The sequence below is a fragment of the Pyrgilauda ruficollis genome, unplaced genomic scaffold (assembly GCF_017590135.1).
Source record: "Pyrgilauda ruficollis isolate IOZ18807 unplaced genomic scaffold, ASM1759013v1 scaffold418, whole genome shotgun sequence".
Taxonomy (NCBI): Eukaryota; Metazoa; Chordata; class Aves; order Passeriformes; family Passeridae; genus Pyrgilauda; species Pyrgilauda ruficollis.
Genome location: NW_024525690.1, coordinates 1 through 60,476, shown reverse-complemented (window position 1 = coordinate 60,476; position 60,476 = coordinate 1). Strand labels below are relative to the sequence as shown.

The following is a 60,476-nucleotide window of genomic DNA, read 5'->3' as shown; positions in this document are numbered from 1 at the left end:
GCAACAAAAAGCTGATAAATGGCTCACCGACGCTAGGCTTTTGAAATATGAAGCCATATTAATCTGCTCTCACTATTTTGAACTGTGAACAACAACTGCACAAAATGCGGCACAATTTTTGTTCAGGGAAGCCTCAGGGGAGCCAGCACATGACTGTGTTGAGGTGGTAGAACTACAGACTAAGATAAGACCTGACCTAGAAGAAGAAGAATTAGAGGAAGGAGAAAAATGGTTTGTAGACGGTTCAGCCAGAGTCATAGAGGGGAAAAGGAAATCAGGATACGCTGTAGTGGATGGTAAGATAGGAGAAGTAATAGAGTCGGGGCCCTCGAGTGCTAGTTGGTCAGCTCAAGCATGTGAATTATATGCAGTATTAAGAGCTCTACGAAAACTAAAAGGAATAAAAGGAACGATTTTTACAGATTCAAAGTATGTGTTTGGGGTAGTCCATACCTTTGGGAAAATTTGGGAAGAAAGAGGATTAATTAATACCAGGGGACGAGGATTGGTGCATGGAGAAATAATAAGGCAAATCTTAGAGGCTAACAGGGAGCCAGAGGTGATTTCAATCGTCCATGTAAAAGGGCACCAAGCAGGAATGCAATTCCAGACCCAAGGGAATAATCTAGCAGACAAAGAAGCAAAAAACGCAGCTCTATTGAAGGTAAGTACCCCAGAGATCGAGGAAAGCGGATCCCAGGAGTATCCCCCATATCCTTCTCCAAAAGAAATTGAAGGATACGAGAAAATAGGGGGAATATTAGAAGAAGGTAAGTGGAAACTGCCGGATGGGAGAGAATTGCTTTCTAAAGACTGTACCAGAAGAATTTTGAAAAGACTGCACTAGCAGAGGCATTGGGGTGCTCAAGCTCTGGCAGAGCAGTTCTTGAAATTTTTCGGGTGTAAGGGAATTTATGAATTAGCCAAACAAGAAGTACAGGGATGTATGATCTGCCAGAAAGTCAATTGGGCCAGGGCACGACAGGTAGCATTGGGAAGTCGTCCCATAGCATACCGTCCTTTCAAAACGATTCAGGTAGATTTTACCAAACTGCCTAAGGTAGGAAGATACAAATTTTTACTAGTAATTGTGGATAAAATGATCCATTGGGTGGAGGCCTTTCCAAGCCCAAGGGCTACCTCTCAGGCAGTATCAAAATTTTACTAGAAGAAATTATACCCCGATATGGAATAGTAAAATACATAGATTCAGATCAAGGGACTCATTTTACTTCTAAAACCATTAAGCAACTAGCAGAAGCCTTAGGGATCAGGTGGGAATACCACACTCCATAGCATCCACAGAGCTCAGGACAGGTTGAGAGGATGAACCAGACACTGAAAGCTCAATTATCAAAGCTAATGCTAGAAACCAAGATGTCCTGGCAAAAATGCCTTAGCTCTATTAAACATCAGGACCATGCCCCACTCAGAGATTGGGCTGTCACCTTTTGAGATGCTATATGGGATGCCCTATGAACATGGAATGCCAGTAGGACACCCAAGAATAGAGGACGGACAAATACAACCCTACCTTATAGCGATAAGTAAGAATCTGCAGGAATTGCAGAAGCAGGGGATAATAACGCAAGGCACCCCCTTGGGGCTCGCCATGCATAAGATACAGCCAGGGGATCGAGTGCTCATAAAAACATGGAGGGACGTCCCGCTCTCCCCTCGCTGGGAAGGTCCTTTTCTCGTCCTTTTGACCACAGACACCGCTGTCCGGACAGCAGAGAAAGGCTGGACGCACACTTCTCGAGGGAAAAAGATCGAGCATCGGGAGGAGATGCCTGAGTGGGAAAGTTACCTCTCCCCCTGGAGACCTAAAGATAACTTTGTGTTGGCCAAGTAAATGACCAAACGGGATCTGTTGTGATGAACTCTCTGTGTGTGGAGACACAAGGCTTGACTCCATTTCAGAAGGCTGATTTATTATGTTATATATTATATTAAAATACTACATGAAAACTATACTAAAAGAACAGAGAGAAAAGATGATCAGAAGGCTACAAAGAACAAGAATAGAATAGAATGCATAATAAAAATCCAGTGACTGCTCACAGCCTTGGCACAGGTGGCTGTGATTGGTCATCAGTTGAAAACAATCCACATGGACCAATGGAAGATGCACCTGTTGCATTCCACAGCAGCAGATAGTTATTGTTTACATTTCTTTCCTGAGGGTCCCAGCTCCTCAGGAGGGAAAAAATCCTAGGAAAGTATGTTTAATAAAATATCATAGCTACAGTGATCAGATAAGTTGTACAAAGCCTGGTTGTGAATGTCATCCATTTGTGCATTTTAAGTGTGAATATTGCAACAAGGTGTGGGTCACACATTGTAGAAGGGGATATTGGCTGAAAGGCTTGTGTTAAAAGTGCCTAGAGGACGAACTGCATCTGACTAACCGTGTCTTAGAGCTCGCTACTATTTTTGGTATAATAGAATTAGATTCCCTGGAGTGGTTTCGCCTGTTTCAAAATGGGGTGGGAGGAAAATTAAACTCAAAAGCTCAAATCACAGCAGTCGAGTGCAGGAGATTAAATAAAGTACCCTGCAGCGCAGATGCAGTCAAACTATCGAGGTGGGGCACCTTTAAGAGGAGGTATGCAGCTTGGTCCAGAACCCCGGAAGAATATTCTTGCTGCCAAGAAGATGGCTTACCTCGCCACTGGTGGCAACCCAGTGGGCGCAGGCAAAGGCAGAGGAATACAAATATGGGGAATCCTGATGAGCCTGAGTCTAGTCACGTGCCAATCGACTAACATGCATCTAGAGAATTCGCCCAGCACGAAGGGGCAAAATCTCAGTAACAGATGCGAGCAGTATGTGCAGACTGTCCTGGGAGGACAAGGAGAAGCAGAGACTCTGGCATACCCAGCCCCAGGAGACTGCAGCAAAGGTAAGCAAAACAAGTACTGTTTCTTAAATGGCACTCAGTATGGGATATGTGAATTGAATGGGAAGACGATATGTTATTTACAAAAGGCAATCTCTAAGGACAGGCAGTCAGAACATAAAATACATAAAAGGAATGTTGAACAAATGTCTATTCCTATCTGTAATGAATGCAGTCACATGGTATGTGTAGGAGGAAACATGGAGTCAGGATTTGTAGCTTACTTCCAGGTTAACAAACTATGTTATGATAATAAACAACTAAAGATGTGTGCAATGGGAGGAAAAACATACTGGGTAGGAAAGAACTTGAAATATGAAACTAAGCTATCCCTTAAGAATGAGCCGATCATTCTTGACCTCCTCGAGGAACATGATGACAGGGCTTGTCTACAGTTTGATAGAACATTCTGCTTTTCAAAGAATAAGGAAGGAGTAGAACTGGAAAGCAAACTGAAACAAGTAGCCCAAGAGCTAAAAAGACAGGAGTCAGAAATGAGAAAAAGGAGAATAGAACAAGAAAGGCTGAGAACTCTAAGCGAGCAATACAATCAATTAGAAAAGCAGTACACTAACTGGGGGTTGCCTGCTTCAGATTGAAATTTATTTATAGATCTGATGCAGGAGATTGTTACAGAACTGGGTTTATCAAATTGTTGGATTTGCGGGGGGCTCAAGTAGGCCAAAAAATGGCCTTGGAAAGGTGAGAGTTTAACTCCAGAGCAGCTGCTAAAATGGGATAACACTCAAATTTCGAGAACAATACAGAGGGCCAAGGGATGGGTCTTGGACCAGCGGGTGATTGGAACAATTTGCACCAGCAGAGAAGGGAGGGAATATAACAAGGTAGTAGGATATACCCAGTGTATCTCCACCCTAACCATAAACTCAAACAATAGAAGCAGGACCTGGCAACCAGAACCTCCTGCTGGATATTGGAGTCGTGATAAGTGGACTGCTTGTGAGTGGAATGATAGAATTGAGCTCTGCTGGAACAAAGGCTCTGGAGCTAATCCTTACCAATCCTTGGGAGAGCTAAAAGGTTACTGGAACGAACCAGAAAATACCAAGGTTAATTGGAAGGCCCCAAATGGCATATATTGGATTTGTGGGAAAAAAGCACACAGTGAGCTTCCTCGGAAATGCAAAGGGTCATGCACCCTAGGACTAATCAGACCAGTTTTCTTCACACTTCCTAGATCAGAAAGTAGCTCATTGGGAGCACCCCTATATGAAACCTTAAGTAGGGAGAAGAGATATAAAAAAGAAGTTCCCTATTGTAGGCGGTAGCCAGACATGGGGCGAGGAAGAGTGGCCTGCAGAAAGGATAATAGAATATTATGGCCCTGCCATGTGGGCCCAAGATGGGAGTTGGGGGTATAGAACCCCAATTTATCTATTAAACAGACTGATACGGCTTCAGGCCGAGGCAGAGATTGTTTCAAATCATACCTCGGACGCCCTTCAATTGCTGTCTAGACAGCACTCTCAAATACGGGCTTTTGTATACCAAAATTGAATAGCCCTGGATTATTTGTTAGCTGAAAAAGGGGGTGTTTGTGGAAAATTTAATGAATCCAAGTGCTGTATAGAAATTGACGATTATGGAGAGACCATCTGAGGTCTGGCAGCAGAAATTAAAAGGGTAGCACATGTACCAGTTCAGAAATGGAATTCCATCCTCCAAGCATCCTGGTGGGATCATTTATTCGAGGGAGCTTGGTGGAAGAAAATAGTATTCTTTATACTATGTTCAGTAGCTGGGGTTATATTCCTGCCCTGCTTAATACCACGTTTTATCAGATTAATACATTCAGTCGTGCAAGGCATGCAGATCACAGCCATGCCCGTGGACCCAGAATGTGCTACCGGAAAAGTAAGCCAGGTATCTAAAATAATGAAATTAGAAGAACAAGACAATAAAACAGCAGAGGCCCTGGCCAAGTTTGAAAAACAAGTAAAGGGAGACAGGGCTTGTTGTGGTTCGTTTTGGTGGGGGGGGGGACCCCTTAGAGGGGTGAGACAGAGCATACCATTTAAATAAAATGCAATATTGCACCTCACCCCTTTTTTGTTAGAAAGAAAAGATAAAGAGAAATATGACAATTAACCATTTAAAAATGAAACAGTAGTTATACAGTTTTGTAACATTAAAATAAATACAATTGCATTGAGGATTAAGTTTTAAACAGTTCATTTGATTTGATGTTTGCTTTTGGTGGCAGGCAGCAAAGATAGAATGAGCATTTAATTGTAATAAACAGGTTATGTGGGTCCATATTGCAGATCTTAAGCGAATTTAAAGCATGAGCGAGTGCCTCCTTTGGCACTAAGCTCATAGGAGAATTTTGGGATTGGCCTTTTCAGCGTGACTGGCCCAATGGTGTCTAACCTTTTTCCAACTGGTTTTTCAGACCACCACAGCCCCCAGTTTAGGCTGAGGCGCCGACTTTGCTCCCTCTATCAGGGCTTTCACTTTCCAACCGGATTAACCCAGAAGACCCCAGGTTTTAGGTCATTAAAAGAAAAACAAAAAGAAAAAAAAAGAAATTTGGCTTCAGCTACAACCTATACTCAGGGAGCATTCACCACAAAAACCGTCAAAATACTTTCCTAGACACCATTTTAGGTTATCAGTCACCCTCAGAACCTACTGAGGACAGCGTAAACCCAACAGCGATCATGATTCAGCAGTCTAATACTGTCTGAATCCTCGCTATTAAAGAAACAATCAAAAACTGCTTCTCGTTGGATTTACCCTTGTGACCTGACAGGCCCCTGCTTTCTAAAACTGAAAACAGGACAATCTGCAATATGAGCACACACAAACTAGAAAAGCAAAATTGTAAAAACTACTTCATGGGGACGGGAAGGAGGTGGAGGAGGACAGGTAGTGGATAAGAATGATAAAAAGGTTAGAGGGTTTTAGGATAAAAGTTCTAGCTGATGAGCTCTTTTCAGCTAGAACGAGTGGATAGCGATTGGGAACTGGGGAGGTTACGGGGAGCCAGGGACTCTGTGAAAGAAAACCTTTTCGGGGTACCCTGTGCCTTCAAGCGGTTTGCTCCCGGTGATCTACCCAAAATAAGGAAAATAAGGGGTATGGATTGCAGAGAAGGATATTATCCTGCTCTTGGAATAACAGGGAAAGGAGATCATAAAGTAGAATTTGCAATTCAGTGAAATGTTGAGGCTTAGCCATGTGGCTGCAGTGCCGGGTTTAGAAGGACATAGTGGATTCCCGGAGGTTTGTTAAGGGGAGGGAAGGTTAGGGATGGAGTTAGGGAGAAGGAGCAGCGAGGGGAGAGAAAGTCCGAGGAAGGAGGTCAAAGAACTGAGGAAAAGTTTTGGAGAGGTGCGGGGCACGGGCAAAGCTGATAACTGCATCTTGGTGGTCTGGTAGCTCCCCCGCAGAAATTGGTGGGCTTCATTCGCCACTGCTGTGGTCCAGGGCATCGGCTGCTGGGGCTCGGCGATCTGCACGGCCCACCCGCTCTGCAGCCCCCCCTCCCCCTGCCACATCCGGGCAGGGAGCGGCGGGCTTGGCCCTGCCGCGGCGGCAGCGGCTCCGGGCGAGCGGTGGCTCCGAGCAGCCATGTGGCGACCATGTGGCGCGGCGGGCTGGCGGCACGGGCCAGGTGCGCTCCACACGGTGGCGGGCTGGTGGCGGTGGGCTGATGGCGGCGGGCCGGGACCTCTGCGCAGTGGTGGAGGGGTCGCCTGGGTCCGCGGCTGCGGCCCTGCGTGGCTGCCCCACAGTGCCAAAGGCGGCAGGGAAGCGGTGTTCTGTGGGGTTCTGCACTGTGCTGGCCCGGTCCATTTTCGTCTCAGGGCTGTTGGTGCTCTTGCCCCACATTGGGTGCCAAGGGCTGTCTATAAAGTATACCAAGAAATATGCCAGGAAGAAAGAAAAAGAGACGGGGAATTTGAAGAAGAGGAAAAGAAAGGTCACCATATTTCTTAAGAACACAGAATAGTTAACACATGTAGGTATTAAAGTAGTTACATGGGCTAAGGGAAAATTCACAAATAAATTAAAGGTTCTAACAATTCTAGCACGAATTAATGTGTTTATATAGAAGGGGAGGGATTGTAATATGTGATTTAGGTAATTTGTGCTTATGTAGAATATAATGGGAATATATGTTATAATGTTTGAAAGAAATATTCAAAAGTGTTTAAAATCCACATGCGGGATCCAAGGGATTGCCTCAGACTGCCGCATGCCATTACGAAACTGCAGATGGCAGTGAGGAGAGGCCTAATTTACAATTGAAAGAGCCTGGCTCTGGAGGAGATGAGTCTTTACTCAAGAGCCACCTGGGCAATCAATACGTGACAAGTGCCGAGATCAAGACAGCAGGAGCCATTGGAGAACTTGCATCCCAATGCCGGGTTCTGTAACTCAACATCAGCATTCATCGCTTGCTGGAACTACGTTGTCCAGTCCAATGCAGAGAAAGGAGACAACATGAATATGTTTACCTATGAAAAGAAGAAGGGAGACTCTGCCTTGGGCAAACTAAAGTGTATAAAAACCACCCGGACACACACACTGGCACGAACAGAGGGGGTACCAATGCGATAGAGGTCAGACCAGTGTTCACCCAGAGCCGAACCTGGGGTCGACGCTGTCCCTTTGATTGTGGCTATCGAGTGTTGTATTCCATTTTGTTTAAATGGTGTGCCCTGTCTCACCCCTCCGAAATGTATGGTATATTCTAAGCCTGTGGTCCTGCCCTGAACTATCCTGTACCTGTAATCCCATTGGCCCAATGTGATTCCGCGCCCACTTCAATTCCCCTCTTAAGCTGTGCTAGGAGATCAGTCGCGCTCTTAGCCCTTCCTCTCTCTCAGCCTCTTCCCCTCCTCTTGTCCCTTCCCTCCCCTCGGCTCCCCCTCCTTTCCCCTTCCCCCCTTTTCCCTCAGTAACCATGCGGTTCCCGGGGTTGGGATCCCAAATAAACCTTCATCTGATCAGCACCCTCAGAAGCCGTGTGGAGTCTCCTTGCCTGCCCGCTGCTGCCAGCCAACTCACAGCCTAGGGGGCCCTCCGGGGAAACCCCGGGGTGCCCCCACCTTAAAACGAACCGCAACAATCGAGACTGTATATCGGTCATGAAATAAATTATATTTATATTAATTATTAAATTGGCTTTATTGATTTTTACCTATAACAATCCCAAACCACTGAAACAAAGGAGTTCCTCCTATCCGTCTGGCCAGATTGGATTCTCAGACTCAAACTACCCCTATTATAATTACAAACACAACCACTGTACCTAAAACCACAAGTAAACCCTTATCAAAGGCTCCCAACAAACCAGTTTTACTACTTCACACTCAACGTGTGCTACACTTTGACACAGGATAGCAGTGTTGCCTCAAAAAAAAAAACCACCACAGCTCCAAACACGATTACAACATCACAATCTTATTATTCCCACAGGAAACACTACATACAATTTAACAATATACAAACACACTATACTAAAGCACTCTACTTCTATATTTCAAATTCCACAAACATAAACTCCTAAACAGCGAAGTGCCGCTCCTATAAGTTCTCAGAGTCTGAACCCTTTTAACGTGAACACCGGGTGTTAGAGTAAATTCTGTCCCCCGTAACCAAAACACACACACACACACGCACACGAGTCACATGGGGAGGGGATTTTATTAAGGATCATTTTCCCCTGGCCGTTTCAGTCTCCTGAGAACGGAACCGCAGGTCCAAACTCCCACTTGCGTTGTGCTAACAGAACGTCTCAACAAACACTCTCACAATCATTCTCACAGTCAGGACATATTCACAATAGCATAACAACTTTAGACCAGGATTTCCCTTATGACTGGTAGCCCCAGTTGCTACCAAACTGAGCCCTCTAAGGCAAAACAAATGGCAAAATCCCCTTCTGTCAGCAACAAAAGCCCGAGCTCGGTACAACAGTTCAACAACTCCTTCGGCTGACAACCAAATTTCAACTGCAATTTCCACTTGCAAGAACACTACAGAGGCACAAGTTGCACATGGAATGTCTCCCACGACCTTACAGGTCACTACTTAAAACTGTTTTAATTTTTAAACATACCGTTTTGTCTGGAGTTTTAGTACTCAGGAGTCCTTGTCTGCTGCTGGATGAACAGTCCGGGCAGCGGAGCCCACTCTTCCAGGAATATCCCGGGGTGCCCCGAGGGGTCCATGTCCTGATCTGGTCTCACAGCCGAGCAGAGTCTCTTCCTGGCTGGCTCACCAATTGAATCGTTAAAACCGAAAATAATGGACAAAGACTCTCTAACTAGTCAAAGTTAGAACGTGGTATGTTTATTACGCTGGTGGGTGGCATGGGGGGGGGTCGTCCTTGAAATGTGTGATGGCACCACACAGGGTTCTTTGCCTTCTATTTATTTCCCAAAATAATACATATGCATAACCTCAGCACCTCCTATCCCCACTTTGTATTAAAATTAGGTTATTAGTCCTTCATGCGTGTGCAATTCTTCTCTTGAATTGGGTTGGTGGTCTCGAATTGGGTCAGTGGTCCAAGGGATGAAGTCAGGAAAGTCTTCGTCATGTCTCTGTGACCCTCTGGCATGATCCAAGGCCCCCTGCTTCATGATGGATTGACATACAGTCCAGGTGCTGGGCATTGTTCTACTGGTTTCAATATGTTCCTATAATGGTTCACTTATTCCACTTCTTTCTACAAGTGAGCTCATAATATAACAATTAGCTTTAGCTTAAGCATCTAATAATCATTAACTATGGCTTTTTGCCCCTGTCATTGGGCCCCACAGGGGGGTCCCCTGATGGGGCAAACCCTCCTGTAACAGTTCTGTGCCAGGATAGAGAGATGCACAGGACTTTTTTGGTCTTCAGGTTGTTGCTTATTGTTATCTTATCAAAAGTTCTGGCACGCCGTCTACACCAGACTTAGCGCGCAGGAAAGCACCGCAAAATGGCTACAAGATGTACAGTTTCAAGGTGTTTTAAAGTTGTTTCATCCAATTAACTCTTAAAACATGTTTTATTTCCACTTTTCTACCAATAACTCATCCCTTGTCTGTCCACATAACCTCTGCACTGCAGCTTTCCTCACCCAATCATTCTGTGCCACCAACACTAGAAAATGGAGTAGATGAAGAAGACGCCCGAGACAACACCCAAAATCCTTCATCTTGCTTCCTATCTACTTCCATACTAAAAAATCCTAAAACCTAAATTTCTCACCCTGTGACAAACTATACTATTCTCTATTATCTATTTCACACTCTGGTAGACTCTAGTCTACCCCGATGTCTTGGAAGCCCTCTCCATGGGCAAAGGTCAAAGGCAGTGCTTCTCTGGGGGTCAGGACCCCTCAGAGCAGGCAGAGAAATATTCTCTGTGCCCTGGGTTCCAACAATTAACATATCGTTGGTGTATCTAACTTCAGTATTAATTGGTTCTAACCCTCAGCTAAAATCTTAGTCCTTTCAAATCATGATTCATAATGTATAACCCTCCTTTTAAATTTTTAATTCTTATGGAATTTAGGGTTTTTCCCCATTGCTTCTTTCATCTTTCAATATCCAATTTCATTTATCATCCAACCTACAGTTTGTTTCTAAAGGCAAATATCTTTTTCCATTAATCAATCAGTGGAATCCTTCCCATTGTTTATTTTACCTCTCAGTGCTAGTTTTATCTACCAGCAGATCCACAGCTCGTTTTTAAAGACAAACCCGTCATTCCTCTCAGAGATGTCTTGTTGGTTCCTGGGGCAGGCATCAGCTTGTTAGGGGGAAACTTGCAGATGCAACTGGAAATGGGGGTTGTACCAGAAGAAAAAAGGGCTGTGGAGGTACTTTTAGAGATTAACTAGTTGTGTGTACAACTGGTACAGTCCAAAGTGTGTTAAGTCAGAGAAAAAAAAAGAGGGGAAAAATTAAAAAAGAAGAAAAAGAGAGGTTGAAAAAGAAAAAAAAAAAAGGTGGTTGACAGACTCTAAGATGCTGGAATGTGGAATAATGATAATTTGGTACTGGAGGAGGACAGGAGTTTGAATACAATTTCTGTATGAAGGGCAGGGAGGTGCCTTAACACATGGTTGTTTGGAGGTTGTTCAGTGCCAAACTGGGGTTTGGGAAGATCTAGCAGAACAAGCCCTCCTAGAAGGGGAAAGAAAATATGTTGATGGTTTGTCCAGATGCCTACAAAAGAAAAATGAATGATAAGAGCACCTGTGGACACCAGGTAAAAGGTTGCCAAGTTTAGGAGGTGTTTGGCCACTCTTGAGCAAGCGTCAAGGTCTCGGGGACTGTGGCAGGGGCTGATTTATAGGGGTGACCCAGCATGGCAAAAAGGCATTAAAAAAGGAGAAAGATCTCCTGCCCTATTTATTTCACTACTGTGGTGCGTTGTAGGTTTCCAGGAAAGAATGAGAAACTGACCCTATTTTTGCAATATGGGTCCACGGGTACAGGTGCGGTGTGACTGTAGGTGTGATACGGGATGATGGAAGGAGGGAGAAAGGAGACAGGCAGGAGGAGTGGTACGTACAGCGTTACTCTAAGAACAGCTCTTCCTCGCGCCCGGGCCTCAGCGAGGGGAACTACAACTCCCAAGAGCCTTTGCAACATCAAGCGCAGGAGGATTCACGCCTTAAGTGTGGTGGCAGCCTACGCGACATTGAGGGTGCTCTTCTGCGGGCGGGGGCGTAGCCATTGGCTGAACTACAACTTCTAGCAGCCCTTCACACATCTTGCGCGTGCGCACGGCCTTGGTCCGGCCGCACTTTGCCGTTGTCGCCGTAGGTGTGTGTGGAGGGGGGAAGGGAGCGAGCGAACGCGGCGGTGAGGAGGGGGGTGAGAGTTCAGAGTTCAACCGCCGTTGTCCCTGCTAGCTTGCACTCATGATTCCTATATGCCCGGTAGTTTCTTTCACCTATGGTAAGTAATGGCGCTCGATGTTTCTATGTCCGTGAGCGTGGGGGGAGGGGGGCGGCGGCGAGGGGAAGGAAATGCGGCCCGCGCGCGGGGCGGAGGAACGGTGGTCCTGAGGCGCCGTGTCTGACCTGGCGCTCGTGCGCACTTCTGTCTCTTGTCTGTCTGTCCCTTTCTCTCCCCGCCTCCTCCTGCCGGGCCTCCTGTCATGGCCCCGACCGCTGCCGCCTCTTGGTTATCTTCGCCACAGTGCCCAGCCGCCTGGGAGAAGATGCCAAAATGGCCACCGGCAACTACTTTGGATTCACCCATAGCGGGGCTGCTGCCCAGTATAGGTAACCACCGCGACCCCTCCCTCCCTCCCTCTGTCCTTTTCCGGAGTCACTTCCCTCTTCGCCTCCGGTTTCGTGTCCCTGATCGGGATTTCCCCGCCCCCTCGGGGTGAGTGCTCGGGACTGCTCCCATCCTCCGCCCCGTGTGGGGCCTGCTTCTGCAACCCGCTACTTCGCGATAGTTGTGCTTGGGACCCATCTGTTTATCTGCCTCTCCCGCAGGTGTTTTCTTATCCTGGTAAGGACCTCCCTGTATCCCCAGTGGTGTGAGGGTGGGGAGATGGAGCCGGACACCACGGAGGAGGCAGCATCAGATCCCAAGGCCCTTAAATTAAAATGGCCACTTAGAGTCAACAATGCCAACAAGTTACTGTCTGCTGCCCCCCGGACACTTCTCCTTCAGTGAAGATGGGGCTTGCTCCCCAAGTCTTTGCTTCCCCCTATGTCAGTGTGGGAGGATGGAATCCTTTTTAACACGTGTTAAAATTACACCAACCTAAACTATGGGATAGATAAGGGAAGAATAGAAACACCAGAAAATACAGGGGACTGTCCCATTCCACTGAAGCAATGTTATAAATAATGTATCAGAAAGTAGAGAAAGTGCTTTTGGAGACATGCTCCTTTTAAAAAGATTTCCTACTTGGGTATCTAAGATCAGGAGCAGGTCTTATAATGGAGCTTGGGGACCTGTAACCATATATTTTGTATAGGTATGTTGCCTTAAATTTTTGCATCTTTGTGCATCCAAATTGTGTCAGACTGTTGAAAAGTAATTGGTAGCATCTATTATCTCACTTTTTCAGAAATCAAATTACTTAATTTGGCAAAACTCAAATACAATCATGAACATCATCACATTTTTGGCTTGTGTTGGAGTACCACCTTGAAGTTCATATTTGAATTGTTGTTATTAGTTTCATGAATTTATAATAAAGGCCTTCCTTGACTCCTAAGTCTTAGTTAATGGGAAAATAGTAGGATAAAGCAAATATATGAAATATGAGGGATGAAATATGAGGGATTATTGGCAAATGAATGCAGATGTGTGCTACTGTTATCTAATCAAAATTGCATACCTGACATAGTCTCAGGAATATACAGTTTTATGTGGGTCTTGGAATGACTCCCAAGTGATTATTTTCTGGAAATGGATATAAAATAAATTCATTTTCATTTACTCCAATGTATAATAGTTAAAGGAGAGGATTAAACTTAGCTAATCTTTTTGTTCTTTTTTTTTTGATTAGGTCCTCACAGTATGTTTATGTTTTACTTGACAGTTGTGAAATTTGAAACTGGGTTGTCACGGGGTATGAAGGAGTTTTTAAATAACATAGAGGATTTTTTTGGTAAATAAATAAATATTTGAGTGAATAATAAACTGAGATCCATATATAAATGCAATTTTAAAGTGGAGATTAATTTTTAAAAATTGTTATTCCTTTTATTGTGCAGCTGAGGTGGTCTGTAGACTTAAGAACCTGAACAACTAATTTGAAATTTCCTTAAAACCATATAATTGGAATACAGTTCAGATTCAAAACTGTTTTCATAGTTAATCCTAAATGTATTCTTGAGAAAATGGAAAGACTGATTGATTGAAAGCTTTTTCTTTTGCTATCAAAAGTACAAGATACTATTCCATTTATGTATCAGTAAAAGACTCTATCCTATAAATGGTTTGTATATTTGCCATGTCTGAAAGTGAAGAGACAAAGCAATCAGTGTTAAAGCAGTCCTTTCATAAGAATGAATTTAATATTTTTTAACAGAAAACACAGGAGTCAATGTCTAAAAGGGGGTTTATCTTAATGTAATGACATCATGATTTAATGAGAGAAGCATTAGATTATGCAAATACCAATACAGAAAATTTTTCTGAATATTGCAATATCTTTGTGCTAGTAGTGGTATTGGGTCTAGGGTTATAAACCTGCATGCAATGCAAAACTCTGTTACTTACTTAAGTAACTATTAATCCATTTATTTACAAGCTTGAAATAAATGTGAAATTTGGTGATACTAGTCCTCTTTATTTTGTATGTGCGTGTGTGCATTCTGTAGGCCACCTTAACCACTGTGTGTCTATTCAGTTTGACATGAACAACCTAATATTGGTTTGTTTTTCATGTGTAAAAATAGTAGCATTCTTGATTCACTGCTGGAGAAGAGGCATAATTATGCTTTTATTTTGAAGTTGACTGACTGAAATGTGGGGATGCTGATGGAGAGATAGGGACATTGAGACTTGTTTGGACAGAAAAGTGTGCAAATGTGATGGTCTCTATCTTGTTTCAAGATTTTGGTTCCTGTTAAGAAGATAAAGAACCTTTGAGCATCTGAGTCTCATCTTACTTATGTTCATACCATGTACCTACTCTAATGAGATGGGTCACAGATGCGATATTCTTGGGTAGTTAGGAGTGAATTGTTAACTTTGAATTGCTAAGTGTGGTGAGTCTTGGCAGGTAAAGGCAATTAATTGTAGTAAATAGGGTCCAGAGCCAATCACAATGCCTGTGAGTTTAGATTAAGATGCAGTTTTCTAGGTAGCCATATGGAAGTGAACTCTTGCAATTATAGCTAGTTTTCTATTTGAGTGCAATGTATGATGTTATTGGATATTCGAGACTTGTACAGAAGTATTATGACTTGCCCTAGAAGGCAAGGGTAACCTAGCTTCTTGTTAATCCCTTGGGGTGGATTAGAGTGAAATGACACTGATTGATGTTTGTAAATATATACATATAGGGTTTATTTTAGAACAATTTGGTTGCAATGGAAAGTAGGTATGTAGCCATTTGGGTTATTATTATCTATAGTAATATAGCAATATAAAAGCATGAAAATATCATTTAAGAAAATGTATAAGGGAAAAGAAAGAAAGGATAAGAGTAAGGGAACATATCACTACCCATGGATCCGCAATGAGATGATGCAATTTCGATGTCCGTTGGTCACAGTAGTGATCACTGTCTTTATCCATTGGGGGTGGGGAAAAAAACCTCGAAACACAAAGTCCAGTGGGTTAAAATATGCTCAGGCTGTGTGGGAATGCCCAGGTACCTCCCCTGGGGGGGAGCTTTCAGTCTTCTGGTGGAAGGCCTCAGAAATTAGTCTGGGGGCACTTTGGGGGTCTTTGATGGTTTATGACACCTTCTAAGACATGACATCTGCCTCTCACATCAGCACAGTTGAGCCAGTTACGCCCCATCAGACCTGGAGTCTTGTATCCAGTTCTGGGCTCCCCAGTGCAAGAGAGACATAGACATATTGGAAAGAGTCCAATGAAAGGCCACAAAGATGATGAAGGGGCTGGAGCCTCTCACCTATGGAGAAAGGCTGAGAGAGAGAGCTCGGACTGTTTAGCCAAGAGATAAGAAGGCTCAAGGGGGATCTCGTTAATGTATATAAATACCTAAAGGAAGAGTGCAAAGAGGACAGAGCCAGGCTCTTGTCAGTGGTGCCCAGTGAGAGAACCAGAGGCAATGGGCACAAACCAAAACACAGGAGGTTCCCTCTGAACATCAGAAAATGTTTTTTCAACTGTGAGGGTAACAGCACTGACACAGGTTGCCCAGTAACCTTCTGGAGTTCCTCCTTGAAGATGTTCAAATAGTAGTCTGGACATGGTCCTGGGCAACTGGCTCTTGGTGGCCCTGTTTGAACAGGATTGGACCCTCCAGATGTCTCTTTCAACATCAGCCATTCTTTGATTCTGTGATTTTGACAAGGAAAATGTTAGTGGTTGATAGTTTTCAAGCAGACATAACATCTAAAGCTCAGTTCTTTTTGTTATGCATTATCATTGTGAACATGGCTGTTATCTAGACTTGAATAACATCAGTGTTTTGATAATGAGCTGTCAATGGTGTGCAACCAAGTAAAGAGAAGTAGATGGATGAAGTCTGCAAGATTATGAGCCAGTGTGGCCCTTAATTCCACAGAAAATCAGATTGACACGGAATTGAAGATTAGTGTGGAGAAAAATACATGGTCACAGTTTGCTGCAATCAGCCTTATGTAGCAGGTTTATTATAGTGGTATTTCATATTATATGGAAATTTTTCTGATACTAATGTATCACAAACATCAGTATTTTCCATCACTAATGTCAGTAGAATTTAGTGTAGTTGTGTCCTACCAGTTGGGGGAGGGGCCACTTGAATCTGCTTTCTAGAGGGACCCTGGCACGGGCAGTTGCTTGGTGATGTCCTCTGGCTAGCCCTTACCTCCTGGCCCGTGCCAAGAGTGGCTGCCCCCTATCCGCCCCTCAGGTTGGTCTGGGTAGCAGTAGAGCAGGGCTGCCTAACTCCCAGAGGCAGCAAAGCTGCTCTGTGCGGCTGCTGATGGGAATCCCGAGTCGAGGAAGCCAGAACAAAGGAGACAAGAGGGGCCACTTGTATAAGTTCTCAAGAGGGTTTAATCTCCGAGAGGGTCCAGGGACAAGTGACAAGCTCCAACAGGGTAACAGCAACTTAGGAACAGGGGAGGGTACTAGGGGAGGATACATACCACAGGACCCCTTTGGAAGTTTCCTCCCAAATTTGCCCTAAACCAGGGCAAGTTGTTATTCAAAGATTTGAGTCAAAGGTGTTTTTAAAAAGCCCAAACTTGTCTCATGCACTGTAGTAAAATAATTCTATGTAAAGAATGAAGTCTCTTGATCCTTGAGGTTTTTTAGGTAAGATGTGAAAGATGAGAGGAAGCTAGGTATACATTGGGGTCTAAAACTTCTGAATAGAAGTGAGCTTATTTGGAAGGAGGAAGCAAAGAGCATGTCTCCCTGAAAATGTTGGGATAAATTAAACTAACACAATTATTTTAGTATTAAGGAGTAGGCATTACTTTATTCCAGGCCAGGTGCATAAGGAGATAGCTACACCTAGGTGCACACAACTTTGAAAACTTTTTACTTATGTATACATTATTAGTAAACAAATTAATGTTCATTGGTTCTAAATTACATAATTCTCATCATTAATTAGTATTCTGTCTTCTATTGGTTATTGATTTCCTACTTCTCATGCTCATTAGTCCACATTTTTAAGTATTTTTATTATATTTTTCCCAGACAGGGGGTCTGCAGCATGTGTTAGATCATCTTTGTTAGTCTCTTCTTTATCTTCTGGTTACTTCAACATGTCCTTGGAAGGCTCTAAATTCTGGATTCCAGGTGTCCAGCTTTTAACTTCTTCAGGCTTTGTTCATTGAAGCTTATCAGGCTTAGTTTAGCAAAACTTAAAGTTTCAGTGATCTAATAAACTCTTAACAATAACAGTCTGTTAAAAAACCAAAAGAGCTACATGCCCTGCATCGATAGCTACATGCTGGCTAAAGTGGAAAATTACACTGCTTAAGAGTAATATACTGCTTATGATTATTTACAACAATTATTTAAAAAGTTAATTAAAATGATTAGTTAGGAAAGTTATATAGTTTCCAATACATGGGGAAATAGGGATATGCAAGTAGTAATTTTAGGGCAGGTAGGGAGTGATGTAAAACATTAGGTAAGGTGCTGGAAATGACATGTGTCTTGGTTTGAAAAGACAGGTGTCAGCTAAGGAAGGCAGGAGCCTTCCTTGAAATGGAAAATGTAAACCCCCTCTCTCCAAATTATTACAGTTTTTAAATTAAGGGGCTCTCAGACAAAGATATGGGAATAGGAATAACAGTTCTTTACTAGGAAAATTAAAAATCCAAATGCAATAGTACAAAAAAAAGAAAACAAAACAGCACTGACAGAGTCAGAATACGACCTGACACCCTGTGGGTCAGGGTGTTGTTAGCAGTCCTATTAAATGGTGGCTGCAGTCCTCCTGGAGTGACAGATGTGGTTCTGTTGAAACAGTGATCCTGTAGAAGGGTGTAGTTTTCCTCTGAAGGTCCAGTGGTAGTATAGATGGATCTGGTCTTCCTCTGGGAATCCAGTGGAGAAGACAGCTGCTCCTCTGGGAATCCAGTGGGAAAGGGCTGCTCTGGTGTTCCAAAATCTCAGATTATATCCAGGTAGGAATGCTTGGCTCCTCCCCCTGGGTGGAGCATCTCCCCATGGGATGATATAATTTTATCAGTCATGCAGTGAGACTCAATGGCCCATTAACAGAAGATATTTCCTAGAGGGAGGATTGGTTTGTGGAAGAGATAAAGAAAACTGTCTAATTAACAGAGGAAAACTGCCCCACCTCTAACAGATGGCAAATGGAATACACACCCCAGCTAAATCTTTCAACCTAAGACAACCTGCCATTGACTAATACATCTGCAGAACATGGAGAAGAACAATTGAGTGCAACATGTAGCCTGTACACTGGCTGTGACTGCGATAGTGAAAACACAGTGATATAGAAATCCAAGATGGAAGATGAGTGTTGCAGAATGTGTGTTGTTCCTAGAAAATTGAAATTAAAGCGAGCTTGGTGTGATGCTGTTGAGTCAGGGACGGAAAGAAAGACTCCAGTCTTCAGGTGGATCAGAAGGCGAACTAGAATAATTCCTTTATTAGCAAGAAGTTGCGAGCTTTATAGTCTCACTCGCTAAGCTGTGACCTGATTGGTCTCAAAGTGAAAACATCTCACACTATTGGTGTACTGTGAATAGCACACTGTGGAGAACCATAACTATAAATAATGGTTACAGAAAGAGAGATAATAATTGTTTTAATTCTTTTCCTCTAAGATTCCCAGGCTCAGCTTGGGAGAAATTATCTCTGATCTTTCTTCGACTGAACTGAGAATATCCACACTTTGTGGGGAAGTACTGTTAGTTTTATGATCAGCTAAAGAAATAGGTGTGGTATGAATAAAATACATTCATTTTGAATTAAAATCTTTGGCAGAAGGTATTATTAATGCAATGTAGCAGAGTAAGATTTGAAGCACGAGTCCTTTGCCTATAACTTCTTAAGTCAAAGAGTGATGTTTATTTTGATAGTAAGTTAAAATACTGTAAGAATTGTAATATGAAGTTACCTTGAATTGGATGTTCACAAACTGGGTTTGCTTTAAGTAAATGTTGGTTTAGAAGTCATTTGCTTGTGAAACAATCTTTCATAAACTAAGGAAAAAAATTTTGACAGTGGGGGTGCTCAGATATTGAAACAGGTTGTCTAGAGCAGTCTTGGATACTCCATTCTTGGAGATGATTGGAACCAGACTGGGCACAAAGCCCTGGGAAAACTAATGTAACTTTATTATTAGCTGTGCTTTGGGCACAGGGTTAGAACAGATGACCTCATAATCTTTGTTTCAGCCTAAATTACTCTGTCATTTTTAAGTTCTGTCTAGTTAGTAAAGCCTGTTGGACTACATATCTTTTCATATAAAGAGCACTCAAATTCTTTGAACTCAAAGATGCTATTAAGGATATTAGAATTTATTTGGGGGAAGAGAAGAATTGATCCATAAAGAAAACTCACTAAGGTACCAGGTCAATCGGTTAGCTTCTCTGTCTGCTTCTAATTTGGTTCAACTTTTCCCCCACTGTTTTAGGGGATTAAGCTAAACTGAATTACTTTCTTTGTTGCAGTAAAGAGCACACATGTGGTTTGTTACCATAGCTCAGCTGACATACCGTATTTCACTGTTGCTCTAATAACTTGATTAAATGCCTACGTTTTTTGAGTCTTATTTATTAGGACTAAGTTGAAATACTTGATGTGATGCAATATGGAAAATTATTACTTTAGCTAGAAATTAGTGAAAGAATTGTAGAGAAGGAGCTGGTAGAGGTGGTTAGTAGAATTAGAAGAGTAATTATCAGAGGAATAGTTGCAGTGGAGTACTCTAGGGATTGATCTTGAGTCTTATTATTTATGGTGCGTTGTGATATTTGATGCAAGGGAAATATTGTCAATACACAGGTAACTTTACCAGAAGCTGCTCTGAGGAAGCTAGATTCTTTGGAAAAAAAGTCTGGAGCAGAGTGAGTGATACAGCCGAAACTTCATCTCAAATGATCCGTACAGTTCTTGCCATGAAAAAATAGATAATACTAGGATACGGGCAATGAAAAATTGCAAGAAAGATTGGTGGAAGAGGGAGCTAGCAAAATAGTCTGGAGGGAGGTAAGTTCATCTTGGCAAATATGATGAGGCACTAATCACCAAAAAAGGATTAAAAACTCTTTTAAGTTAAATGACAGTGACACAAAAATATTTTGATTAGAAATTAATTACCTGAAAGTATCTGGTCATCTTTATGTTAAAAGGTTCTCAGTAAGACCATGGGGAGAAAAAGAAACATAAATTTAGAAAAGATGTTTATATGAATTTCTGTAACATAGCATAACATAACTTTTAAAAATGAAGTAGCAGTCAATTCTAGAATATTTTTCTTGTGGTCTTGTAAACTCGGTCACTAGCTCTGCATGGTTTTGCAGAAGCAAGGGGAGCAGATTTGGTAAAATAAACATGGTCATAGAATTATATTAGCCTTAGAAATCAAATTATTTGCGCTGCTAATTCTATGCCATGATAAGGAAATTTGAAATAAGAAATTAAACTGTCTGTTAGCAGAATCTTGTTAATAGTCCTCATAATGATCACAATCTCTTAACAGTATTAAACACTGAAAACTGTCAGGCAGCTTTAATCATATATATATATATATATACATGTTCTGAGAACAAAAGCATTTTCATTGATAGACTGATACTGTTACCTCATAGTGTGTTGTTAACACTGTATTGTATTTTGTAATAGTAACTTAAGCATGGTTTCATGAAACTTGAGACAGATTAATGCTTCCTGGGCAGGTCCCTGTTCTTTCTCTCCCATGATTTATTTTCCTCTGCTTCCATATATATAACTTATGTGGGTTCTAGCACTCAGCAGACTGTTTTGTGTGCTACAATGTTTCTAACATTTCCACCATGACAGAAAATGAACTCAGGAAAAAAATAATTTAAAAAAATCTCATCGTTTTCTGCTAGATTAATGAGTTAAATCAGTGCAATGAATAGCTTGACAAGTAGCAGAACTAGCACTAGGGATGAAATAGGATGGCATAGCCAGGTTTGGTATATGGGAGGAAGGAGGAATAAGAATGGGGAGGAAGACATTTCCTTGTTGGCAGTATTAGACTGTTAATGTGTTCAAGTGCAGTCTGAGATAGTCTGCTGCCTGTTTTCCCAATGTAATGTATTTTTAGTAGGTAGATATGATAATGTGAATTACCTCAGAGAGTATGACTATTTTACACTTCTGTACTGTTAGTTATGTAGATAAATACAGCCTAATTTTATAAATTGTCATTCACTTTTACCATCATAAAATAGTCTTCCTGAATTTTCTGATGGAGTCTGATTTCTCACTTTTCTCACTTTAAACTGACAAATTGATAAACTGTCTATATACATCAAGCAGTGGTGGGAGCTACACCAGAGTGAGTCAGGTCTTTTCCTTCCACTGTTATGCTAAGAAGTTGAAAATTAAATGAAACATAATTGTGAGTACAACTCACAACTGAATTAAATTTGGATGAAATGCAAGTGGTTTTTAAAGCAAACAGGGGCCTAAGATGGGAAGAAGGCGGAGTCCAGGTGTGTAAGTACAATAATAATATTTTCTCTGTGTGTTTCTGCTGTACGAATTGTTAAAAAATATATTGAAGTTAATGGGTTCTGCTGTAATTAAAATTACAAAATCAGGGTTTTTTTAAAAATAAAAGTTATTAAACAAAAGGGAGTTATGGAAATGTCTTTTGCAAAAATAATAGTAACTATTAGAGAGAATAGAGTAACTAATAGAGAGAATAATAGTAACTAATAGAGAGAATATTCCAGTCTTTAGGAAAGAAATACTGTAACTCATTCCTTTTGGTTTTGAGCATAATCATGCTGAAATTCCACTTTGAGTGTTTGCTTCCAACAATATTTCATTTATCTATTTTTTTTCTAAAAATTAGAGGATACTACCTCCTTGATAGTCATGGAATTGTTTTTGAATAATCTTTTAATAGTGCTATGGAGATGTGAAACTATAGAGACTCTAAAATATTGAAAATCAGTACAGGAAGTATACTAAAAATTTCATAATAATCACTCAATCCCGTATTTAATATAATTGTTCCAGATAGTGATATTTTGCCCAGTTCACTTTATTTGTTTAAAAATAGCTATTATAGGATTTTAATAATAATGCAAAGTTATAAATCATTATAGGACAATAATATTAGTTTTAGTTCAAATAATTAAGTCTTAGAAGCAATAATTTTTTTATTTCCACTATTAATATTTATTTATTTTTATTAAATAGCTACATAGTAATGTTTTACCTGCACATTAAAGAGAAGGAAATTAGTCTCAGCATGTGCCTGGAAGATTGCCAGACCTCTGGTAGCAGTTGTCTTGCTTGATTTGACTGCCCGTTCTTTTGATGCTTCGTGTTGTGAGGCAGTGGACTTCTATATGAGTGAATGGGGCCAGCTTTTATAATTTTCAACTTTTGTAGGAAAACTCTCACATCAGAAATATTTAAACTGCCTCTTCCTTAAATTTAAGAGTTCTGAGCTATTTTTCACAGAAGTCTTTAAAATCTCATTACTTTAATATGATTTACTGGAAAACATCATGCAAGTGCATATCAGTAATGATCTCCCACAGAAAAGCAGTATTTTTCTTAATTTGACAGGCATATCAGTTTTATTGAAGAACCACTAAAACACTTAAAAACTTATTGGTCATGAAAAGATAACTGTGTAAGACTTCTGTATTATTTTGAATGAAAGGCTTGGGTTCTTTTCAAGCAGTGGAACACAGCTACCATCACTTCTTGCTAAGAAGAAAGTCATTGCCTGCATGATATATTTCCATTCACATAAACTTCAAAATGATACAGCCTTTTTAATGGGGTGGATAAGAAGTAATAATAGTAATTACAGTGTATGATAGCTGTTCCACATCTGTTTGTAGAACAGACAAGTATGAATCAAATGTGGGAGTTTGAAATGTTTAGGCATTAGATGAGTATGTTGGATTAATCTAATTACTTACTTACTGTCTTTTTCCAATGTAGCCAGCAGCCAGCTTCGGGCGTAGCTTATTCCCATCCAACTACAGTTGCCAGCTACACTGTCCACCAGGCACCAGTTGCTGCGCACACTGTCACTGCAGCCTATGCTCCAGCAGCAGCTACAGTTGCAGTAGCCAGGCCTGCTCCAGTAGCTGTTGCAGCTGCTGCAACAGCTGCTGCTTATGGAGGCTATCCTACAGCGCACACAGCTACAGATTATGGTTATACACAGAGGCAACAAGAAGCTCCACCACCACCACCTCCTGTCACTACGCAGAATTACCAGGTGTGTTTTTTTAAAAAAAATTGTGTAATTTTAAAATTATATGTTAAAAGGAGGAGGCCTGTTTGGATAAGAGAATGTGGTGATATTTATATTTTTTCTTCCATGGCTCACAGCTAAAATTGTGATAGAATGTGAAGTGACTGCTGTTCTGTATGGTGTGTATAGAGGATTATCAGCAGTAATACTGATAAGATTTAGACATTCACACAATAAACAACATATTGACATTTATCTCCAGATTATTTTGTGAACTACTGCTGAAATACTTGTCTTGGCTAGCCTAACTGTCCAAGTGGCATGCAGTTAAATGGGTCATGGAACTGATTTAGATGAAAAAACTGTTCCAATGAAAATTTTCAGTGGGAGATAGTAGTTCCCTTGTCAGATTCCTGGTTGCCACAGGAGCTCTAGCACCAAATGTAAGAGGACAGAAGATTACTCTAGGAGACAAACTGTCTTTTGAGTAGATTTTAGGTACCCTTTGTGACACGTCTGCCTACCTTTGTGTAGCTACAGGCTTTTACAAAAGGAAACTGTTGTGTTTTCATCTCGCTCTGACCTTTACTGACACTTCTTTGCATTGAATCTAGCAGTTGTCAGCATTTGGGTGGGTCAGTTCAGGATAAGGATTCCACAGAAGGTTAACCAACTTAAAAAGGAACAGCATCTTTCCATGGGATTGACAGACTTCTGCAGAATTTCCTTGGTTCTGCACAGTTGTGGTGCCAATGCAAGAGATGGATGTGGGATCATGTAGGGTGAGGAGAGATGTGATGGTACCTCCAACAATTTCCCATTCTTACACTGGCTTAAATGTCTTATGACACAACATCCTGTCAGTGACTGGTATTACTCGTCAGAAATAAAGAAACTTAGAAGTACAAATCAGTGCTGCATCAGTTTTGCAGTCGGAAGATTTCAGTACGTAGTGGTTATCTTGGGACTTATTTAAGATAAGTGTTTACTCCAAAGAGCGAGAAGTTGCAGTCTTTTCTGTCTGTCTAGATTGACACAATGTAAGGATATATACACATCAGTAACCCTAGCCCATTGGTTTCAATCAGACAGCTTAGATGCAGAAAGATGAGCAGTTTTACGTGGCCAGGTAGTTTCCTATTAGAAATGTGAGCTTTATTTGTATTTCTAGCAGCTTTTTTTGCTACATTATCTAGACTCTAATTTGCATTTTTATTTGTTTAAAGCTACTATATTGTTGCTGTATGTTATTAATTCCTTTGTAGGGCTTTGCACTTTGTTACATATGGTAATGAACCAAAATGTAGGAGTCTTTCCAGTAGCATGTTTACACATAATTACAAGGTTGTTAAACTAGTCAGTTATTAGATGCATTCAGATAGATAATAGCCCCCTAAATTAAAGAAAAATACTACAAGAAAGACATTGAGGCACTGGAGTATGTCCAAAGAAGGGCAGTGAAAATGGTGAAGGGTCTGGAACATAAGTCTTCTGAGGAATGGCTAAGGGAGCTAGGGTTGTGTAGCCTGGAGAAGAAGAGGCTGAGGGGAGATCTTACTGCTCTGAAAAGAGGTTGTAGTGAGGTGAGTCTCAGTCTCATTTCACAAGTAACAAGTGACAATACAAAAGGAAATGGCCTCAAGTTACACCAGGGGAGGTTTAATTTGGATATTAGGGAAAATTTCTTTATGGGAAGGGTTCTAAAGCATTGGAACAGGCTGCTCAGGGAAGTGGTGGAGTCACCATTCCTGGAAATGCTCAAAAAATGTGTGGATATGGTTTAGTAGTGAACATGGTGGTAGTGCTCGGTTGACTGTTGGACCTGGTGATCTTAGAGGTCTTTTCTAACCATAATGATTCTATTATTTCATTCACCAGCACCCCCAAGTCCTTGGCAGGGCTGCTCTCAATTTCTTCATTCCCTACCCTGTATTGATACAAGAGATTGCCCAGACCCAGGTGCAGCACCTTACACTTAGTCTTGTTGAACCTCATGAGTTTCCCATGGGCCACATCTTGGGCTTGTCCAGGTCACTCTGGATGGCATCCCATCCTTCAGGAATGTCAACTGTACTGCTCAGCTTGGTGCCATCTGCAAACTTGCCGAGGGTGCACTCGATCCTTTCATCTATGTCATTGATGAAGACATTAAATAGCACTTAGTCCCAATACGAACCCCTGAGTGACACCACTTGTCACCAATGTCCATTGGGACACTGAGCTGTTGACAGATACACTCTGGATGCAACCATCCAAGCAATTTCTTATCCACTGAACAGCTCACCCATCGAATCCTCTCTCCAACTGAGAGAGAAGGATGTTGTGGGGGACCATGTCAAAGGCTTTACAGAAGTCTAAATAAAGGACATCTGTAGCCCTTCCCTTGTCCACTGATAGAGTCACTCCATCATAGATGGCCACTAGGTTGGTCAGACTTGCCCTTGGTGAAGTCATGCTGATTGTCCTGAATCACCTCCCTGTCCTCCATGTGCCTTAGCAGAGCTTCTAGGAGGATCTGTTCCAGGATCTTCTCAGGCACAGATGTGATGCTGACAGGGCAGTAGTTCCCAGGGTCTTCCTTTCTACCCTTTTTTAAGATGGGTGCAATGTTTCCCTTTTTCCAGTCACCTGGGACTTCACATAACTGCCATGACTTTTCAAATATGATGGAGAATCGCTTGGTGGTCATGAACCTGATCTCTTACAGTGGGAGGGACTTTGCTCTCCCAGTCTTTCTTTCAGTCTATCCACTCGAGAAGTGTGGGAAGAGAGGTTACAATTGAAGAATGAGTCAAAAAAGGTGTTGAGAGTACCTCAGCCTTTTCCTCATTATTATTTAGAGTTTGCCAGTCTTGCTTATCAGGAGTGGTTCATCATCTTTGACCTTCCTTTTCTGGCTGACATACCTGTAGAAGTCCTTCCTGTTATTCTTTGCCTCCTTTGTCAAGTTCAGCTCCTGCTGCACCTTGGTCTTCCACACATCATCCTGACACAACTGGTGTCTCTATATGCTTTCCAGGACACCTGTTCTTGATTCCACTGCCTGTGCATTTCCCTCTTGCCCTTTAGTTTGACTCAGCCATGCTGGTCTCTTGCTTTCTTTGCCTGACTTGTGCCGGGGGGATTGCAAGCTCTCTTTGCTCAATGGAAGACTTCCTTAAAGATCTGCCAGGTCTGTTCTGCTCCTTGGCCCTGAGGGCAATTTCTCAGGGGGATCCTATTGACTAACTCCTCGAACAGCTGGAAGCTTATTTTCCTAAAATTCTGGGTCTTGACTCAGCCTGACCCATATTCCTCAGGACTGCAAACTCTATGAGTGCATGATCACTGCAGCCCAGGCTGCCTCCAATCTTGATGACCCTCATTAGCTCACTTACATTGGTGACCATCAGGTCCAGTATTGCATCCCCTCTGGTAGTGCTGTCTATTACCTGGCTCAAGAAGTTATCCTCCATGCATTTCAGGAGTCTCCTGGATTGTCTACAGCTCGCTGTGCTACTTTCCCAGCAGATGTTGGGGTGGTTGAAGCCCCCCAGCAGGACAAGAACCTGCGATTGCGATGTCTCCTGTAGCTGGAGCAAGAAGGCTTTGTCAATAGGTTTCTCCTGATTGAGCAGCCTGTAGTAAACACCAACCACAGGGTTCCCTTTTCCAGCTTTGTCTCTATTTCTCACTTATAAGCTTTCAACCTTCTCATGGCTGTTCTTCAGAGACAGCTCTTCATAATCTATCCATTTCTTGACAAAGGGGGCAACCCCTCCACCCCTCTTTTTATCTCTGTCCTTTCTGAACAGTCTGTAGCCATTGATAACCACACTCCAGTCATGGGATTTATCCCACCAAGTTTCAGTAATGGCAACAAGGTTGTAGCTTTGTAGCAGCATGGAGACTTCCAACTCCTGTTTGTTGCCCATGCTGCGTGCATTGGTGTAAAGGCATCTCAGCTGGGCTGTCAGCATATCACCTTTTTTATAGGAACGCCTCTCCTCTGAGGTGTTTCCCTGGTGACTTCTATTACCTCAGGAGCCCCTGGCTCATCTCTGTAAGTCTTCAAGTGTGCTTCAGTGTGGCTAGAACATCTCAGAGTCACTGGCTGAAGGCCCTCACTACGACTCCATCCCTCTAATCTTGATGTGTTGTCCCACAGCTTGTCAAGGACAAGCCTGATATTATTCCCCTCCCCCGTCATGTCTGGATTAAAGCTCTATATCAATGAGCGCTACTAGCTCCTGAGCAAAGACCCTCTTCCCCCTTTGAGAAAGGGGAATCCCATCTGATTCCAGCATGCCTGGTGTCATGTAGGCCATTCCATTATACAAACACGTGAAATTGTGGCAGTGACACCAGCCATGGAGCCATGTATTAGACTGGGCTCATCTGTTTCTTCCAGTGTCTCTGCCCACAACTGGGAGGATAGAAGAGAAAATAACCTGTGCTCCATATTCCCTTACCAGCTATCCCAAGGCCCTGAAGTCTCTTTTGATCACCCTTGGATTACGTATTGTCATTTCATCACCACCCATGTGGAAGACCAATAATGGGTAGTAGTCTGAGGGCTGTACCAGGCTAGAGAACTTTCCCAGTCATGTCTTTAACCCAGGCCCCAGGGAGGCAGCACACTTCCCTTAAGAGGAGGATCCATCCAGCATATTGTACCCTCTGTTCACCTTAGAAGGCAACTGCCTACAGCTGCAACCTGTCTTTTCCTCGTGGAGGTGGTTGTTATACAGAGGGTAGGCCTTTCTGGTTCTGGCAACACCTCTGGTGTAGATGGACCTCTATCCTCATCATCCTTTGACTGGCCTTCTACATCTTCGTACCTATTGTACAGAGGCACCTGGGAGGGTGAGGTGGGCAAGGAGGGGATTCACCTGCTGCCCCAAGTGAGGACTTGCCTCCATTCACCCCTTTTCTTTGAGCTACTACCTTCTACCTGCCCAAAGGGAAAAATATAGGACCTCCTTGATATTGATTTTTTTTTTTCTGGTGGCTCTTCCTGTCTTAGGGAGGGCCAAGCCATGGTTCCATGTTTTTAAACTTGTGAATATATTGTGGTTTGTGGAGATCTGTGGTGTTTTTTTTCCTTCGTATTTTACAGGAATGCAGTCTGATATAGTCATTATGAAAAACTAGTGTGCATTGAGTTGCTTTTTGGTAACAAAAATAATTTGGAAGGGGAAAAGTAGTTTAATAGCATGAGATTAACTCCTATATTATGTCTGAAAAAGACTAGTCAGGGTTGTCTTCAGGCCTGAAGTATCTGTAAACATAAATTTAATTTCTTTAATACATATATTGGTATATAATGTATCTGTAAATATTTTTTAAATCTACTTAAGTAGAATAGAAGAAAAATCTTTGAGTCTGCTAATGATTTTTATTATTCCAGATAGATAGTTAAGGAGAAATTTGATGGGTTTTCTTTTTTTAATTTTTAGGATTCCTATTCTTATGTTCGATCTACTGCCCCAGCTGTAGCTTATGACAGCAAACAATATTATCAACAACCAACAGCAACTGCTGCGGCTGTGGCTGCTGCTGCACAGCCTCAGCCTTCAGTGGCTGAGTCATACTACCAGACAGGTAGGTGGCATGATTCAAACTCCTGTCGTTATATACAGTCTGTATACTATTTTAATAGCTTAAAATATATCTTTGACTATTTCATATTACCAGATTTATTTATTGTTTTGACATGTAATCCCTGTCAATGTGTAGAAAAAACTTGATGCACCTAGAACTTGAACATTATTGTGACATTGCCATAAGTAACTATCTCTGAGATTTGGATTGTTATTAATACACTCAAAACATACTTCTAGGCAAAAACTTTTGCTGAAGTAGGTTGAAAAAGTCAGTGTTGGTTTCAGATGCTAACTTGGTTAGAAAGACTTTTTAAAAAAGATCTTTAATGTATATAGTTCTTTAATTATTGGCATCATAAATGCTACAAAACATAAATCCTATTTACTTTTTTTTTTTTACTATAATTAGAAATAATAGCCAAGTTTAGATGTACTTTGGTTTAGTGTGTACTCTAGTAAAACCATTGAAGGAGAAGGTTGTTTAAAAACATGGCAGCACAGTTAAAAATACATAAATAAATCTGAGGCTTGCTAGTGTGAGCTTTGATGTGATTAAACCATTGTGGGATATATGGTAGCTGAAGCATAACCATTACTGTAAAAAAAACAAACAAAACCCAATCAAAAAAAGGCAAAAACCAACCAAACTAAAACAAAACTCACTTGTTAATATCTTTATTACATAGGATATCATTAAGTATTGCTTAATATGGTTTGCATTTCATTCAACTAAAGCATATCAATGTTTGTGCACTTCTATTTTCTATCCTAATTAGCTCCAAAAGCAGGATATAGCCAAGGGGCAACTCAGTATACCCAAGCCCAGCAAACACGACAAGTGACAGCTATAAAACCTGCAACCCCAAGTCCAGCAACAACTACATTTTCTATATATCCAGTATCCTCTACTGTGCAGCCAGTAGCAGCTGCAGCTACTGTTGTTCCATCCTATACTCAAAGTGCAACATACAGTACAACAGCGGTTACTTACTCTGGTAAGAATTTTGCATATTATATTGCTGGGATCTTTGCATTTGTTACAGGAGAGGATTTAAATACTCAGCATTTTAGCAGTTTATGTTCAATTACTTCATAGTCTATAGAGAAATATCAACCAGTTAAATCATAATAATGATAAAATATTTTTATGTATCTCTAAAAGAGGTTTGATGCTTGAATGTGCCTATTTTGTTATATGTGAGAATATACAAAGTTTTGGCATTACTACGTGCACAAGTATTTTGTGATTTACTGTAAAGTTTGGAGAGAAAATATGGGGGATAGAAAAAATAAGGAAACACAAATATAATCCAGGGAAATTTGGAGCATGCTGCCATCAAGCAGCAATTATAGAGACAAGGAGGAGCAGTCAAATATAAATCTTTTAAGTTTGGGTTATCTCAACCCAAGATGGGGGGAGAATGGGTCCTACAAAGAAAGACTTTCCTTCAAACACTAGAAATCCAAAAAGTAGTTAAAGGTGAGAAGATGTTAATTTTATGGCCAGATGGTAATCAACTGGCATATTATAGCTACCTTGAACTATTTGTTTTGGTTTGTTTTCAGTTTAAAAAGGGATTGTAAGACTTCATCGAAACAGAGCTTGATTAGAGGATTAAAATAGTTGAATGAGTAGATGTATAAAGTTTATGGGAAAACTGGCTCAAAAGGTACGAAAGCCCAGTTTCCTTGATTTACTAATGTTTGATACTAGAAATCAAGGAGTGTCTAGACAGGGTGTGCTGCAACTCATTTGAAATAGAATGGCTAATGCTATTGCATTCTATCTTTTATCTTATTTTTTTTCCCCTTAGTCTACATAATATCTGTCTTTTTCTGTTTGGAACTTGAACAGTAAATCTGGCTCTGGAAGACTGCTTATTTCAAGTGACCTTTGATAAGTCTTTTATTAAAATTCTTGTTGCATCATACTCAGTCTTACCAGATGTACCAGGAAATTTCACATATTCTTTAGGGATGCTTTGATATATTTAACAGAACAGTGTGTTTGCAAAGTTTTGTCTAAAATCAAATATATTCCTGATACAAATGGTATGCTATGTATTTGTGTACTGTGAAACATCAAGAAAAATTCAGACTGCCTGACAAGATCTCAATAAATCTTTTGTATCCTACTCTATTATGCAATATGCTTGGAATTAGTGTATTATGTAATTGATACATGATGTACAGTGATGTAACATTTATTTTATTTTAATCTTTGAGGTACCTCTTATTCTGGCTATGAAGCTGCAGTATATTCAGCTGCATCATCCTATTACCAGCAGCAGCAGCAGCAGAAACAGGCAGCGGCAGCAGCTGCTGCTGCAACAGCTGCTTGGACAGGGACCACCTTTACTAAAAAGGTACCATTCCAAAATAAGCAACTGAAACCAAAGCAACCTCCCAAACCACCCCAGATCCACTACTGTGATGTTTGCAAGATCAGCTGTGCTGGACCACAGGTACCTGTATTATATAATATCCTGCTATATGCTTTAGTCATAATTTTTTCAGCTAAAAAAATGGCCCCTTTAAGAATATTTGTTAATTTTTAAAGACCTGATTCTATACTTATACTAAAGGAATAATTAAATGAAAATGTACGCTATGACAGAAAAAGGCCATATGAGAAGACAAAAAGATGCATCCCCTTAGCTTGGACAGAGAAGCTTCAGCTGTGCTTTGGACTCCAGAAGTATTCTAAACTTTGAATTTGATTTTCTTTTTAACATAGCAAACTTCTTAGAAAATACTTTTTTCAAAACTTTGTGAATGGTTGTCACGGTTTGACACTGGCTAGAAGCCAGGCACCCACGAAAACCATTCACTCATTCTCCTCTGCTATAGTTGAGCAGAGGAGGGGGAAAGAAAAACTAAAAGGCTCACAGGATGAGATAAGAATTAGGAGAAAACATTCTAAGGACAAAACAGGCTCAAAAGTTAAAAGGTATAAAGAAAAATTTATTAACATAAATAAAAGAGGATAATGAGAACTAAAATAAACCTTTAGAACACCTTCCCCCTCCCCTTCTTTCCTTCCCACTGACAGCACAGGGAGACAAAACATGGGGTTTTTAGTCAGTTTGTCACTTCAAAAAATCTTTCTTCAGTTCACTTAGGGAGAGGAGTCTCTTCTGCTGTGCCATGGGGTCCTTCCCACAGGAGACAGTTCTCTGTGAACTTCTCCAACATGGTTCTAATTTTCACGAGTAGCAGTCCCACCCAACCTGCTGCAACGTGAGTCCTTCCCACAGGCAAACAGTCTTCCCATAAGTGTTTGCATGGGTCATTTAGTTCATGGGGTATAGTCTTTTAAGGATGAGCTGTTCTAGTTTGGAAGCAAGGGTCTTCTTCCTCTACTTCTGGAAGCAAGGGTCTCCTCTCTTTGTTCAAGTTTGTCACTAAATTACAGCTTTTCAGCATTCACACGCTCCAGCATGAGTATCTTTTCTCACAGGTTGCGAGTAGACTTCTACATATCCTCCATGCACTTCATGAACTACAGGGGAAAAAACCCAGTTTGTTGTATTATAGTCCTCACCATGGCTTGCAGAAGAATCTCAGCTCCAATTCCCAGAGCACCTCCTCCTCCTCCCTCATTTTTCACCGACCTTAGTGTCGCCATGTTTTTCTCCTCATGTGTCTTCACCTTTTCCTTTTCTCTGACTTGTGAGAAAATTGGTGTCCGTAGGTTCATTTGTTCTCAAGTTCTATCAATTGAAAAGTTTTTATAGAGTTCCGCAGTGCTGAAAGGTTGAGCCCGTCTAGGCTCCACATCAGAGAATTGCTTGCCATGCCTCTCACTATTGGTCACGTGGTCCCTGCTGGCACCCCATGAGCCACTCTGGCTGCTGGTTCCAGTCAGCACCTCTCCTCTTGCGTGGCGCCGAAAAGGAAAAACTGCTGCTGCCGCTTCTGCCCTCTTGTTCGCAGCATGGCTGGGCTAAAAGTGGCTAAGCAAGTAAAGTTCATTGCGAGCCATGCTGAGATGGCAGCAACTGCGTGGCGCCGCTCCAGCTGCACCGATCCCAGCCATGCGGCCACTCCCAATGCCAGGATGGCGGCGGCCGCCCTTGGCCGCATGAGCGCTCCAAGCGCTGGCCACATGGCCACGTGGTCTCGGCCCTGTGGCTGCTCGCGGCACTGGGATAGTCCCCCAGCGGCATGGCCTCAGCGGCCGCACCAAAAAGAGTCCTGGCCACGCCAGGAAGGGGCCTGGCGGCCCCCTCACCACCCCTCTGAGGGGAGGAAGAAAGAGAGCTTATACATGTTTTTTTGTTCTTAAATATGTCATCACAGAGGCGTTACTAACTTCTCTAATTGGGCCAGCCAATATGTCCATCGTCAGAGTCTTCAGGGATTTGCTCTGCTGGACATTGAAGTTTTGAGGAGCTTGTCTTTCAGAAGCAGCCTCTGTGGGTTCCTCTGCCTCCACTGAAGGCCATATTGTGTTAAACGAACACAATGGTAATCCTGAAAATGTATTAATTTTATTCCAGCATCCCAGTTTAGTTTCAAAGGGGATACAAGTGCATGAAAAGTAGATATCGATTAATGAAATGTTTGTGTGTGTGTTTGGAAACACAGTTCTTACTCTTTAGGTAAATTTGTCATTATTTTCCACCCTGTCTGCTCCATAGATTGCCAGTGTTAGTATAGGAACAAACAGCAACTTCTGTATTTTATTTTCAGTGTAGCTTTATTTATGCGCTACCTTTTTTTGAATTTGCTTTTTTAGTTATCTGGATACATTTAATAACTGTGGTCTTGCAGTTTGAGGAAAATTCAAAATCAAGAATAATTCAATGCAATGTTGGAAAATGCAACAGTTTTCTGATCTTATCAGGCTTTCAATGGTAATATATGTTGACCAGTACTTGACTGAGGAAGTGAGAAGGTAGAGGACTAAAGACCATCTTGTATTACCTAAGAGTGGAATCCTGGTGGTGAAGAAAATATCTTGGTTTTGGAAGTGGCCTGCTTATGCCTTAAAACATGTCATAGGGAAGCAATGTTCAGTGTAGGAAGTATTTTTCATACAAAGCATGTGTTTTATGCTATGCTCTATATTACATGTATACACATGAATTATGAACAAACAGTTCAAAACCAGCTGTGTGTATTTTTTATTTAAACAGACTTATAAAGAACACTTAGAAGGCCAGAAACACAAAAAGAAAGAAGCAGCATTAAAAGCTTCCCAGAACACCACCAACAACAGTACTTCTGCTCGTGGAACTCAGAATCAGTTGCGCTGTGAGCTTTGTGATGTGTCTTGTACAGGAGCAGATGCTTACGCTGCCCATATCCGTGGAGCCAAACATCAGAAAGTAAGAACTTTCTCTTGTCTATATTATACAAGTCAGTCATATATTTCTTCCCATCATTTTTCTCATCTTAGGAGAAAATATGCAGAAAGAATATAATTAGAATTTTGTTTAAAGACAGTTCTGCTTTTTGTTTCAAAATTATATTTAAGCTCACTATTAGAAGGGCCTTGTTGGGAGAAAGGGGGAAAACATATTGCCACAGCATCAAGGAGAAGAGGATGTATTGGGAAAGGTATGTAAATTGTAGGAAGAAGGTATAGAGTAAGATGGGGAAAAGTGTCAATGAGGACATGCAATAGCATGCTTGTGCCCCCTAACACTTTTCAAGACTTCTCTTGACATTCTTATTTGGCACTGTGAAGCGCTCCGTGCTTTGAAATACTGTAAACTGAGTCAGTGCCAAGGGATGAGATTATTATGTGTCACTTTTTGGTATTTCTTGCAAAAAAAAAAGGCATATGGAAACAAGGAACAATGTCCTGTAGTAGATTTTATGAGTATGTTTAGAGTTTTGGTAAGCATGCTTTCCCTATTGTCTGTGTGCAGTTAGGTGAACATTTTAGAATAAAGACTGCGAGCTGCACTGTGAACCCCTGTGACCTGTGTTCTAAATTTGGTCATATGACAATAAATGGAATGGCGCAGTGTAGAATGCATGTTTAGATATTACAGTATTGGGGTACACAAAACAGAGAATACTTTGTACCTTATTAACATAAGATATTTGATAAATAAAATGCCTTGGCAAGAGCAAACAGAACTTTGAGAATTAAATCAAGATTGCAAGAAGATTAAATCAGATGGATTTGCTGGAACAAAACATTACTAGCCTTCCTAAAATACTATATAAGCATTTGTATCCCACAATAAAATCTGATTCTTTGATCATCTCAAATTCTTCCCTCTCTCTCTTCATCGCCGATATTACAGATTTTCCTCAAAGCTATGGAATTGTTAATATAAGTAGCAAAGTAATAATATTCAGCTTTTATAGACCTTTGTATCTCAGAACACTGTACAAAGTGACATCAGTAATATCAGTCCTATTCAAGTAAATAAATCTCATCGCAAATTTAAAATAATTTTCCAAATATTATTTTTTGTTAGTAGAAGAACAAAAATTATAATTTACATAGATTTGCCTAGTGTTTGTTCTTTCATTAATGAAGTTGAGTCATTAAATTTTTGGGTTGTGCCCAATAACTCTATAGGTATATGGAGTATGATAATATATTATCTTTGTATATTTGGATGTCCTTGTCTCTTCCTCATAGATAGTTGCTAACCCATGCTAAGTTAGGTTGTCATCAGTGTAAAAATGAAATCTCAAAGGACTCTTTCTTTGGTACGCTGAAGAATCTTGTGCATTCTAGTGGGAAAAAAGTAATCTGGAAGAGTTTCTTGAACTTAAATTTGTAATATTACGTGACATTAATATGTCTGTATTCTCATGAAGAACATGCTTAAAATAAGAATAAAAAGCTAAGACGTGTATGTATACACTTGTGTGCACATCATAAAATTATTTAGGGTGTAGAAGCCCTCTAAGATCATCGACTCCAACCTTTAAACTAACACTGCCAAGTCCACCACTAAACCATGTCCCTAAGCACCACATCTACATGTTTTTCATGACTTTTAAATCTCTCCAGGGATGGTGACTCAGCCACTTCCCTGGGTAGCCTCTTCCAATGCTTGACAACCCTTTCAGTGAATAAATTTTTCCTAATATCCAATCTAAACCTCCCCCGGCACAACTTGAGGCCATTTCCTCCTGTACTAGCTCTTGCTACATGGGAGAAGAGACCAACACCCACCTGGCTACAGCCTCCTTTCAGGGAGTTGTAGAGAGTGATAAGGTCTCACCTGAGCCTTCTTTTCTTCAGGCTAAACAGCCCCAGTTCCCTCAGCCGCTCCTCATAGGACTTGTGCTCTAGACCTTTTACCAGCTTTGTTGCCCTTATTTGGATGCATTCTACCACCTCAACATCTGTCTGGTTTTGAGGGGCCCAAAACTGAACACAGGATTCAAGGTGTGGCCTCACCAGTGACAAGTACAAAGGGAGAGTCACTTCCCTAGTCCTGCTGACTGCACTATTTCTGTTACAGGCCAGGATGTCATTGGCCATCTTGACCACCTGGGCACATGCTGGCTCATGTTCAGCTGTCTGTTGGCCAACACTTCTTGGTCCTATTCCACTGGGCGTCTTTCCACCTGCTCTTCCCCAAGCCTGTAGTGCTGCACGGGGTTGTTGTGACCCAAGTGCAGGACGTGGTACTTCATCTTGTTGAACCTGATTGTGTACATGTATTTGCATTAAAGACATAGCTAGCAGATTTGTATTTTTTTTACTGCTACTTTCAAACCCAGTCTTCAGTTTTCATTCTGCATGTTTTGTTCTTATCTACTACATGTATTGCTTTTTCAGGTGATGGTTAGCTGTCACCAAAAAGAAGTATTATTCTATCTCAAGTGTGTTGTAAAAAGGCCTCTGCTTATTACTTCTAAGAATAAGCACATACCTCTTAACTTTCAAGGAGATAAAGAGCTCTGAAATATGCCTTTTGCATCCTCCTTAACTCTTTCTGCAGATGTGCTTTAACAAAAAGAAAAGAAAGCCTTTGTCTAAGGAATATCTTCCATTTTGCTAGGTAACCTGGAAAGTCAGTATAAATATTCTTAAAATGTAGTGATGAAAAGAGACAGTGTTGAATCTGAATTAAATAACTTATTTACAAATATTATTTGGAACTAAAATAGTTCAACGTACTACAATTTTTGGAGGGAGAATAAAAAGCAACAAAAGGCAACAAAACAGTTGTGTTGGAAACATTTTGCCTAGTTGTTTTGTGAGTTTTACTGGCTCTTGAGTTTATTGACTTTCTGTTCTCATCTACACAGCTTTTGGAGTAAATGTCTGAATTTCTAGGGGAAATAAGCAACCTGAGATAACTATTAACAATTTCCTCAATACAGATGATAAGAACTTTTGCATGTCCCTTTCTTTTCTTTTCCTCCTGAGATTGCTTTTAGTAAAGAGGCAATAACTTTAAAGTAAAATAAAAATATCAATATCACTGGTGATATTGATGTTTCTGTTAAAACTTCAATAACCTATAACAAGTTCAGTTTTTTTATAGCTACCCCAAGGAGATAATATTATTAATTTCTTGTTATTTTTATAGGTAGTAAAGTTGCACACAAAACTTGGCAAACCTATTCCATCAACTGAACCAAATGTGGTTACCCAAGCTGCAACTTCAACATCCACATCTGCTTCTAAACCAACTGCTTCTGCTTCAAATATAGCAACTAGCAGCAGTACTGTGAACTCCTCTGTTGCATCCTCTACAGTGAAAATTCTTACTCCCACGGCAAATGCACCACTTAACACTGTGTCCAACAACAAAACATCTTCAACTGCTGCTAATATAGCTGTAAAGAAAATATCTCCACCAAAAATAAACTTTGTTGGCAAGTACAGAAGTCAGTCTTTATTTTAAACCTAACCTATTCTATAATTTTTAAAAGATTTTAGTGCAACAAGTACAAATATATTTAATTAACTTCTGCATGAGTAATTCTGTTGTGTTTACGAGAATTATTACTAATGGGGAAAATAAGAATGTGTATCAAAATTTTGCTTCACAGTTTATACTGTTTTCTGCCCTTTTGTCTTCACCTGACCTCTCCTGGAGGCTTCTCCCACCTTCAGAAAAAGCCTCCCACCTTTGATTTCTTATGTAGTAGCCGCTGGAGTATTGCAGATTATAGTCCAGTTGCTTCTAATTTCAGTTCACAGCCTGGCCTGTTAAGACAGCCTGCAGTAGGTTGGCACTTGGTAACTGGGAAACTGAAACATTGTTGTAACACTGGAAATTTAACAGTGGAAACTTTTGAAATAAGCATGAGAGACATTTAGAGACAGAAAGTAGTTGTTCAGCAGTAAGCTAACTTGCTCTCAAAGGAAAGACCTCTGCAGTTGCAACACTGAAAGTATGCTGTCTTTGTTAGTACCTCAAAACCTTTTAATGTTTGTACTTTCTTGGATCCATTTGCAAAAAGAAAACAAATCTGATTACAAAGAAATTTAAAATATATTTGCTGAGTTGTTCCCATTCAGTCCTATCTCTTGAAAAAGCATGAAAATGAATGATGACAATTACAACGATATAAAGCAAAAGATTTCTTGCTAAAATAAAAAACTATGTGTTTAAATAAGTTTTTGTTTAGCTTTTTTTTTTAAAAAAAACTTTAATAGTATTTAAAAATGCTTGGTTTAACTAATTTTCAGACTGATACTGCTTTGACCAGAACATTGATACTTGCAAATAAACTCTTCAGTTTGCACATCATGTATAATTCTCATTTTATGAAAGTTAGAGATTTAACTTTTTTGATTTGTAGGTGGTAATAAACTTCAGACAACAGGAAGTAAACTGGAAGAAATGAAATCAGCTGAAAGTGTTAAAGCAACAACTGCTGCTACAATACAAACACAGGAAGTAAAACCAGACACAGCAGCTGAACCAGTGACACCTACAACTCTTGCTGCCTTGCAAAGTGATGTCCAACCAGTGGGCCATGACTATGTGGAGGAGGTATTGATATGAAAACATGGATTATTTTTTTAACTATTATATGGAGAGAGGTTCTAGTCCCTTCATCATCTTTGTGGCCTTTCATTGGACTCTTTCCAATATGTCTATGTCTCTCTTGCACTGGGGAGCCCAGAACTGGACACAAGACTCCAGGTGTGACCTCACCAGTGCTGAGTTAGAGAGGAACGATCAGCTCTCTCAACCTGCTAGCAATGCTTTGTTGAATGCAGCCTGGGATGCCATTTGCTGCCTTTGCAGCAAGGGCACATTGTTGACTCAAGTTTAACTTAGTGTTCACCAGGACCCCCAGGGCCTTTTCTGTCAATTTGCTTTCCAGTTGGGTGGCCCCCAGCATATATTGGCACATGAGGCTGTTCCTCCCCAGATGCAGGACTTTGTACTTCTCCCTGTTGAACTTCACAAGGTTCCTGTCAGCCCATTTCTCCAGCCTGTTGAGATCTCTCTGGACGGCAGCTCAACCCTCTGGCATATCAGCCACTGCGTTCAGTTTTGTGTATTCAGCAAACTTGTTGAGGGTGCACTCTGCCCAATCACCAGATCAATAATGAATATGTTAAACAGAATTAGACCCAACATTGAGCCCTGGGATACACTGCTAGCTACTGGCCTTCCACTAAATTTCATTCTACTGATCACCACCCTCTGGGCTTTGCCATTCAGCCAGCTTTTGATCCACGTCACTGTATGTTTATCCATCCCTTACATCAACAGTTAGTCTATGAGGATATTATGGTGAGACTGTGTCAAAGGCCTTACTGAAGTCCAGGTAGACAACATCAACTGCTCTCCCCTCATCTACCAGGCCAGTCACTTCATTGCAGAAGTTTATCAAGTTGATCAAGCATGACTTTCCCTTGGTGAAGCCATGCTGACTATTGATGATGATTTTCTTGTCCTTAATGTGCCTGGAACTGGTGTCCAGAATTAGGTGCTCCATCACCTTCCCAGGGATTGAGGTAAGGCTGATTGGCCTGTAATTCCCTGGGTCCTTCTTGAAGATAAGAGTGACAAGGCACTGAACCTGCAAAGGCTTGTGCATATGTTTACATTTTTGTATTGTGCATGTTTCTTTTGACCTCAGTGGGGCATTCTTCATGTTGATGGAATGAGATATGTAGATGAAATATGATGCAAATTTTTCATAGTTTGTAATTATTCAACTCATTATGTTTGGGCTCAGGTTTAAAGCTGTCGAAGAACTTTATTCCTTACTAAACACAATGGTGTGTCTGTCAGAATTGAAAAATCTATTTTGCCTTTTTTCAGTTCCTGTGTGAAGTTTTAAGCATGTTTTGAGATGGGTAGACATTATCCAGTGTCACTGAATTAGATTAATTTTTAAATCAGCTTTTGTTAAGAAAAAAAAAAAGTAAACATGTTTAATAACTTTTATTTTCCAGGTAAGAAATGATGAAGGAAAGGTGATCCGCTTTCACTGTAAACTTTGTGAATGCAGTTTTAATGATCCTAATGCCAAAGAGATGCACTTAAAAGGGAGGCGGCACAGACTTCAGTATAAGGTTGGTAAAAATGCTAATACTTTTATCTGGAAGTCTACCAGATGTCAGCTGACTGATTACATGTTCTTAAAGACTAGTCAGAAGTAGGTGCTCTGAGTAAACAGCATATAAAAAAAAGCTAAAGAAATATATTTCTGAGGGAGTATAGTCTTTGAAGTTGTAATGCAGACTGAAACTGCATTTTGGTTTGAGTGTTGCTTTAAACATTCTGAACATTGCTTTCAGGCATTTTTTCCCAACATTAAAATTTTGTACAATGTGTGCAAGCAATAGTAGGTGCTTTGTTGCTTAATGTAAATTTCAAATGGTCAATATCTTTGGCAGGATAAACCACATAAACCCCTTATGGAGACATTTGAGAAACAAGTATTTGCAGACATTTTAGTCATGAATGGAGAGACACCTATAGTGACACATGGTGTGCATTTTCATTATTATAAGATTATATAAAAAGAATTTACTGTGGTCACAGGAGATACAATGGGCCTGCATAATCATGAAGGGGATAAAAGAAGATGAAAAAATTGCCAGAAAAATGTATTTAGTGGCTTATGATTATGATCCACTATGAGGGACCCTTCAGGAACAGGGCATCTGGAAGCACACTGTAGTTAAGATGAAATGGGTTTTTTCAGGCTATATAGTAATCATCCTGCTACAGAATGAACAGCAAATTACTTAGTATTTCATGTAGCATTTTAATTTTAGATAGTTTTGTTCTCACATAGCTGAAAAAGGAATTCATGCTATATGTAGTACATTGCTGTTTCTTTCCTTTAAAACACCGGACACAGATTTTTTTCTTCAGCTGTTCATTCAGTGCAGTTCTAAAACTGCATTTTACTCCCCTTGATTTTATCATAGACCAGTAGTGTGTGCTAAACATGTCAGAAGAACTCCATAACCTTGAGATGATAAAAGGTGAACCAACATTTTATTTGTTATTTTTCTGAACTAGAAAAAAGTAAACCCAGATTTACAAGTAGAAGTAAAGCCCAGTATTCGAGCAAGAAAAATTCAAGAAGAGAAGATGAGGAAACAGATGCAGAAAGAAGAATACTGGAGAAGGCGAGAAGAGGAAGAACGCTGGAGGATGGAAATGAGGTAATGCATTCTGTTTTATCAGCAAATGAGACAAAGTTGCAGTCAGATTATCTAAAACTAACTCTTCTTCTGTAATTACTTATTTTGAATACTTGTTTTGGGAGCTCTATACTGTCTTGTTTTAAATTGTCATTATCCCTCAGGGTTTGTTTTGTTTTGTTTTGGGTTTTTTGTTCAATCTCTCTGAGGAATGTAGACTCACTAGAATTATTTGCTATGAATTCAGACCTGCTTTCAAAATAACCATTCATTTTAACTACCCTCTGGAGTTCATTGGTATTTGTTCTTGATTACTAGAAATGAGTTAGTGAGAACATCCAAGAATTTATTTAGAATGGTTGGAAGTATTAACTGCTATATAAAGAGGACATTTTGATATACTTCAGGCGATATGAAGAGGACATGTACTGGAGGAGAATGGAGGAAGAGCAGCATCACTGGGATGACCGTCGCAGAATACCAGATGGAGGATATCTTCATGGTCCTCCAGGATCTCTAGGCCTGCTGGGAGTTAGACCAGGAATGCCTCCTCAGCCCCAAGGACCAGCCGTGAGTTTCTTAGCTTGAGGGAAAAAAAAGAAAGAAGAAAATACTTACCAAGAGGCACAGTTAAGAACTATAAGTTATTCAGTGTTACTTCAGTTGTCTCCAGCATTTCTTAATAAAGCATATGGAAAAGTGAAGAAAAAATTATATACTAATGAAACTCTGTAGTTGGACCTCTTTCAAAATAAGCCCACTTATATGACTAAAGTATGCCTTGAAGACAAATATTGTTTCTTCTGGAATACAAGTCACTCTGGATTTGTGTACTACTTCTTATTTAATTGCATTATACTTTTATTTATCTAATTGTGGACAAATGTATGGATAAAAAGTGGTTGGATCATCAGTCCCAGAGGATAATGGTTTAGTGGTGGGCCATACTCTACCTGGAGGTCAGTAAGCAAGTGCAGTGCTGCAGGTGTTTATCCTGGGATTTGTCTCATTAGCACCTCATCAATGATCTGAAAGGTGATAAGAGTGACTGCACACTCATCAGGTTTGCAGCTGACATGAAACTGAATTGGTTTGAGTAGGGAGAACAGTTGATACCTTTGAGGGCAGGGCTGCTATCCAGCATGACCTAGGCAGACTGGAAGAATGGACCAACAGGAACTTTATAGAATTCTGCAAGGACAAATGCCTAATGCTACACTTGGGAGGGCATAACCACTTGCACTGAAGGGCTGGGTAGCAGCCCTGCTGAAAGGCATCTGGGGTTCTTGGCAGATGGTAAGCTGAATGTGAACCAACCATGTGCCCTGGCAGCAAGCAAGGCTAATAGCATCCTTGGTGATATTAACAGGAGCATAACCAGTAGATAAAAAGAAGTGAACCACTTTGATGAGACCCAAACTGCAATACTGCATTCAGTTTTGGACTTTCCAGTACAAGACAGGTACTGATAAACTACAGCAGGTGTGGCTACTGGGATCAGGGGTCTGGAGTGTGCTTTGTGAGGAGAGACTTGAGGGATCTGGGTCTGTTCAGCCTGGAGAAGAGTGGGATGTAATAGCCTTCTAATACCTGTGCGTTATAAAGACAATGGAGCCAGGCTCTTTACAGTGAGAGGGTGAGATATACCAGCTTAAGCTGAGACAAAAAAGGTGCAAACTGAATACAGGATTTTTTTTTCTTTTTTTCTCCACACAGATGTTGTGAAGCTCCATCTTTGGCGGTTTTCAAGAACCGACTGGATGAAGCTCTGAGCAACATGATATAGTCTTATAGCTGACCATGGTTTCCACAGGAGGCTGGACTAGAGGACCTCCTGAGGTCCCTTTCTATTTGAATTCTTCTGTGATTCTATGAAAGCAGTCATGGATACTTTATTTTATGGCAGTATGCAAATATTTCCCAGTTAACAGAAAGACAATGGATATTTATGTTGGGGAGGTACTGGATCCTGGGATTTCCCAATTTGTTTTTTTTTTATACATTTCATGTTTTTTACAGATATGATTGATTGTGATCAGTGTAAGTTATTAAGGATACTTCAGTTCATGTTTCCTTACATCTCAATAATTTGAGGTTTGAATATTCTGTTGTTTAGCCACATTTGGTTTTTGGTCACACATCACCTGTGAACTTGAAAGTATATAATAGAATTATAGAATAGTTTGGGTTGGAATGGACCTTAATGATCATCTAGTTCCAACTCCCTACCATGGGCAGGGACACGTTCCACTAGACCAGGTTGCTCAGAGCCACATCCAACCTGGGCTTGAACACTTCCAGGGATGGCACATTCACAACTTCTCTGGATAACCTGTTCCAGGGCCTCACCACCCTCACAGTAAATAATTTATTCCTAATATCTAATGTAAACCTATTCTCTTTCAGTTTAAAGCCCTTGTCCTTTCACTACACGCCCTTGTAAAAAGTTCCTCTCCAGCTCTCTTGTAGGCCCCCTTTAGGTACTGGAAGGTGCTCTAAGATCTCCCTAGAGCCTTCTCTTCTCTAGGCTGAACAGCCCCAGTTTTCTCAGCCTGTCTTCCTAGGAGAGATGCTCCAGCCCTGTGATCATCTTGGTGGCTTCCTCTGGACTTGCTCCAGTAGGTCCACATCCTTCTTATGTTGGGATTGCTAGAGCTGGATGCAGTACTCCAGGTGGGGCCTCATGAGAGCAGAACAGTCACCTGCCTTGACCTGTTGTGTACCCAAATTTCAGAAATGTGCTTTTTCATCTGTTTAGCCTCTACGCCGCCCTGACTCCTCTGATGACCGCTATGTGATGACCAAACATGCAGCTATATATCCAACAGAGGAGGAACTTCAAGCAGTCCAAAAAATTGTCTCTATTACTGAGCGTGCTTTGAAACTTGTTTCTGACAATATGGCTGACCATGAAAAAAGTAAGAGCAAAGAGGGAGATGACAATAAAGACAGCAGTAAAGACAGGTATTTTTTTCCTTATTATTTTTTAAGAATTTTATGACTTATTTCTGAAGCCATTTTATGTTTTTCCTTGTACTGTTATCAGTGCTTTCAGGAATTCTGTTCCCTTCGGATTTTAATATGGCATATGTCACTGTGGCCTCAAGAGTATATGGAATACTGCTATTTTATTTAATTTTTCTCTCTTCATGTTTAGTTTTATGATTTTTATAGTATTTTAAATGCAGCTTTTAACTATAATTCACAGAGCTTTGAAAGGAGTTTTACGGGTGGGCGTTTTGGCTAAAGGTTTGTTACTCCGTGGAGACCGAAATGTCAATCTTGTTTTGTTATGTGCTGAGAAGCCTTCAAAGATGTTACTTGGTTTTATTGCTGAAAGTCTTCCCAAACAACTTGCAGTAAGTAATATTTAGATTTTTGGATGTGAATTTTGGTAAAAATACTGTAAAAGTCTGTCCTCAAGTCAAATGTCTGTAGGGCTGACTGTGCTGCATTTCATAGCTCAGGTACAGTTTCTTTTCATTTTCTGACTGTGTCTGAATTCAGGGACTATGCTGTGTGTTTTGCTTTCTGTATATTACATCCATACAAGTGTCTAGGCGCTTATGCTAGCAGTGTAGTTTCAATCATCATTTAATAGATTTCCTTCAACTGGGAAATAGAAATGAGCAGAAGAAAGACTATTATCCAGTTACCAGCAGCGATAGACGTAATTTGTGTGGCGTTACAGGAAGCTTGCACTGCCTGAAGGTCAAAGTTCTCCATTAATGCCAGTGTCTTTGTACTTGTCTTGTTTCCAGTTTGTATGTGTCAGTGCTTTGTAGTCCCAGAAGTGGTTAATTAAGTCTTGTATGTGTTTTTTTTAAATTTGGCACTAAAAAAAAGTACATGTAGTCTTAAACCATTCAGCAAAATTCATATAAACCATTTGCTGTATTTCTACAATAAATGAAAGTACAGAATAAAGTTTTTAGCTTGAGTACTCTCTACTGAACAAAGCCTGTCTAGTATTGTTATAGGATGCTTTTCACAGCATTAGTACTTCAATGCAGTCTTGTAAAATGCTCAACAGAATCAGTGGCATGGTAGAAGCATTAGCAGGATCAGAGTAATTAGAAAATAATCTTGGGTTTGCTCTTGTTTGAAATAACAGAAGAAAACTTAAAACCTGCATATCTTGGTCTGGCTTTGTGGAGAATTCACTTGTCCCTCTAGTTTGTGGAAGAAGGTAATAGGGGTGCCTACAGCTTTATTTTGGGGGTATTTAGAGTTATTAAATCTAGTCACAAGAAGCAATTCTGAGTAACCACCTTGTTACTCTTACTATTTTTTCCTCCTGGTGTTAATCTTGTCCTTTGCTCTCATCAGAGAATGTTGTGATAGCCAAGTATAGAATGTGACTTGCAGTACTCAACTTATAACTGCAAGCTTGAAGAACCACTTCTGCATCTTGGTGCTTTTTAAAGGCTCCTATGTTCCAATGAGAAAAACATTCAATTGGCATTTGAAGTAGCACTGAGGCTTTTATTTATCTCAAATGCTGTCAAGATTCTTGTTATGTAATTTACTTATTTATATGAATTTCACTTGGTTGTTTTTTTCTCGTTTGTACGCTTGGCAACTGCTGTGTGTTTTCATTAATGATTTGGAAACAATATGCAAGTCCATGTATATATATGTATTAATTGTGTATACTGTTGTTTCTTTGAATACACAGGCATTTGCTTCATATAATTATATTGCGTTTCTGCCTTTCTGTTAAAAAAGGCTATGTTGAAATCCATTTTCTTCCCTTTACTTTTCTTGGCCACATGCTAATAGAAGTTTCTGTTTCTTGATATTTAGGTAATAAGTCCCGAGAAATATGATATCAAGTGTGCAGTCCCAGAAGCAGCAATAATTTTAAATTCATGTGTGGAACCCAAAATGCAAGTTACTATCACACTGACATCTCCAGTCATTCGAGAGGAGAACATGAGGGATAGAGGTTGGGATGTTTTAAAGATGTTACTTCTATCTATTCTGCTTAAGATAGCATTGAGGCTCTAGAAGGCAACATGCTGGCATAACTAATGTACTTGATCAAAACCTTGTTTTTCAACAAACAGTCTCGGTAGAGAACAATTTCCTATAAAAAATGCTTATATGATGCATTTAATTTTTAAAAATTCTAATTTGAAGTCCAACCTCAGCTTTCTGGAAAAGGTACAAACTTGATTCTTTCTCACCCCCTCTTATAAAATTATAGGTAAAACTAAGTATTTCATTACAAGTGGCTATAAACTGGCTTTCTAATGCAGTCCTGCCTTAAAAGAAAGATCACATTTTCAAGTTTTAGCTAGATCAGTATTACCATCATTTACATATTCCAAATATCAGCACCACTTAAAATGTACTTTTATAATATTTTTGATGGTAACAGTGCCTATAATTTTAAAAGAAGATGTAATTTTTTTCCAGCACTCTGAGGTTGCTTTTTGGCCTGGAGTTATTTTTGAATGTATTTAGGCTCCTGATATTGCAACCAGTCTTCTATCCAACTGGCAAACTCAGACTAAGAAAATTAGAAATGGCTTTGTCATTTCAGCTGCAGCAGAAAGTGAAATTTGTAAATAAAATTACTTTTCTGAAGTTCACAGTTTCTCTGGTGCCAGCAATGTTGCTTTAAGGTCTGTTTTGTAATGCTTTCCAAGCTTTAAAAGCTTTTAAGCCAACAAGCATGATTAATGTTTACAGTACGTTGGTTCCTTTTGTTTACAGGTCAGATAAAACTAACTTTTGTTTCCTTTTAATCCTGTATTTTCATAGTTGAAAGAGATCATAGCAAACAGGGTTCTGGTGTTTGACAGTGAACTTACGTATAGCAAATTTGAGACTGTCTTAACACTTCTCCTATGCAGGTTGAAAAAATTTGTATGTATGTATGTATACTTGTGCTTGTGTATATATGTATTTATATAAGCCACAGAGACTTTTTTAATTTCATCTCATCATTACATGTCCTCTAAATTACTTGAGATTTTTATATTGCATTAGTAAATGTTCTGTAGCTATGACTAATGCATTGTAAGCAAGCTGTGTTAACAAAGTCATCCTACATAATCAGAAAGAAAAATGTCAAGATACATTCTATAGTTTGGATGACTTCTGAAGTCTTAAAGAGTGCTTTGTACATGATTTTTGAGCTTTACATATTATTCTTAGTTATAAAGTCTTTGTACATATACTGTCACACCCAACCAGTTTACTTGTTTTTTGAAAATCTTAAGTGTAATATGACTTTTGACTTGTCTGTGCTGAATCAGACTTCATGTATTATTTAAGCTCATAAAGAATGCTTTAAAATATTTGATAATTAAATTACATTAAGCATTAAATTAAATTAACCTTAAACACCATGTTTGTTTATTAACATACTGTGAAAAAGTGCAATACTGATCCTGCCACAATACTAAATTTCCATTTTCTGGCCTAAAATTCTATGATGTAGACTAAAAAGAAAACGAATTTCAAATTATTATGATCAAACCCTTAATTTATGCCACCTAAAGGAAACAAATCTGTACTTTTGTCTGACCCACACTTGAGTTAAAATGAGTTTATTCACTGCTGGAGTACTGCCTCTAGGCAAGCAAAATCAAGTTAGATTTCTTTTCAAGACACTGAGCAGTATAAAAAGTTCACTTTTGAAGCTAGAGCAAATAGAAGACTGAATTGCAAATTGTTGCAGCAAAGGAGGCCTTACTATGAAGACTTCTGCTTTTTTGCTGCAGAGTAATAGTATGTGGTTTTTTTCTTACTGCAGCTCCTCATGCTCTGTGTCTTACAATGGTTTAAAGTTTTCTTTTTTTTAATTTTTAGCCTGAAGTTTAAGTAAAGATGAGACTGAGACTTGCATGAGGAATAGAAACATGTTTGAAGTGTAATAATCCCATTACATTATAAAAAGCTAAAAAGAAACAAACCAAAACCAGTGTGAAATAAAACTGTTAACCACATAGCTACTGTTGCTTACATTATTGTGCATTTGACAGTTTACCAAATTGGATATATTCAAAGGGCTCTAACCCAGCTGTGGATTCTTTCCTTCAGCAAACAAAGTGTACATATTTATAAAAGCATATATATATGTGCACGTGTCTTTATTTTTTTATCCTTAGCTAACAGCCCCAGTCCTAAGCTTTCTAGCAAAGGGTCTTGATTCCTGTCAGAGGTTTCTATCAAGACATCGGAAGGATTTTTGACCAAGGTTTTGTAAAGCTCAGTGTCACACCTGCCATACTTTACAAAGGAGGGGTTTGGACGCATAGTCCTAGGACCTACTGTTACTATGGGTTTTTTTCTTTTTGTCTTTGTCTCTATCCTAGAATTAAGCAGTGTTCATACTAGTTTTCAAATAGTTGACTGGGTAAAATGTATTCTGTGTAATAAAACTTAGTAAAATTGATACGCCTGTTAACTTTTAATGACGAAGTAGTGTGGACACAGGACATCTAATTGAAGATTAACCCCTTATATTTAGGGTAGTAATAAATTAGGTTATATAGGGTAAGAATTTGTGCTTGTGTTTTGTAAATTAATTCAACTTTTTTTTGTCTTAGCTCAACAGGGTGGTAGGTTAGGCATCTGAATTTAGTTAAAGACTATTTAAGGGGTTAATCCTAAAATGTAAAATAGATGCAAAAATTCACAGATTAAGTATTACAAGAGTTTCCTTGATACATTTTTTTCCAGTCAATATATTCTCAGTGCAATTAGGTGTCTTACAACTTCTTAGTATTTTTAAGTTTCAAGGATATTCATATGATACCTAGTAGTAGCACATTTTAGATTGACATTTCCAGCACTGTGTATGATTCTCTTCTGTGCACTTAAACTGTAATTCTTTTTAGTAAAATTGTTTTCCAAATTGAATTTTTTTGGAGCTAGAAGTAATTGGAGTTTCAAATTATGTAGTGAGTTATTGTGATTAAAGTTTGCACAGTATAATCTATTTGCATAGTAGCTTTAAAAGACTAAAAAACTGACTGATTAGGCTACTGGACAGAAGAGACACATTTTTAATTTCTCAGCCTTATTTTGCCTCTTATTTTCCTGCTGTGCATTTCCTCTAAATATACTCCTTGTCTTTTTATATCCAAGTTTTAGTTGTTTTGTCAGTTATCTTACCTGGCACCCCTCTTGTATAGGTGTCAGTTTGATTTTTGTTTTGTTTTAAATGAAATGCCACTTTAAATGTCTTCATTTGCTGTGTAAATACCTTGTTGGTTCAGTTATTCTTCTTTCCACTTTAATATATAGTCCATAAGTTCAAACATCTGTTTGAGAAGATATCTATGTTCTTAACTTTGTTCTTATTTTGAAATCTTCCCCCTTTTAGCCCCATGCAGGGCAATGGGACTATCCTATAAAAAAGTGCCCAAATCTGAATGGAGTACTTCAGATTTAAATTTTGCAAAGTTATAGAACCATGTTCATTCATAGCTTTTTAGTTCTCTCTAAAGTATCCTACTATTTAAAGTATCCTACTATTTATTTTGCATTTGTGTGTAAATAGGTGGTTTCTGGTCTGTCTGTCTGCAGCATCCCTACTTGCTGGCATGTTTCATGCGACTATATATATATATAACTTCTATTCTCGGAGTTACCTAACTTTATATCTTGCTGGAGTAAATTATATTCCATTCAGCCAGCTCCTGTGAAATGAGTGCCATTGAGTGAAGACTTTTTTTTTCATCTTGTCTGGTGTATCACCAGTTATGCTATCAGTATACTTTGTCACTAGTCACAATAGCCATTTTCATAATTAGTAAAACACAATACTTTTAAAAGTGATATCCCTACAATTTCTAAAGTAACTTGAAGGTACCATTTCATATTGTTCAGTGGTTCCAGTTTCATTGATTTAAACCATTTCCAAAAGAGTCTTGTGGTCTTTTCCATTTTGGTAACAAAGCAATCTGCTTTGTAATTAATCATTTTCTGAACATTTAAATATAAAAGATCTACCATATTTTAGAATAATAGAATAATAGAATCATTTAGGTTGGAAAAGCCCTTCAAGATCATCAACTCCAACTGTTAAACTAACGCTGCCAAGTCCACTGAATCTACAGTGCCACATCTATACTTCTTTTAAATCCCTTCAGGGATGGTGACTCAGCCACTTCCCTGGGTAGTCTCTTCCAATGCTTGGCAACCCTTTCCTTGAAGAAATTTTTCCTAATATCCAATCTAAACCTCTCCTGGCACAACTTGAGGCCATTTCCTCCTGTCCTATTGTTTGTTACTTGGGAAAAGAGACCAATAACCACCTTGCTACAACCTCCTTCAGGTAGTTATAGAGTGCTAAGGTCCCTCCCGAGCCTCCTTTTCTCTAGGATAAACACCTCCAGCTCCCTCAGCCACTCCTCATAAGACTTGTGCTCTAGACTTGTCACTATCTCCGTTGTCCTTCTCTGGACACACTCCAGCACCTCAGTGTCTGTCTTGTTTTGAGGGGCCCAAAACTGAACACAGGATTTGAGGTGTGCCCTCACCAGTGCCAAGTAGAGCAGGACAGTCACTTCCCTAGTCCTGCTGGCCACACTATTGCTGATGCAATCCAGGATGTCATTGGCCTTCTCGGCCACCTGGGCACATGGTGGCTCATGTTCAGCCGCTGTCAGCCATGTCCCCAGGTCCTTTTCTGCCAAGCAACTTTCCAGCCAATTCTCCCCCCAGCCTGTAGTGCTGTGTGGGGTTGTTGTGACCCAAGTGCAGGACCTGGCACTTGGCCTTGTTGAACCTCATACCATTGGCCTCAGCCCATCAATCCAGCCTGTCCAGATTCCTCTGCAGAGCCTTCCTACCCTTGAGCAGATCAACACTCCCACCCAACTTGGTGTCATCTACAAACTTACTGAGGGTGCCCTCAATCCCCTCATCCACATCATTGATAAAAATATTAAACAGGACTGGCCCCAGTACTGAGCCTTGGGGAACCCCACTAGTGACTGACTGCCAGCTGGATGTAACTCCATTCCCCACCACTCTGGGCCTGGTTGTCCAGACAGGTTTTTACTCAAGAATACGTGCACCTGTCTGAGCCATGAGCAGCCAGTTTCTCCAGAAGAATGCTGTGGGAAATGGTGTCAAAGGCTTTACTAGGTCTAGGTAGACAAGATCCCCAGCCTTTCCCTCATCCACTAAGTGGGTCACCCTGTCATAGAGGGAGATAAGGTCATTTAAGCAGGACCTGCCTTTCCTAAACCCATGCTGGCTTGGCCTGAATCCCTGGTTGTCCTGTATGTGCTGCATGATGGCACTCAAGATGATCTGCTCCATGACATTCTCTGGTACCAAGGTCAGGCTGACAGGCCTGTAGTTCCCCAGATTCTCCTTCTGGCCCCTCTTTCAGATAGTCTGCTTTGGTTTTTTCTTTTTTGGCTTTTCTTTTTCTTGCTGAATCATAAGTAAAGCAGTTCCTATTCAGATCCTTCCTTGCATCCTCAATTATATTGGAGCACATATATCATGGACTGAGGAATTTATATGAGTAAGAATGTGTGGAGACACGAGGCTTGACTCCATTTTCTCAGAAGGCTGATTTATTATCTTATATATTATATTAAAATACTACATGAAAACTATACTAAAAGAACAGAGAGAAAAGAAAGATCAGAAGGCTACAAAGAACAAGAATAGAATAGAATGCATAACAAAATCCTGACTGCTCACAGCCTTGGCACAGGTGGCTGTGATTGGTCATCAATTGAAAACAATCCACATGGACCAATGGAAGATGCACCTGTTGCATTCCACAGCAGCAGATAATTATTGTTTAAATTTCTTTCCTGAGGCCCTCAGCTCTCAGGAGGGAAAAATCCTAGGAAAGGATTTTTAATAAAATATCATAGCTACAGTGAATATTTCTACTTTGTTAAAGTGGATTTTTGTTGCGGTTCGTTTTGGGGGGGGGGCACCCCGGGGTGTCCCCGGAGGGCCCCCTAGGCTGTGAGCTGGCTGGCAGCAGCAGGCAGGCAAGGAGACTTCATGCGGCTTCTGAGGGTGCTGATTAGATGAGAGTTTATTGGGGGTCCCATCCCTGGGAACAGCATGGTTACTGGGGGGGAAGGGGGAAGGAGGGGGAGCCTAGGGGAGGGAAGGGACAAGAGAAGGGGAAGGCTAGGAGAGCGGAAGGGCTAAGAGGAGGGGAAAAGGCTAAGAGAGGGACTGATTTCGCTAGCACAGCTTAAGAGAGGAATTGAAGTGGATGCGGAATCAGACTTGGGCCAATGGGATTACAGGTACATGATGGTTCAGGTCAGGACCACAGGCTTAGGATATACCATACATTTTGGAGGGGTGAGACAGGGCATACCATTTAAATAAAATGCAATACTACAGAATTTTAGTGTTCCTTCTGTCTTGTGGTCTCTGTGCTGGTGCACTGTGTCCAACCATTCTTCCTTTGCTATTCAATTTTAGGGGATATGTTTTTCCAGTGTTAGCTTAAAGAAAGAAGTACTATGTATTGCATAATCTGCAATGCATTTGAAAATAACGTGACAGCTAAAGTTTAATATGATTCTACAATCTTCATACTGGGTTAATGCCCAATACTAATTGAATTACTTTTATTGAACAATTACATTTGTTGTTCATGGGTTCAAGCTTTAAATGGCATGTGTGACATTGAAGCTACTTTAAATGGTCAAACACCCATTCCTCACTGCATTTTGCCAATTCAATCCATTTTAGATGTAACCTCGGGTATGGTGAAAGACCCACCGGACGTCTTGGACAGGCAAAAATGCCTTGACGCTCTGGCTGCTCTACGCCACGCTAAGTGGTTCCAGGTTCGGAACATCATTTTACTTTCTTCTTGTAGCCTTATGAGAGATTAGTTCAGTTGCAATATAAATGTTTAACTGTGTGAAAACACTCAGTGTTGTTCATGCTAATAATACTTAATATTTTTCTGGTCCCTGAATTTAAGTGTAGAAGGTTGAGTAGGGAGGAACTGCTCTACACAGTTATTGTTCATTTGACCTTTTTTATTTCTTTTTCTGGTCATCGAGAAAGCAATGTTGAAAACTTGACTCACTTGGGGCGATCATATGTTGTGTATTTGTTATGTGTTCCATAAGGCTGCAGAGTAATTTTGCTTTAAATAATGGAATATGTGTTTAAAGCTTTGTGTTTAGATTTACGACTTTTTTCCTATTTCTTTAAGTGTAGGGAATGAAAGGCAAGAAGCAACTGTTTGGTTTAGTGACTTTGCATTCTGGCAAAGGCACAATAAAGAAACCAAACAGAGTCCCTTCACCTTTCCATCTCTATACCTATTTCTTAGACCTTTATTTTTATTTCTAATATAGAAAAATACTGTATTGTTGCAGGTGAACATAGGTCAAAGTGTATAGGGGATCAAGAAATGTTATTCTTGTATAACCTGTGCACTTTGACTTCTATCACCTTAAATTACTAACCCTGTATAAAATACTGCTGTAAATGGCAGCTCTTAGAAAAAAGTTGTAGAATGATTTGTTTCAGCCTTGTATCTGAGCTTCCATTGAACAGCGGTGTTTTAGTCTTTCAACAAGTCCTATTTGCTGTATCTGCTGGCGTTAATTTGATTTTGTATTGTTCTCAAGGCTAGAGCTAATGGTCTGCAGTCCTGTGTGGTTATCATACGTATTCTTCGTGACCTCTGTCAGCGGGTTCCAACTTGGTCTGAGTTTCCAAGCTGGGTGAGTATTCTTTTGAATGAGTCATTTTAATGCACATTGGGGCTTTTTTAATCCACTGTAAATAAAGCATGGGAATGTGTTACTACAATTTTAAATTTTAGGTTTTTAAAAGGAGTAATGTAGGGTTTTGCTTGGGTGGTTTGTTGGTTGGTTGGTTGGTTGGTTGATTTTTTAGTTTTCCCAACAAATGATCCAGATTGCCTCTAAATTTTTAATTTTCTGTGGTTTTGCCATGTGGAGCTGAAAACATTTTTTCAAAAGAAATTTTCTTGTTTGGAATTCTTTGAGGGTAGCATTCTTATTCTATATTTTAGCACTTTTTTCCTTTACTCTATCAAAGAATCTATTTTTTTCTTACAGCCTACTCTGAATTGCTTGGACTTTACTGAAACTGGTAGAAAATAATGTCAGCTGTGCCCAGATAGCTCTGTGATAACAGAAAAGCTGCTTGAAAGAATAATTCACAGCAATTCCTGCAATCATTAATATGTTGTTTCTGCAAGACTAAATACCACAGTACTAGTCTATGGATGTGTAACCGTTGGCATTTTAGTCAGTGTCACGTAGACACAGTTCTCTAGGTTGTAACTGGTTACCTATCTCAATTCTTGCAGCTGAGTGGTTTTGGAGCATTCTTTTACACTGACTATCTTAAATGATGCTCTCCAGGAGTGCAACTTGTGTTCCAAATATTAATAAATGTTCAATCTGTGGACTGCACAAACTTAGTCTGAACCAAAATCTCCGAAGCGTATATATGTGGAGGTAAATTCAACTTTGACTTTTTTGTTTCATAGACCAAATCCTGTTGCACTGTGCTGCTTCCTAATGTAGACTTTTCGGTTTTGGCAGGAAGAGTGCTAACATTGTCAAGACAGTTCTAATAGTTGGCATTATTTCAATGAGAAATGTTTTACAATTGTAATAAGCTTGCTGACCAGAAAAAATGAGGAGCAATTATTTCTGCTTTTTAAAATATTTAAAGTAAAAAAAAAAAAAAATCCAGTTTCTGTGCTATACTTCATGAAAGATATACTGTACAAATATAGTTTAACAGAAGCTCAAAAGTATGTAAGTACCCTCAATATTGCTTACTAAGTAGCCAAAGAATAAACCCAGGCATACTTTTAGAAAAGCATCCTTTAAAATACTGCAACACACAGCAGGCACATAGATGAAGAACAAGGAATGTTGTTATTTCTCATAGTATCTGTTCTAAGGCGCAGCCAGAAAGGAAGCAATGAGTCACAGAATCACGGAATGGGTAAGTTGGAAGGGACCAGAGTGGGTCATCTGGTTCAGCCTCCCTGCTCAAGCAAGGTCATCTCAGAGCACATGGCAGAGGACTGCATCCAGATGGATCTGGAATATCTCCAGTGAGGGAGACTACACAACCTCTCTGGGTAACCTGTTCCAGTGCATGGTCACTAACAGAATAAAGTTCTTCCTTATATTCAGTTGGAACTTCCTGTGCATCAGTTTCTGCACATTGCTTCTTGTTCTATTGGTTGGCATCACCAAGAAGAGCCTGGCTCTATCCTCTGACACTCACCCTTTAGGTACTTATAGACATTGATGAGGTCCCCTCTCACTTGCCTCTTCTCAAGGCTGAACAGGCCCAGTTCCCTCAGCTTTTCCTCTTAAGAGAGATACTCTAGATCCTTGATCAACTTCATAGCCCTCTGCTGGACCTGCTCCAGGAGCTCCATGTCTCTCTTGTACTGAGGAGCCCAGAACTGGACACAGCACTCCAGCACACCAAGGCTGAATAGAAGGGCAGGATCACCTCCCTCGACCTTCTGGCAACACTCTTCCCAGTGCACCCCAGGATGCCATTTGCCTTCTTGGCCACAAGGGCACTGCTGGCTCATGGACAACTTGTCCACTAGGACCCCCAGGTCCTTCTCTGCAGAGCTGCTTTCCAGCAGGTCACCCCCAGCCTGTACTGGTGCCTGGGGGTTATTCCTCCACAGATGCAGGACCCTTCACTTGCCTTTGTTGAATTTTAGGCAGTTCCTCTCTGTTCATCTCTCCAACCTGTCAACGTCCTTCTAAAGAGCAGCACAGCACCCTGGGGTATTGGCCACTCCTCCCAGCTTTGTGCCATCAGCAAACTTGCTGAGGAGTCATCTGCCCCTTTGTCCAAGTCATTGATGAACACATTAAACAATACTGGACACAGTATAGAACCTTGGGAAGCACCACTAGTGACAGGCCTCCAACTAGACCCTGTGCCACTGATCACAACCCTCTGGGATCTGCCGTTCAGCCAGTTCTCAATACACCTCACTGTCCACTTATTCAGTCCATACTTCCTGAGTTTACCTATGAGGATTTCATGAGAGATTTCAGGCCTAGGTGTGTCTCAGTTCTCTCTAAAAGTGCTTCCTGTCTTGCTCTTGTCTCTGAAAAACAGGAAATAAACTCTCCAACAAATTTGCTAGGTTAGAAAGCCAACATTACTTTATTAGCAGTGCTGGATACATGGGGGATTCTTCTCAAAGCATGCATGAGCAGCAACCTAACAGACCAGGTTATGTTCCTGAAACTAATGCATATTCATCACATTTCCTGAATACATGCATATATGCTAATTATTTCCATGGACTTCTTTGGATATGGTTCTAGATCTGATGAATCTTTTCTCTTTCAGAGTATCTCAAGCATGTCATCAGGTCATAATGTACTTCACTTATTCTTTGCTCTGACACACAATCCTTGTTCTCAAAACTAAGATATCAGCTAATACATATTAATCACTGATAGAAGTAAACAAGGATGCATTAGCTGGCAGAAGACTTATTAGTCACAGATATAGGGAGTTAACACAAGGTCACAATCATCTCTGGTATTTGCATAAGCACTGTATGGTACAAAAGTAAACATTAACCACAAATACAGGGATCATACACTATTGTGCTAAAGTTAAAAGAATGTTCCAACATCTGCCCCCAGTGCTTCATAGACTTCTTATTAAAGAAATTTAACTTGTTCAGTAACACTCTTGGTACCCGATGCATTGCCAGTGCCACGAATCACCATTGAAGTTTGTGTATTCAGTTGTTCTTTTGGCTTGTTGGCAAAGTCCTACTGACAAAAAAAAAAAAAAGACATTTAAAATATATATGATTTCTGACAGTTACAGATAAAATTTTGTAGACTGAAGAAATATATTTTTCTAGACACAGAACTTCTCCTGACCTTTATGCTAGAAGCCTGTTACAAGCCAGAGATGCCAGAGCTTTTCAGAAAGAGCCTAAGTAGTTTTAATAATAGAAAATATTAGGAAATCTAAACACACACATTAGTATCAGTCTCTTTATATAGCTAGAAATAAAAACTAAATTAGAAGAATTGTGTCAAGTTCCTACAAGTTAGAAGGAACCAATATTCAAGATTGGTTTATTTTTATTTTCCAAACTTGAAATCTAGCCATTTGTGCACATAAACACTGGGGCATCATAATTCACATTTTCCTATGATGAAATTGAAGACTTTAGTGTATTGTGTGAAGATCCAAAAGAGCTAGACTTGAATAAATAATGTGATCTGCTTTTTTCTTTCCTGCTGTATTTTGCTTCATACTTGAAAACAACTAAATTGTTGCTAAAACTCAAAAGCTTTACCCTGAGAGATACAGTGTAAGTGCTAAAATACCATGCTCAAGAATTGAAATTTGTCAGTTAAATTGAACTAAAATAGAAAGGAATAGGCACCCTTAGGGAGTAATTGTAATCAGCACTGCCTGTAGTTACTTGCATACATTAGAATGGACATTTATTCTTGGAAAATAGAAATAGAAGGCAACATTAGAGCAAATGTAAACTTGGGAGAGGAACCAAAAAAAACCAAACTCCCAGAAATCCCACCAAAAAACAAGAGAGACATATTGTTTGAAAAATAAAACTTGCCAAGGAGGTGGTATTAAAACATCCATTTAATGCTTACTTTGCAAAAATATTTTATAGGGTTTTTTTTATGGTGTCTAATAAAGGCAAACAATGGAAATATTCACAGAAAAAAATGTGTACATTTTAGAAAACCTGTTTATCATCAAGGTTTTTTTTACACTTGTTTAACGTCTAAGTTAGTGTTAGCATATACCCAAAAACCAAAAATTGCAGTGAACTTCAGTTTTGCAAAAGCGAAGAACTAGTAACCACTTAAATGTTAAAAGGTCATTAAATTTTGGATACTTTAAGTTTCTGTATTCTTGCAGAAAAAAAAATAATTTCTCCGTAACATCCTGTTAATTTCATTAGATGAATCAAATTCATCATTTCATACTGATTTGTGGGAGGAAAAAAACTCCACAACTTGTAAAAGTTGTAAAGCCAGTATGTTTATTACAGCACTGGACGCATGTGTGGGGATTGTTCCCCTAAAGGATATGTGCACCCCTGAGAACTTACTGGTACATATGCATAGAATTTCACAATAGGTTCATACATATTCATTTTACTGGTTTCCATCAATTCCATTTAAAACTCCCAATCCTTTCCCTAATATCCCAGTTAGATCTTCTTATTCTGCTCCTGAGGTGTACTTGTCTTTGTAACCACATTGTCCAGCCCTCAAAGGATGTCCTTAGGAAAGAGGAACAGTCTGTTTGGATTTCTGAGATGTTTATTTGCATTAGCAATTATAGCATCTATATTAAATTTAAATGACAGCCTGATAGCATCATGAGCCCAAAGACAAGTCACTTCTACAGGCTGTATTAATGTGAAATTACAACAATCTGATTTATTTGGGCTATCACAATCTCCTGGTACCTGTATACAGGAGAGGCTGAGACACTAATTTGATTTGGTCTCTCATGAGTGGTCCTATTGACCACCTGGGATTCTACCCTGATTTCTTCTCCTTTGATCCCTTGAAGTGTCCACAGTTCCCATTCCTGTCAGTCCTGCTTCTCATATACCTGATTCCCGTGGATTACTACAGTGGATAGGTTTAAATCTTTTATAGGAGAAGGTTCTCTCATGGATCCAGTATACTGATTAAAAGCCTGGGACCAAGGCCATTCAGCATCAGTTTGGATAGAGGTACTCTCTAATTCTAAGACTCCAATTATAATTGTACACAAAACAATTCTGTAAATGAAATTACAACCTACCCCTGGCCACAATATACTCATTTTGCCTGAGTAAATTTTAGTCTCAGTTCATTGTCTCCTGGTGTCACTCTCCAAGGGGCTTCTGGGGCCTTCTTCACTCGAGAGTGGTGGATCCAGGCATTCTGCTCCTTGATCTTGATTGCAGTGGAGGTGGTGAGAAGCACCTGGAATGGTCCTTCCCACTGTGCTTCCAAAGTCTTTTCTGTAAGAGACTTAACATATACATAATCCCCAGGCTGTATGTTATGTACTGGTCCATCTAGCTCCCTCCTCTGAGTTCCAGCCACATGTTTTCAATTTCTCTGAGCTGTTTACTTAAATGAAATGTGATCCTCTAGCTGAGGATTGGCAATAAGAGCATAGAGGGGTCTGATGAACAGTCCATAATTATAAACCCACAGCCGGCACCACCCTGCCATGCCTAAGAAGGTTCGGAGTTCCTTTATTGTCTGGGATTTCGGGGTTTGGCATATGGCTTCCTTGTGTTCCTGCCCTAAAGTCCATTGCCCAGCAGTAACCTTGTATCCCAGGCAGATTACCTTCTGTTTCACTACCTGTGCTTTTTTCTTTGATACTCTGTATCCTTGGAGCCCTAGGAAATTCAGAAGGCTTACTGTCCAGGCCACACATGTTTCTCTTGTCTGAGTGGCTACTAGGAGATAATCCACATACTGCAATAGCCTTCCTTCTTCCTGTGGGGCTTCCCAGGACTCTAGATCTTTTGCAAGTTGTTCCCCAAACAGCGTAGGGGAATTTTGAAGCCTTGAAGGCCTTGAGGCAACACAATCCACGTGAGCTGGGTTTTGTGCCAGCTTTTGGGGCTTTCCCATTTGAATGCAAAAATTTTCTGGCTGGCTTCATGGATAGGGAGGCAAAAGAAGGCATCTTTCAGATCTAAAATGGTAAACTAAGTTAGTTCAGGTGTCAAACATGTTAGCAAGGTATATGGGTTTCCCACCACTGGGGGCAGATCAGGCTTTTACTGCCTGACCCTAGCTGGTTGTTTTCCTTAAGTTGCACAGGAGGTGCCTTCTCTGCCCTCCCTGGTATGTCAGAGGCCCATACCCCAGGAAACACTGGA

At 40.2% G+C, this 60,476-nt stretch overlaps 1 protein-coding gene and 1 non-coding gene across 5 annotated transcripts; both read left to right on the top strand.

Annotated features, from left to right (window-relative positions):
• The first annotated feature begins 11,625 nt into the window (after positions 1 to 11,625).
• LOC121359123 (zinc finger RNA-binding protein) lies at positions 11,626 to 55,948 on the top strand. Of its 4 annotated transcripts, none has more exons than XM_041477836.1 (18): positions 11,626 to 11,697; positions 12,077 to 12,161; positions 23,179 to 23,461; positions 28,876 to 29,020; positions 29,799 to 30,017; positions 31,249 to 31,487; positions 34,164 to 34,355; positions 37,542 to 37,842; positions 38,764 to 38,957; positions 40,379 to 40,498; positions 41,457 to 41,602; positions 41,989 to 42,151; positions 44,340 to 44,545; positions 44,790 to 44,940; positions 46,388 to 46,529; positions 53,285 to 53,382; positions 54,181 to 54,276; positions 54,637 to 55,948. In XM_041477836.1, exons 2-18 carry the CDS (start codon positions 12,106 to 12,108, stop codon positions 54,679 to 54,681), a joined length of 2,796 nt encoding a protein of 931 aa, XP_041333770.1. In that variant the 5' UTR covers positions 11,626 to 11,697; positions 12,077 to 12,105; the 3' UTR covers positions 54,682 to 55,948. The 4 variants fall into 4 exon arrangements, with proteins under 4 accessions (XP_041333770.1, XP_041333768.1, XP_041333769.1 ...); XM_041477834.1 differs by having other exon boundaries at positions 11,693 to 11,832; positions 54,637 to 55,947; XM_041477835.1 differs by lacking the exon at positions 11,626 to 11,697 and adding an exon at positions 11,706 to 11,832 and having other exon boundaries at positions 37,542 to 37,830; positions 54,637 to 55,947.
• On the top strand, positions 20,507 to 20,643 carry LOC121359124. Its single transcript, XR_005955993.1, has one exon. It is a non-coding gene; the product is annotated as a small nucleolar RNA SNORA66 (small nucleolar RNA).
• Positions 55,949 to 60,476: the final 4,528 nt, after the last annotated feature.

Bases quoted from the DNA above. Each gene is read 5' to 3' on its own strand.
- LOC121359123 (XM_041477834.1), top strand. From the start codon at position 11,796: ATGATTCCTATATGCCCGGTAGTTTCTTTCACCTATG. The intron at 44,546-44,789 runs GTATTTTTTTCC...TATAATTCACAG, and splicing joins AAAGACAGCAGTAAAGACAG to AGCTTTGAAAGGAGTTTTAC. The intron at 53,383-54,180 runs GTTCGGAACATC...ATTGTTCTCAAG, and splicing joins GCCACGCTAAGTGGTTCCAG to GCTAGAGCTAATGGTCTGCA.